The sequence below is a fragment of the Chlamydotis macqueenii genome, chromosome 5 (genome assembly GCF_036417535.1).
Source record: "Chlamydotis macqueenii isolate bChlMac1 chromosome 5, bChlMac1.mat, whole genome shotgun sequence".
Classification (NCBI taxonomy): Eukaryota; Metazoa; Chordata; class Aves; order Otidiformes; family Otididae; genus Chlamydotis; species Chlamydotis macqueenii.
Genome location: NC_141560.1, coordinates 60482487 through 60552067, shown reverse-complemented (window position 1 = coordinate 60552067; position 69581 = coordinate 60482487). Strand labels below are relative to the sequence as shown.

General features: G+C 39.5%; 2 protein-coding genes across 11 annotated transcripts in view; one reads left to right on the top strand and one right to left on the bottom strand.

The window, feature by feature from the left end:
- Window positions 1-1404, top strand: part of RNF141 (ring finger protein 141) — a 13122-nt gene extending 11718 nt beyond the window's left edge. For all 5 annotated transcript variants that reach the window (XM_086749520.1, XM_086749521.1, XM_086749522.1 and 2 more), the window contains exon 6: window positions 1-1404. This exon is cut by the window's left edge and continues 1365 nt beyond it. The gene's annotated coding sequence lies outside the window, so the exon portion shown is untranslated.
- A 7669-nt stretch (window positions 1405-9073) lies between these two features.
- AMPD3 (adenosine monophosphate deaminase 3) lies at window positions 9074-47116 on the bottom strand. Of its 6 annotated transcripts, XR_015258620.1 has the most exons (16): window positions 46436-46543; window positions 42964-43189; window positions 40292-40487; window positions 39697-39862; window positions 35992-36211; window positions 33482-33611; window positions 23899-24093; window positions 23522-23653; window positions 22528-22691; window positions 21231-21357; window positions 17403-17566; window positions 14066-14186; window positions 12434-12607; window positions 11691-11851; window positions 11201-11311; window positions 10129-10263 (listed from the first exon to the last, which is right to left on the bottom strand). XR_015258620.1 is itself a non-coding variant. In XM_086748183.1 (15 exons), the coding sequence occupies exons 2-15, from the start codon at window positions 43182-43184 to the stop codon at window positions 10087-10089; spliced, it is 2298 nt and encodes a 765-aa protein (XP_086604309.1). In that variant the 5' UTR covers window positions 43185-43189; window positions 46979-47116; the 3' UTR covers window positions 9074-10086. The 6 variants fall into 6 exon arrangements, 4 of the variants coding, with proteins under 4 accessions (XP_086604309.1, XP_086604308.1, XP_086604310.1 ...); XM_086748183.1 differs by lacking the exons at window positions 11691-11851; window positions 46436-46543 and adding an exon at window positions 46979-47116 and having other exon boundaries at window positions 9074-10263; XM_086748182.1 differs by lacking the exon at window positions 11691-11851 and having other exon boundaries at window positions 9074-10263.
- Window positions 47117-69581: the final 22465 nt, after the last annotated feature.

The following is a 69581-nucleotide window of genomic DNA, read 5'->3' as shown; positions in this document are numbered from 1 at the left end:
TAGTTATTTAATATATATTAAGAAATACTACTCTTATAACTTGAGGCTATTGAGTGAGAAATACTCAAGTGTGGCATTTGAGGGAATATCAACAGAAATCTTGCTTTCTGTAAGACTGCCTTTTTAATTGCCATACTTGTTAAAATTTGATGATGCCATAAGGTTAAGGCCTTTTATCACAGACGGGTTCTGAACTAAAAGACGTGTGCACATGTACATATGCACATTTAGATTATTTTTCTTAATTGACTACAAAATAATTTAATTGCATTGGGGACCAAATCTTGGGAATTTCTCTATTATACTTCTCTGTGTTAAGGCATGTGCATAGCATATAGCACCCATTTGAGCTTGGCTTATGTCAAATGTATCAGACACTAAGACAGATAAGCAACGTACTCTTCTTGTGAGTGTCATCTAAAAGCCACTATGACTTAGTATATAATTCTGTATTTAACTATTTAAAAATCCATTTATGAATGTTTATAGCTTAGGACTAATATTTTCCCTGTGTTAATCCTTTGATATCAATGAGATATTATTCAGAAAATTTATGGACTGTTTGGTTGCAGAAAGGCAGTTATTTGGGATGAAAATTGTTAATTGTCAGGGATTTTTCCACTAAAATACTTGTGAATATTCCTAATCACACACCAGTTTGCTTTCTTTTTGCTTTTTGAGCTTGCATTAGTCCATGTTCAGAACTTTAAAATAACCTTTGAATTTTTTAAACTTTTTATATCACTGGAACAGAAAGAGCATCTAAAAGCTTCAAGCTAACTTTATTTTTCAAGTATTTCAAGAATTCTGAACAGAGATTTTATAAGTTGACTTTCTGCTGAGAACTTAAATGAACTTCTTAAAATGTAATTTTGTAATGATGCAAACAGGTTGTTAATTGCGGCGTAATAACACTTGCAATTACAGAATAAACTAATGCAAAAATTATTTAAGTAGTAAAAACGTAAACTCTGCGTTCTGTACAGCTTTTTAAAATTAAGTTGCTGTAATTCACACTGCTGTAATGTAGGTACTGTAATGTGTGCCTTGTAAAATATATGTACTGTATGTTACATGAAATAACACTGAAAAACTAGTAATTTGGTTCTGGTTGGTATTACCTAGTCTGAAATGCTACATTTAGGAAACAATTCATGTGAGCAGGGATGTGGCAATGGGTTCTAGAAGCTAGACCTTGAAAATGTGAATTACTATGAATAGCTGTTGGTGGGGGGCATTAGAAGAAACTAAATTTTCTTGTGTTATGTGAAGATTTCTTACAGGTTTAACATTAAATTGTAATTTAAACATTATAGATGATTGTATTAACAGATGGGGACATTCCAGTATATTAAAATTTGTGTATGAATTGTGCAATAAAGTTATTTTGGAAGAAATGTCAAAGTTCTTTTAAGCTTAAGGAATCTCTTGGCTTTAATACCACAAGAATCTGAAGACTGAATTTTAATCTAAATACAATTCCATTGTACAGTTAGTGTGCTTAAAATTATGCCATTATGAGTCAGATGTCTCTTAAACTTTGAAGTGGGATATTAACAAGGTAGCTCAAACGCAGCTCTGAAAAAGACACTGATTCTTCTAGTTTTGTCAAAACAAATAAATTGAAACATTCTGCAGAGATGGAAAAAAGTTAAACAACTCTACTTATTAAAAGGATAGTGTTGAGGAGCAGGTTTCTTTGGGGAAAGGACTATTATTCTTATTATTTCCTTCCAGAGAAGTGTGATTTTCTTTTTCCCCCAAGTTATTCCATCATGTTTCTGATAGTATTTTAAAGCTTAAGAATGCTAAGGTTTGGAGTATTCTTTCTTGTCCAATTTTTTTTCATGGTTTTTATTAAGAATTGAAATATATAATTAATGTAGCTATTTCGTCTGTCTAGTTCCTTGGTTTATCTGTTTGGGTCTTTTGAAACCATGTGAGAAATGGGAGAGGGATTCATTAGTGACCAGGAAGTTAAAATTTGAAAACTTGCCAGCTGACAGACACACCAGGAGGTAGGTGTACTTGAGGAATTAACAAATGTTTATGTTTACACACCATATTAATGTAATGTGCATATTTATTTTTTTTTAGTGGGAAATGGCATATTTAACTCGTATCTTTCCTTTAAAGAGAATTCTGTATATAATTACTAAGGTTTTCTAACCCATACTCATTCCAATTCTGGAAACGCAAGGCAACCAGTGAAATCTCTGTGCTATAGGTTTGCAACTGAACTGTTACTTTCCACCCCTGCGTAGCTGTATGCGCCAAATGCATTATTTTTAGAAGGAACATCTTGGCTATGGTTCTTTGTAATTTATGTCTCACTGAATCCTGGAACAGTAGCCTCCTCAGGAGCCTTACAGATGCTTGCTATAACTGGGAGCTGTATGTTAACCTATCTGGCCTTGATTCTTGACACCTCACATCATAGATATTCTTTAATTTTTTATCTACTAAGTGCACATACTCTGTGATGGGAGTAATTATCTTGTGACTAATATTGTAACAATTAATTTGTTTCTTTGTGTTTTTCTCTGTTGTTAAACCACTTTTGAAGATAACTTTCCATAAGGTTTTATTCTCACCTATTTTAAGCGTGTGAACGGAATTCTGCTTCCTTCTAAGGGTGTCTTAAAAATTAGTAATTGAAAAACTGATTTATTTTTAATTTTCATTTCTTTAGCTGTTTGGTTCGAAGGCCTAGAATTTATCATACAGCAACATACTCTTAAGACTGAATATTCTTTTCCTGTTGCTGTGTGTAGCTGAAATTAACCTGAATGGGACAGTGTTATTTTCCAGTAACCAGTGTTTACGATCACCAGATAACTCATTTTGCTGTGAACTGTTCTAGCCATGTTCTAGACAATACTTTTGTATCTGAGCTGTCAAGATGCTAATTAGCAGTCGATTGCTTTCCTATCACTTACCTCACTATCCTAACTATTGGGGATAAAAATATTAAACACTGAGCGTGGGTTTTGTAGGCCTGAAATTAAATAAAACAAAACCACCAAAAAAACCACACCAATACAGTTTTGTGAACTTGGATGGAACTTTGCCCAGTGTAAGTCTGGTGGAATTGAGAATACTATCCAACAGGTAATTAAATGAGCGCTTTTCTTTGGTTCAAAGTACTTTTTAAAAATAGAAGATGTTTTTATGAATAAAGCTCAAATTAGTCAGAAAGCTGCTCTTCTGGAAGTTGATTGTATGTGGAACAAGGTAGGGTTTTGATACAAGACTATGCTTCCCTGCTAATGTGGTTCCAACCTACTTTAATAGACCTTCCAAAAATAGTTTTTATGTGAGATAGTATCTGTTAGTCGTGGTTAACAATTAATGAATTAGCAGTGTTGGTGTCTTGCTATTATATACACTATTCTCTGTGTTGCTTAACACTAATATTTAGTGCTTTGAGAGGTATGGGGGAGAACTATACATATTTCAGTTACAGTTCAATCTGTACTCTTGTGCTTAATGAGTGCTGCTTGTGTATAGAAAGATACACATTTTAATCTTAATCTAAAAGTCTTTATTACATTTCCTACTGGAGAAAGTAATTTGCCTTAAACTTTTTGCCCTCAAAAGTCATCTCAACTGTAGCAGAATGTCTATGTTGATATTAACCATTTATTTATTTCAATGTCACTTGTGTTCTTTTGTCAGATAAAGCTGGTCTGTGTACTGCTTGAATTGTTTCAGCTTGCCTGTTCTCTCCACTGTTTTTTCAGTTTCCATGCTGTGATAATCCTCAATTTTGGTTTAGTCTTCTGTACTGGTACCAGTTTAATAGCGTAGGGGTTTAGTTCTACTTAAATGTGGATATTTTGAGAAGCTATAATTTTATTGAGAGGTGCACACACACAAAAGCCCTAACCATATTCTTTTATAATTTATTTATTAGTGTAATGTTTAATGCTTCCACAATGTTTAATGCTTCATTTAACCCAGGCACAGAAAGAAAAAGCCGTTTTTACAGACATCCCTTCCCCCACCCACCTTTTTCAGACTGACATTTTTAGCTAGGCAACTAGAACAGAAAGGTTTAGCTACAAGTAAAGAACAATGATATGAGAAGATAAGGTAGCTCTGGGTGAGAAAAAAAATGTATTATACAGTAGCAGCGCATATGCTCTAAGTTTGCCAAAGTAAAATAACAGAATGGAAGAGTATCACTAGAAGTTGTTCAGGTAGATATGTTGTAAACATCAAATAAGCATAATGAACCATTTTAGGTGAAAGTACAAAATGTTCCAAGCTAACACATTTAAGGAATTCTTGAATAACATTTGAATCTTAACACCAAAAAAATTATGAGAAAATAGGATATTCTCCCATTCTGAAGAAACGCCTACGCCAATCACCACCTACAATGATGTTCTTCTAGCTCCCTTCTGTTTCCTGTTTCAGTAAAACGTAAGTGTGGTGTAACCAGGTTTGATCTCAACACTGTTGCGGCAGACAGGACGGAATCAGCAATTGCCCTGTCTTTATTTGAGTAAATGTGCACAACAGTAATTCACATGTCAGTAACAATTCAGCACTGAATCTGCCCTTCATTACCTACATATCCTAAGACTGCAAGGTCATTTTTAACAGCCATATATGTTAGAACAAAAGTGCAACCTTAAAAAAGAAAAGGAAGCTGAAGTTTTAAGACCTGAACTTGAGAATGAATAACTTTTAATTAGGCAAAATATGACCAAAAGAGATGTAGTAGTGGAAGCTTGAAAGGATGTTGGTTTGTTTCCCTAAACATAACACTATTAGCTCAATTTATCCTTAAGAGCAGCACGCAAGGAAGCACAGAAAGCAGAACTTGTGCATTACTGTCAAATTCCCAATTACTGTCCATTAACTGACTTCATATCCAGTTTTGTTTTTTTCTTTAATAAGAGCTATAGACATATTAGAACCTGATGTGTTTGAGGTAAGGAAAGCTGACAAGGTATTAAACATACACAAATTTCATATATTACAAAAACTAAATAAAAAAAAAAATCTAAGTGACAACAGCAGCATCACTAATAGCAATCTTCAGGTGAAAAAACCCAAATACAGCAATGTTTATCAGATGAAAATACTTACAATTTAAATTCTTCAAACTAAGCATGTTTATTTAGCCTGGACAGAGTTGTTTTTCCCAGGTAAATAATGTTATGTTGATAACAATTTATTAGTAAGTTGTACTAACGAAAACAAGACGCCTGCATTTTATGCAGCTAAAATGCTTGACCCACTGTTTTCAGACTTCACCCTAAGAAAATTACACTCACCAGTCCTGATAACAATTATATGAGCTGCTGAACTTTCTAACAATGAGGCCAACAGGCCTTGTTGACTAAGAACTTTGGACAATTCTATTATTACACAATTGAGCAGCACATCATGGTTTCACATGATTTTTAGCTGCACAAGGAATACAAAATCTGTCACTAGGTGAACACTGCAGACGTTAGGCTAGGTCACTGAAGAGCTAAAGTCAAGTCTCACACCACCTGTCTTCACCCGTATTTTGGATGAAGAATGTCTGCAATCACTGCAGCTCCCTATGCGTGATGCTGGCTAACTGTAATGGTGACCGGATAGCCAGAACTCTGTTCCTCTGCCTCAGTCTCCCTCGGAGCAGCCTTACTTCCAGGCTGCTTCCTAAAGGTCTTTAGGTTTAATCTCTCTTATAGGGGCTCTTATAGGTCTGCATAGCTATAGCAGGTGATGGAATTCTTCCTTCCCTTACTTTGGAGCCATTTCCCTGCAATTGCCATTCAGAAGAGCAGGTACATTTAAAAAATGCCTAAGTATTGCTTTGAACTGCCGCAACCTGAGGAGAGAGGGTATGTCTTCAATATATATATACACATTTATGCCATTAATGAGTTGCTTGGTACTGGTGATGTCACCGCTGCTACTTCTGGCTCCATTTACGATGGAAAGTGAGACCTGATCAGCTCTTGGAAAGAAAGATGTAGGTGTCCAAGCCTCAAGAAAAGGGTCTGGCCTGAGAATTACGAGTGGCATGAGACATCTGATGTAGTAAAACATGCAGGGTTCTAGGTCTGGTGAGGCTTAACTGGATACTATTCATTATTGGCTTTTTATGCATTCATTCTGAATTACTGTTCTAAGATGCCTAACCTCATTATGTAGGCTCAAGATCCTAGCTTAGGGACTACAGGCCTTCAAATTTAACATTGGACTTACAGGCATCAACATCCTCTGCTGCCCCTAGCTCAAGTCTTTTTTTGGTGTGAAACTGTATGCAGTTTCTTCAATACATAGATGCTATTATGTTATTACCTTTAATTCTTTCTGAATGAGTAGTACTGTGTCTTAAGAAGAATGATCAAGTAGAAACAAAAAGACTGAAAGTGATAAATATTCCAGTATCTGTATTTTAGTAGCCACTCCATCATAAATAAAAAGTTTAACATAATATGTTGGCATCACGGAGACGTGGTGGGATGACATATATGACTGGAGCGTCAACATGGAAGGGTATAGGCTTTTTAGAAAGGACAGGAAGGGGAGACAAGGAGGGGGTGTTGCTCTCTACGTCAGCAACCGGCTGGAGTGTGAGGAGCTCCGCCTGGGGATGGAGGAGGAGCTGACAGAGAACTTATGGGTCAAGATTAGAGGATGGGGATGGACAGGGGACGTTACGGTGGGGGTCTGTTACAGGCTGCCTGGCCAGGAGGACAGAGCAGATGAAGCGCTCTATAGGCAGATAGGAGCAGCCTCACGGTCACAGGCCCTGGTTCTCATGGGGGACTTCAACCACCCTGACATCTGTTGGAGAGACCACACGGCAGGGCACAGGCAGTCCAGGAGGTTCCTGGAATGCGTGGACGACAACTTCCCCCTGCAGGCGATAGAGGAGCCGACAAGGAGGGGTGCCATGCTCGACCTTGTGCTCACCAACAGGGAGGGGCTGGTGGGGGATGTGAAACTAAAGGACAGCCTTGGCTGCAGCGACCATGACATGGTGGAATTCAAGATCCACGGGGCAGCAAGGAAACTACATGGCAAGCTCTCTGCCCTAGACTTCAAGAGGGCAGACTTCGGCCTCTTCAGGGACCTGATGGGCCAAGTGCCATGGGAGGCGGCCCTGGAGGGAAGAGGGGCCCAGGAAAGTTGGTCCATATTCAAGGAGCACCTCCTCCAAGCTCAGCAGAGGTGCATCCTGATGAAAAATAAGTCGGGCAAAAAGGCCAGGAGGCCCATGTGGATGAGCAAGGAGCTCCTGGACCAACTGAAAGTAAAGAAGGAAGCCTATAGAGGGTGGAAGCGGAGACAGGTAGCCTGGGAGGACTACAAAGAGGCTGTGCGAGTGGCCAGGGATAAGGTAAGGAAGGCCAAAGCCCTGGCAGAACTGAATCTGGCCAGGGATATAAAATGCAACAAGAAGAGCTTTTATAGGTACGTAGGGGACATAAGAAAGTCCAGGGAAAATGTAGGCCCCCTCCAGAAGGGAACTGGTGTCCTGGTTACCCAGGACATGGAGAAGGCTGAGGTTCTCAATGACTTTTTTGCCTCAGTCTTCACCGACAAGAGTTCCTGTCCCACCACCCAAGCTGTAGAAGATGCAAGCAGGGACTGCAAGAATGAAGAACTGCCCATTGTACTTGAAGAGCAGGTTTGGGATCATCTGAGGAACCTAAAGGTGCACAAGTCCACGGGACCTGATGAGATCCATCCACGGGTCCTGAGGGAACTGGCAGATGAAGTTGCCAAGCCACTGCCTATCGTATTTGAGAAGTCATGGCGGTCTGGTGAGGTCCCCGATGACTGGAAGAGAGGGAACATAACGCCAATTTTTAAAAAGGGGAATAAGGAAGACCCGAGTAACTACAGGCCGGTCAGCCTCACCTCTGTGCCTGGCAAGGTCATGGAGCAGATTCTCCAGGAAACCATGCTAAGGCACATGGAGAGCAAGGAGGTGGTTGGTGACAGCCAACATGGCTTCACCAAGGGCAGATCGTGCTTGACCAATTTGGTGGCCTTCTATGACAGGGTGACGGCATCGGTGGACAAGGGACGAGCAACAGACATCATGTCCATGTGGAGACCGGTCACGAGTGAGATCCCTCAGGGGTCCGTGCTGGGCCCGGCCCTGTTCAACATCTTTGTCAGTGACATGGACAGTGGGATAGAGTGCACCCTCAGCAAGTTCGCCGACGACACCAAGTTGTGTGGTGCTGTCGACACACTGGAAGGGAGGGATGCCATCCAGAGGGAACTTGACAGGCTGGAGAGGTGGGCCCGTGCCAACCTCATGAAGTTCAACCAGGCCAAGTGCAAGGTCCTGCACCTGGGTCATGGCAATCCCAGGCACAAATACAGGCTGGGCAGGGAATGGATTGAGAGCAGCCCTGAGGAGAAGGACTTGGGAGCGATGGTGGATGAGAAGCTCAACATGAGCCGGCAATGCACCCTTGCGGCCCAGAAGGCCAACCGCATCCTGGGCTGCATCAAGAGGAGTGTGGCCAGCAGGTCGAGGGAGGTGATTCTCCCCCTCTACTCTGCCCTGGTGAGACCCCACCTGGAGTACTGTGTCCAGTTCTGGAGCCCCCAACACAAGAAGGACGTGGACCAGTTGGAGAAGGTCCAGAGGAGGGCCACAAAGATGATAAAAGGGCTGGAGCACCTCTCCTATGAGGACAGGCTGAGAGAGTTGGGGCTGTTCAGCCTGGAGAAGAGGAGGCTCCAGGGAGACCTGATAGCGATCTTTCAGTACCTCAAGGGGGCCTATCAGAAAGATGGGGAAAGGCTGTTCAGTAGGGCCTGTTGCAATAGGACGAGGGGTAATGGTTTTAAAATAGAGGGAGGTAGATTTAGATTAGAAATTAGGAAAAAAATTTTTATGATGCGAGTTATAGAACACTGGAACAGGTTGCCCAGAAAGGTGGTGGAGGCCCCATCCCTGGAAACGTTCAAGGCCAGGCTGGATGAGGCTCTGAGCAACCTGATCTAGTCAGGGATGTCCCTGCTCCTTGCAGGGGGGTTGGACTAGCTGCCCTTTGAAGGTCCCTTCCAACCCTAATGATTCTATGATTCCATGATTCGAAATTACATATTTCAAGTGGGCTAGCTTCTGTATAAATAGACACTTCGACTTCTCATTCAACTCTAATTGAGTAAGTACAAATGAACACAAATGCGTAAAAATATGTCAGAAGTAGGACCAAAACCCAAGTCTAAAGTTTCTACAGCTGATTCATAAGAACATTTCCTTTGTTCAAGTAAAAAATTTCTCTTTACATGCAACCAAAATTATCTGCAAAAATTTCAAAGTAATTTGAACTGCCATATCCATATATTCCCATTACAAAGCAGTAAAAAAGTGTTCTCAACTTTGAAGGCAAAGTTTTCATGATGTAATTAGACTTATTATTACAATGTACAATAGTGATTATTTTGACACCATGTTTTCTATTTACTAGATTTAAAAGCATTAATCTGCTGTTCTTCACAGACATCCTACATGACAACAGGAAGTAATTAATTAGTCATTAAACAAGATTTCCAGATTTTGATTTTTCTTGGTTTCCAGTATAACTGCTGAAACATTAAGATAAAAACTGTGTCAGAAGACTTTCCAGAATGAAAGAGTAGCCTCAAAATTATTCACCCCATACAACCTGCTGATGAATAAAGGGTTAAACTTACAAGTGCTAAATGCCATGATAGCTACTGAGACTAGCAGGACAAAAACAGGTGCATGATTACTTTCAGCATCTGCCATATCCTAAGGTGCATATCACAGATCTGCTATGAATATTCTCTGTTGTTTTCCAAGCTACAATATAGTGCACAGTTAAGACAGTGTGAAAGAAATATTACATGATCCTGAGTTTGCATTTAATATTTACAGCAATCTTACAAAGCCTAATGTTTGTAGAAACTGAAAATGTTTGCAATGAGAATAATGCAATAAAAGATAACAGTATATTCTCCATAGATATATTTTTCTCTGGTTCAGTTATGTCTTGGTAGCATCAACGACAGATGATTCAACATTAATTAGCATTTTATCCTGCTGAGAAGTGAAATGTTCTGGTTTCTTTGAGTTTGCTGCTACTTTGACAGAGTAGAAATCTCTTCAGTTCTCATAACATCAGACAGGAAACTAAGTTCATTGCACAGTGTCTCGTACCTGAAGGCCATCCGGATCTGTGCAACATTTGTCTTTCGAATGTCGTTTCCCTCAGGCCCTTCTTTGCAGTAATTCACCCCTAAGAATTTCTGCTTTTCCTGTGAATGGGATTAAACATAAAAAGGAAGAAGTCATTTCAACTGCTTTGACTTATTGTATAACAGAGTATTTGTTAGCTGAATGACTCCAGTGCAAGGGAAAAGAGCAGCTTCAACCAGCTGGCCATTGAACTTTACCTCAGAGTCTTAACCAGCTTTAGAGATTTTAAGGCCAAAGTTTCTAGATATAATTACTCAGCAGCACACTCAGTCTGGCTTGCTAAACCCTTTGCACTAGTGTTCAATCTTCACTACTATGTTTTTCGTGTGAGAAGTCAAAAAGATGTTTAGGGTTTTTTTTTGTAGTTAAAACAAATGTTACACAAGAGGAAAATTAGTAGTTGTCACTAGAGAATATTGGAAGAAAAAACAGAATATATTTGTAAAGCCACTTCACATACCAGCTCCTTCAGAGAAATGTTGGAAAGTGACATAGAGGATGCTCTAAAATAAGTCCTAGAGAAAGCCATGGTTTTATAGCATTTTAAAATAAAAGGAGACTTAATCTAATCTGACAGCCTATCCAAACCAGAGTATTTTCTTTAGTACTCCCTTCTAAACAAAAACATGTCTTGCTTATGACAAGCAGTTTGTTTTTACTCAATGCAAGATATGATTTATAAAATTACTAGCAAAGGGATGTCACTCAAATAAAGGTTTGGGAGTGGAGGCAGAATTGAGTATAAACAGGTACCTGGTCCCTCTGCATGTTTTGGGAATTCCAAAACAAAGCTAATGAGGAAAAAATATAACATTAAAACTTTTTTTTAAATGTAAGGCTGCATAGCAGATAGTTTGTGAATATTTCTGGAAAAAAGGATAGGGATGTGCACAAATGTATCACATAAGCACCTACTGTTCAATTTTCAGACTACTGACTTCTCAGTTCCTACTTGCCCTAATATTCACAAAAGATATTTTTTTCAGCCATAATTACCTTATCTGACAATCCACTCTGTAGTACGCTGTTTCTTGCTATTTCACATAAGTCACAGGTACTTAGTTTCCACACCTGGGCTGCAATAGCATATTCTTCCATGAGAGCTTCCTGTATCACCAAAATACATTTAATATTAAATTACATGTAAGAAAGATGTAAATAGGGATATGTACTCATTACTAATTAAGGAAATGAAACATGCTCTTTAGATAGCTGTGAAAAATTAGAGACTTTAACATCACAATTACTAATGAGCAGAATTGTTTATTTCAAATTTCCCAAGGGTGACTGTTAAATAATTAATAGGCACTGAGTATCCAGTTATCTTAGCCTAAGAAATTGCAACCTGCAGTCCAGATCCTTAGAGGCATTTATTAGGCAATTTTCAATGAGATTCCAGGGTATATGAACAGTTTGGATAATCTAGTCTTAAATCTTTAATGAACATGTACACAGACAGATTGCAGGGTAATTTCTCACTTCTGACCTTCCACATGAGGAGGATGGATCTGACTCTAGTGGGCTGTCACAGCAGAGGATCTTCCACACTGTGTAACTCGGCTGGTGCTGCATTACATCCACGCAGAAAGCCCCCACAGAAGCTCTCTGTCTTTTGTAGCAAAGACATGTCATGAGCCAGAAGCAAGCCTGGGTGAAGCACACCAGAGCTCAGCTTGTCCTCAGAACACAGACAATTGAGCAATGTACAGACCGCTCTAAGGCACAGCATGACTCAAGTCAGTGCAAACCACAAACTGGGGCATCAAAACCAGTGACCAGGCATTTCTATCCTGCCAGGCCACCCAAGGGCAAGAATCAGTTTCAGTTCACTGAGCAAACAGCTTATACATCATCTTCAGAGATTCCACATGGTGGTTTTGTAATGTACTTCCCCAGATTTATTAGTAAGGAAACTGGACTTTCCTGGCACTCTAGAGGATTGTTTATGAAGGCTCAAACCTCCCTTCAGCCTCATCCTTCATTTTATACTTCAACAGCCAACACTGGAGAGGCAAGAGTACAAAAGAAACATAATTAGGAAATTGGACATTTCCCTCTCAAACCTAACAGTGAGTAGTAGACTGAGAATGAGGAAGAATAATTAATGAAGTGACTCAAAGACATGGAACTTTATATCCTAAGCAATGATATAAAATAGCTTTCAGGGCATTCTGGGCCTATGTGGTGCTGTTGCCAAATTCAAAGATAAGTGCTTTCTGCAATTCTTACCTTCGTATAATGAAACTGCATAGGATCATCTGTGGAAAGAGAGACATGAAGTCCCTTATGTAGAAATTCCCGTAGTGGATTTTTTGAGTACTCCAGGAACAGGCTATTGTTACTAAGCGGAGACATAGCAATAGGTATTTGTGCAAGATAATAAAGATACTGGAGGACAGGACTCTGCAAAGCAAAACACAATCAGCTTTTAATGGTACTATGGGATAATGAAAAAAAAGAAGGATTTCCCTTGTATAATATGGAAACAGCATTACAGAAGAAGGACTAAGATAAAAAAAATTTAGGTTGACACTAAACTCTGACTTATTTAAAAAATATTTTGAAGTCTGAATTTTAAATGCTACTTATCTTCATGAGAATAATTTACATTCTCCCTCATATATGTCATCTTTTCTTTAAAAATATGGTGACTAGCATTACTGTAGATTAGCAAGTGTATTTAAGTAAGGGCTCTGCAATTGATACTAACTGCATACCTTTCCCCAAAACCTGAAAGTCACAGATAACAGATGTGTAAGAACTTCTAAGCAATTTTTTATTGTCACAACTGTAGTCCAATAGGCAAATTTTAGGAGCAGAAGTTTTAATTTATTAGAAGTCATGTGTTGCTGTTGCACATAATAGAAATAATCTGTGGTCACCTCATCTTTATTACTATTTTTGGCTTACTAAAGCTGTGAACCTAGCAAGTATTATTATTATCTGTCTGCTATGCCAGGTTATCCCACCAGGCTAAGCAGAAGCAAGTGAAGAGGAGAATGCTTTGGTCACATACAGCCTTAGTATTACTCTGGGTCTAATTCACTCACTGGTTCTGAGCATACCATCAGACATTACTTTAGGCAAAATTTTTCTTTTTTTCTTGGATATGTTGAAAAATACAGAAATAATTTTCCAGCATTAACCAGAAAATACAACTTGGAAGAGAACTCTTTCCCAAAAATTAAAATAAAATCGGTGCAAGTCTGCCACCCATTGACCAATTGTTTTAATTACAAAACGGTGGCCTGGGATTGAGTTGTGCTTATATGCCAGGAACGATAATGCTTGTCCTGTCATAATAATCAAGTGGTATATAAAATATTGCTGTGTTATACAGCTATGTTAAATTTCTTGATCAAGTGATCTCAGTTACTCTAGATATAAATAATCAAAATCTTAATTAACTTTTCAGTGAGCCTTGAAGTACAGGGATGCTAGTCAGGGAAAATGTCCTTTGTTCTTGTACAGCAGAAACTAGAGCTTTCCTTAAATTCTTCTGGGATCTAAAACAAAGGAGTAGTAACAAGTCTAAGCATTTTTTTCCATTTAATTTTAGTTTTGCTTAGAGTAACTAAAAGCAGGTCTGCCAAGTCCTCGATATATCTGAAGAGCTGGTATTCCCTATAAGGCACAGCTTTAAAATACTAACTTAGGAAAAGCTATATTTTTGTAACTTAAATAAGAAATAGGAACTTCAGCTGAGCTATTTATTTCTGATGAAAGTGAAGAATTACTTGTACCTTGCTAAGAAAATTAATTTCGGGCTGTCCAGATGCAGCCCATTTGGTGACTGCTCTTTGAACCAGTGACTGATGTCTAAGCAATAGTGATTAGTTTTGGTGAGCAACCAAGGAATACCTTCTTCAAGAGCAATCCATGAGAAATGTTGTCTGCTGTCAGAAAGGCTGATACAAGGTGTGTGATAGACCCAGCTTCTCCACAGTGAGGTCGAAACAGAAAAGTACACATGCCTCTTTCCCTAAGGAGATTAAAAGCAAGTTCCACTAGCAAAAAAAAAATGCACTGTTCTTGATCTATTTTGCATATAATTATAATTAATATGGGAATCTTAAAAAAAAGTTACACATTCTCATACAGTTTGATGTGACATCTAATCAGGCCTACCTGTGGGCTGCTGTCAAAAGGTGCAGGTCCCTCTACCCAAGCTCCTTCCACCACCTGACATATTTGTGTCTTCCTTCTTCTTTCCTTCCCCAGTTACACCCCATTTAGCAATTGCTTAGCTACTGGGAACAGTTACTGAACTGATTTCAGCTGAGGGAGTTGGCAGATGGAAAGCTAAGTGAACTAATGCAACCTGTGGCTGCATAATACCTAGATTCAAAATGAGGGAAGAAGTGCAAGCAAATTGCCAAGAGTCAGCTGACACCACCTAGTGTGATAACAACTTGCCACATCACCAGGTTAAGCGTAGCATAAAACTACACCCTCAGTAGCACAGAGATGATCTAGGAGTGTTAGTTATTACACTAGATTTCACAATGTAATTTCTAGAACTATTTTATTTTTAGCAGCTATATTAAAAATGGTGGTGGTTTTTAAGTTATAATGGAACTTGTCTATACAGTGCAGACAAATGTCCCTGAAATATTTGTAGATGTTCAAAACAAACAATTTCAAAAAGGACTGCTAGAGTATAAAGCAGCTCTAGGATGGATGTTTAGTAATGCTTCTACTGAAAATGGATATGAGGATGTAATGCATCCTTGCTGACTTCGCTAATACTACTAAAAATATAAAACAGTCTTGTAACGGACTGGCTGTTGTACCACAAATACTCAGTATATTTCACATACTGTTCACAGGGTGAAGAGTTTTACTGACTCATTGATGAATTGTGTCTTTATCTCACCTAACTGTAAAGAATATTTCATTATTATCTAGGGAGATTTTCAAACAGTAGTTGAAATTATCTTGAGGTAAAGAAGAAACGCATAAGTTCTGACAGAATCTCTGTCTTTGGAAAAGAAAAATACATGGACTATAGAGAATGTAAAGGGAATCAGGAGAAATGGATGACTCAGCTGTCTGCTGTACTGTTGTGTCCTTTCCGTTTTAGAACTAAAACTAACAACTAGGCCTATTTGTTGCAGGTACAAGATGATTTAAGGTGGATGTTTTTATTACTAGTTTTGATTCTGTAAGGTGGTGTTCTGGTTTTATTTAGTGAGGCGGGGGGGGGCCTAAGGTGGTAGCTTCTGTAAGAAGCTTCTGGAAGTAGTTTCCCCTTTGTTCAGTGGACTTGGCCAGGCCTAGGGTGGACCTGCTGCTGGCCAGGGCTCAGCCAATTGGTGGCAGAATGTTCCGTTATAATGCCTCTGCAATACCATATTTAAGAAGGCGAAAAACAGAAAAAAAAAAAAGGAAAAAGATGTGAAGACACTGAGCAGGGGCAGAGAGGGGAGGCACAAGCCTTGTGGGCCTCACCCTCTGGCCTCCCACCAAGCGGCCAACTGGGCCTGACTTGGCCCAGCCTGGCTGCAGAGAGTGGAGAGGAGATGAGATGTGAAGAGAACCTGAGAGGTGTCTGCCTGCCTGTTGTGAAGAATTTCTTGTGAGAGGAATGGCTGCAGATGCCAAGGTCAGTGAAGAAGGAGGGGGAGGAGTAATGCTGCTCCTGGCCAAGATTCCCCTGCAGCCCATGGTGAAGCAGGCTGTCCCCCTGCAGCCCATGGAGGCCCACGGAGGAGCAGAGATCCACCTGCAGCCCATGGAGGATCCCATGCTGGAGCAGGCAGGTGCCTGAAGGAGGCTGTGGCCCATGGAGGGCGTGCTGGGGCAGCCATTCTGGAGATACTGCACCCCGTGGAAGAAATGACCCATGCCGCAGCAGTTTCACGAAGGACTGTGGCCCATGGGAGGGACCCCATGCTGGAGCAGGGGAGTGATGTGAGGAGTTCTTCCCCCGACAATGAAGCAGTGGTGTAAAGCGACGTGTAATGAACTGGCCATAACCCCTATTCCCCTCCGTGCCACTCAGGGGAGGAAGGTGGTAGAGATAATGTTAAGCCCAGGAAGAGGGAGGGGTGGATGGAGGTTATCTTGTTCTCTGTCTCATTATCCTGCTTTGGTTTTAATAATAAATGAATAGTTTTCCCCAAGTCAAGTCTGTTTTGCCCGTAACGGTAACTTTAAGGATTTTTGTCCCCATCCTTCTCTCAAACTTCGAGCCTTTTTCCTTATATTATCTCTCCCTGTTCTCTCAGAGGGTGGAGGGAGTGAGAGAGATTGTGTAGTCTGGTCCTGATCAGGGCTAAACTACGACAGGTGGTAGAGAGAAAAAAAAAAAAAAGTGCTTGAGGTAGTGAGAGAGAAGAACTAACATTTTGGATGTAACTTGAATAAGAACTGTTAAAATGACAAATCTATGCATATTCTATGAAAAAAAATCCAAAAATGTTTTATAAATAATAATGAACCAAATCCTTGCAAAGTAAGAGATGACACTGCATTATCAATTGATAACCACACTGTGTCTCCATTTGGATCAGTTGTGCAGATCACTCAGTGAGTCAGCCACAAAGCCAGGAACTTAAATTCAAGTTGAATTTCAGGCTTTACTAAACCTGATGCCAAAATGACTTTTACAGTCATGATGTCACATTCAGTATCATAATTCCTTGCATTACTTGCCTAGACGTCATTCTCAAAAATGGTAAAATTGAATGAGTCAACAAGCATGTTAAAGTAAGTTAGCCAGATGTTCAACTTGTAATTATGTCCTCCTTTGTCTGTCTTTGATAGCAGCAGCCCTTAAACCAATATTTCACAACATAAATTTGTATCTCTTAAATTACCAGGAGATAGCAAGCTACCAAGAGGTACATTATATCTGGAAATCCACTGTGAATCCATGCAAAGGTCAACTAGGCAATTTTGTGGGGTTTCTTATTTTGTTTTGTTTGATATATTCAGGTTTGAGGATTTCACAAAACAAAAATACATACAAATATCAAACCAATATATTAATCTGATGCTTTTACAATTTCTGAATATTTTAATTCATTTTGCAGTTAACGTTTTCAAAATAACTCATGTACTCCTCTTGGACTCTTTAAAATATTTCAAGATAACCTTTGCTTCCAAAGATATATGATCTAGACAGAGACTTAGATTGAGACCAAGATTATTGATTTTTTTCTTTCCAGAAGCTTGTAAAAGAGAAAAAAATTACCTCCTAAGGTTGTTTAGCAACATGATGTTCACATACATATAATACAAATAATAGCTATAAGGGGGATTCTTCTCACTGGTCCAGAGGTCAGGGTTAAGGCTCTTGTCAGAGAACATATGGCCGCTATGTTTGGATTCATCATCAACACTGTCAAAGCCAGTCACCTGGTGGGAGAAGAGATTCACAGAAATCAGTGTTTTCAAGAAGCAAACTTCAGTGTTACTTACTCTTGCTTCAGGACTTGCTTGTACAAAGCATCTAGTCCTCTTTCTTCATTTCTCTCTTTATGCTTGTAGCTCTGTTGCTCTGCTCACGTACCATACCATGCAGACAGCAGGAATAATGTGTTTCTTCTGAGACAAATAGGAGGCCCAAGTGCACAAAAGCCTTCAGACTCCTCCGGGGCCCCAGGCCTGTAAGACTCCCTCAGATCCAAATTATAATCCTTTAAACTCATCTGTTTTGTTATTTGAAAAGTAGTTGAAGTCCAGAGGCTCCCAGGAAACCTCAAAGTTCTGATTGGAGCACACTCAGAAATGTCTCTTTTAAACACATCCCAGCAGCTACATCCCCACCTCTCTCCTGAGCTCCATCACAATCTACACAATGCTTCCTTTCAGTTGCCTCCTTTTAGGAGGCCAGTCTTCCAGTTTTAGTGTCTGGAAACAGCTGTCATAGAATCACAGAATGGTTTGGGTTGGAAGGCATCTTTAAAGGTCATCTAGTCCAACTCCCCTGAAAGAAGCAGGGACATCTCCAACCAGATCACATTGCTCAGAGCCTCATTCAACCTGGCCTTGAATGTTTCCAGGGATGGGGCTTCTACTACCTCTCTGGGCAACCTGTTCCAGTGTTCCACCACCCTCATTGTAAAAATTTTTTCCTTATGTCCAGTCTGGATCTACCTTTGAAAAACCATTACTCCTCATCCTATCACAACAGATCCTGCTAAAAAGTTTGTCCCCATCTTTCTTATAAGTCTCCTTTAAGTACTGAAAGGCTGCTATAAGGTCTCCCTGGAGCCTTCTCTTCTCCAGGCTGAACAGCCCCAACTCTCTTAGCCTGTCCTCATAGGAAAGGTGCTCCGCCCCTCTGATCATCTTCCTGGCCCTCCTCTGGACCTTCTCCAACAGGTCCATGACCTTCTTATGTTGAGGGCTCCAGAGCTGGATGCAGTACAGCTCCGACGAGAGCTCTGACAAGAGCAGAGTAGAAGAGGAGAATCATCTTCCTCAACCTGTTGGCCACACTTCATTTGATGCAGCCCAAGATGCAGTTGGCTTTCTGGACTGCAAGCACACATTGCCAGCTTTTCATCTGCCAGTACCCCCAAGTCCTTCTCAGCAGAGCTGCACTCAATCCCTTCATCCCCTAGCCTGTCTTGATACTGGGGGTTGCCCTGACCTAGATGCAGGACCTTGCACTTGGCCTTGTTGCACCTCCTGAGGTTCATATGGGACCACTTCTCAAGCTTGTCCGAGTCTCTCTGGATGGCATTGCGTCCCTCAGGTGTGTGGACTGCACCACTCAGGTTGGTGGTGTTTGCAAACTTGCTGAGGGTGCACTCAATCCCACTGTCTATGCCACTGATGAAGATATTAAACACTACTGATCCCAATATGGACCCCTGAGGGACACCACTTGTCACTGATCTCCATCTGGACATTAGCCCATCCACTATATGGATGCGGCCATCCAACCAATTCCTCATCCACCGAACAGGCCACCCATCAAATCCATATCTCTCCAGTTTAGAGAGAAGGATGTTGTGGGGGACCACATCTAAGGCCTTACAGAAGTCCAGACAGACGACATCCATAGCTCTTCCCTTGTTCACTGACATAGTCACTCCATCATAGAAGGCCACTAGGTTGGTCAGGCAGGACTTGCCCCTGGTGAAGCCACGCTGGCTGTCTAGAATCACCTCCCTGTCCTCCATGTGCCTCAGCATAGCTTCTAGGAGGATCTGTTCCGTGATCTTCTCACGCATAGAGGTGAGGCTGACAGGTGGGCAGTTCCCAGGATCCTTCTTTTTACCCTTTTTAAAAATGGGTGCAATGTTTCCCTTTTTCCAGTCAGCAGGGGCTTCATCTGACTGCCATGACTTTTCAGTTATCATGGAGAGTGGCCTGGCAACCATATCAGCTAGTTCCCTCAAGACTTTGGGATGCATCTCATCAGGTCCCATACACTTATGTATATTCATGTTCCTCTTCTCTTACAGTGGGAGGAACTTTGCTCCTCTAGTCCCTGTCTTGCAGTCTAACCACTCAAAACGTGTGCGAAGACGTATTGCCAGTGAAGACTGAGGCAAAAAAAAGTTGCTGAGTACCTCAGCCTTCTCCTTATCTGTCGTTACCAGTTCACCAGTCCTGCTCACCAAGGTGGGTACGCTTTCTTTGACCTTCCTTTTCTGGCTGACATAATTATAGAAGCCCTTCTTACTATTCTTTGCATCCCTTGCCAAGTTCAGCTCCAGCTGTGCCTTGGCCTTCCTGACCCCATCCTTACACAACCACGCAGCATCCTTATACTTTTTCCAGGATATCTGTCTCTGCTTCCACTGCCTGCATGTTTACTTCTTGACCTTTAGTTTGACCAGCAGGTCTTGACTCAGCCAGGCTGGTCTCTTGCATTCCCTTCCTGATTTCTTAACCTGGGGATTGAGAGCTGTTGCACTTTATGGAAAACATCCTTAAGGATCTGCCAGCTCTGTTCTCCTCCCTTGTCTCTGAGGACAGTTTCCCAGGGGATCCTATCGACTAACTCCTTGAACAGCTGCAAGTTTGCTTTCCTAAAATTCAGGGTCTTGACTTTACTCTTCACCTGACACATAGCCTTCAGGACTGCAAACTTCACAGTGCATGATCACTGCAGCCCAGGCAGCTTCCAATCTTGATGTCACCAATTGGCTCACTTATGTTGGTGACCATCAGGTCCAGTATCGCATCCCCTCTGGTAGGGCTGTCTATTATCTGGCTTAAAAAGTTATCCTTAATGCAGCTTGGATTGCCTGCAGTTCGACATGCTACTTTTCAAGCAGATGCTGGGGTGGTTGAAGTGCCCCAGCAGGACAAGAGCCTGCAAGCATGCCGCCTCCTGTATCTGGAGTAAAAAGGCTTCATCAATAGGCTCCCCTTAATCAGGTGGCCTGTAGTAGACACCAACCGCAAGGTTTCCTGTGTTGCCTCAGTCTCCAATTCTTACCTATTAGCTTTCAACCTGCTCGTGACTATTCTTCAGAGACAGCTCTTCAGGCTCTATCCATTTCTTGATGTAGAGGGCAACATCTCCACCCCTCCTTCCTTGCCTGTCCCTTCTGAATAGCCTGTAGCCATCAATAGCTGCACTCCAGTCATGGGATTCACCCCACCAAGTTTCAGTGATGGCAATTAGGTCATAGCTTTCTCGCAGCACAGGGGCTTCCAACTCCTGTTTGTTGCTCATGCTGTGTTCATTGGTGTAGAGGCACTTCAGCTGGGCTGTTGGCCATGTCACCTTCTTAGAGGAACACCTCTTAATTCTTTTGAGGTACCTCACTGGTGGTTCCCCGTTGGGTCCTGCAAGTGCACTGCAGTGTAACCAGCACATCTCGGAGCAATAGGCTGAAGGCCTTCACTAGCACCCTGTCCCTCTGACCTTGGCATGTCCTCCCACAGCTTGTCATGGGCAAGTCTGATATTATCCCCATCCCCCATTAAGTTTAGCTTAAAGTTCTGTCAATGAGCTGCACTAGCTCATGCTACTCTCTTCCTCCTGTGGAGAAACAAAATGTATGAGTAGGAGAGGATCCATTTCATATGAGACAGAAAATCCAAACATACTTACATATTTGAGGAAAAGGTGCAATTCTTTGTGGTCTTTGGGATTGATTGTTGCTTCAAACAAAGGTACAAAGATGTTCTCCAACATCTTCCCAAAACTAGGCAGAATATTTTTTGCCCTAAATATGTCACTAAAGGGAAAAGATATACACACTTGTGACCATTGTGGCCATTCTTTAATCAGATTATATTTTTCCTCCACTTTCATATTTTCTGTTGTGTGTATTCTACAGCTTCAGTTCTACCAGGATTCACACATTCAAAGTTTATGTCAGGGCAGGGATTGTCTCTGTGTTCTGTTTCCTGCACTGCCTGGCACTCTGCTTTGCCCAGGCTCTGCTCAAGCTCCCAAGTGCTCCAAAAATAGAGACAGGATGCAAGGGCAGATGCTGTCTCCAGAACAGTGACACTTTCCCTTACAGCAATCCAAGTACTAATAGGGGAGATAAGGAATTACCTCTCGTGAAAGATTCTGTTTTCCAAAGTTGTAACTACTCCAAATGAAAGGAGAATGTTCAGCTTTAGTGAGCCTCTCAGAAAAGAGAGACAGGACTTCAATGTGTCATTAAGTGCATGACTTAATGAAAGTGTTGACTCTGCTATTTACGTAAGAAATTGCTATGTAAGAAATTAAAGGAGAGAAACTTTCTCCCTAATGAGAAGCACACTCTGGGGGGATATATGCGACCATGACAGCTCTTTCTCTACTCATATTCCAACTATGCAACTTCAAAACACAATGCTCAGCTAGTATGGCTGACAAAATTATCATGGGAGACTGTATTACAACATACAGTATTAGAAAAAAGAACCATTTAATTAAGTTCCCAAGGATGCTTAAAAACTTAGAAAAACTGATATTGATTTAAGCTTGCAGATCACCAATCTGGGTTGCATTTCCAAGTCCACTATTCACTGATCTTCAGGAAGTTTGATGGTAACAGTTTTATAGAACATTTTCTATTCCCTTATGGAATTTCAGAGTTGATGTATTAAAATACTAAATTGTATTTTAACTTGCCTTTGCATGCAGCTTAATTTCACACAGTTGTAATTTTTTATTTTAGTATCTTCAGACTTACAAATAATTCACAGTAGTTTTGAATAGTTTCAAACCCCATCTCCTGTCTTCCACCCTCAGACCATCAGGAAAACTGCAGCCAACAATAAATTGCCCAGGCTCTTGCTTATAAATAGAACTACAAGACAGGTCACAAACTATCTAAAAATATCAGAAATTAAAACAAATCATTGGTATGATTTCAAACTATTAAAATTACCAAGAGCTCCTGATTACTTACTAGATTCTGGGAACCTGAATTATCCAGCGCATATTAGGGGAATAAACTTTATGCTTAATGAACCATTTTGCCAAGTTCAGCCATTCATCTGGAGACCGTCCATAAATGGATAAGCGGGGTTCTGTATACTGGTACTTACTTTCTTCTAGTTCACGGGCTACTTCCTATTAAGTAATAAATATATTTGCTTTAATATGGACACTGAAGATCATTTACAGCTAGTAGTATATTTATCATTGTATTTTCCTCAAACCATATGTAACTGTACTGTCACCCTTTAAAGATAAAGGGAATCTCTTTATTCATCCATTATTTTATTTTAGACATCTAAATATTCTACTAGCAAGGTATCTCGTATATAATTTGAGTATAACTAACTGTAACACCTAGATTTACAGGACAATATTCTTGTGCAGTTATTACTAGCACCTTTGTAAGACATGTTTAAAATTGGTAGATCTATTTAAACTGTAGTATATGACTACATAAAATATGCAGACCAGTGGAGAATCTGACCCAGAATCCGTGGTAGTAACCAAGGCTATTAAACAAGCACTTCTATACATCTAAGAAGATCTGACATCCAGTTCATGAAAACTACTAATTCTTCTGTTGTAAGAAATTAATTTGAAGCCTGTGCATACATGTGCAAATATACATTTATGCAGAGGCACTTCCCTAGAAGCTACCACTAGCCAACTACATCCTAACAAAGTATTAAGCCAGTGTATTGACACTTGACCGCTCTCCATTAAACTGCACACAACTCTGCTTTGAACTCATACACAGGTTATGTGTGTGAGTTTCTAACTCAAAATTATTTAGAAAGCAGCAGTGGCTGACTGAGAAGAGGTCTTTTTCTGATGAACTGCTAAAGCAAGCCAAATACTTGGAATCACTTAACTATAGTGTTAGCTCTAGATACAATTATGACATCACAAATCTTTTACAACCTTCATTTCTCTACAGCTGGAAAATCTTGAAACTTATTTACCTTGACCATACGAGCAAAATATTCACCCCCAATGTAGTTCTCAGTTTTCAAATATAAGTCCCTCAGCTCACTGGCACCAACTGGATTGTACTTGGAATTGAATTTGTCAAATCGATGAAATGTCTGACGACCCTGGAGGAGGAAAAAACACAAATAGCCATGGCTTTAAGTACACACAAGAGTTTATAAATTAAACTGCCTAGGAATATAAGGCACAAAAAAGAAAAAGCCTATGCTAACTTACTTCAAACATGCAAAGTAATGCATGAGTTCAAATTCTGATTTTATAAGTTATCATGCAAATCTGTAGAAACCAGAATTTCACACTTAGAAAACTTAGCTTTTTCTCATTTATTTTGTCATTTTAACAGACTTACTGCATGGACATCTAAAGAGTCTACAGTGAGGTCATAAGGGTCCATGTGAAGGCTTTCAAAGACTTGCTTTAAAGTAATCTTCTTGCCTTTTTTCTCTGCAACAATCCTGTCAGGCTCCATTTGATACGTGTGCTTAATAAACTTCAATAAGTGTTTCTGGTTCATGCAAGCAGCAGCATGGATATGAGTGTCAACCTGAAATCAGAAGGTTATTTATGCTCATCATCCATATACATAAACTTAAATTAGCAAAGTATCTATGTCAGTGACAATGACTAAAGCCTAAAATATTCCTTAAGTGACAAATAGATTAGTGTCTAAGCCATTCAAAGTGTTTCAGAACCCTGAGATTTTGGTGTTAGAGGAATTGTTCAATAAGCAGAACTAAAAATAGAATAGCCCTGAATTAATAGTTTTCTATTTAAATATGAAAATTTTCAACAAGTAGAGATACATTGTAAGTGCCAGTCACAGAACCTGGATTCAGATTAAATTTGATACTTCCTTAAAGGACATTCTGATCCTTTAGTATCCTTTTATTTCATCCATGAATCGATGATGTCTTTCTAGTTATAGATGGTAGTTATAACCATCTTCTCTGACTGAAAAGATCTAAAATTCTCAGCCATTTACAAAATCATAATTCATTTTTTTTATTTCAACCACATGAAACATCTTAAGTCACTTAAGTCACTAGAACAGCAAATTGTACATGTGAGAGATTTTGTCAACTATTTTTTTTTATAATACAGCATCTCATAATGCCTACAGATTTTTCTGTTTCTTCAGATCTCTTCACACACTGAGAAGTGAAAGCTTCACAGAAAGGCTGAGAGTACTCCTTCAGTTTTGAAGGTTTTTTTTTCATTTGCTTTGAATTTACTTGAGAAATTCTGATTGAACAAAACAGCCTAATGCATGTCCTAGCAAAATGATTTAATCACTCTACCAACAAATTCCTATAAATTTAAAACCAGACCACTGTTCTGATTAGATTTCACAGTTGACACATAATGAGAGCAATGAGGCCCTGAGAACAGCTTGACAGACTCTGAAATTGCCTTGAAGTCCAGACTGCAAAATCCTAGCAGAAGCAGTTTCAGCTCACCCAGAACCCACAGTGCTGCAGCCTGTCTGCTGAGCTTGCCATTTTCCTCCAGCCCAAGCCCTGTCTGGACACAGATGGCTGTGAGCGCAAGGACATGGTCAGAAGCAATCGCCAACTTTCACTAGTTCTAACATTTGCCTTGTGCACCGACTGCCTGGTACGGGACACGAGTCTTAGAACACCAACTGGCAGAATGGTTCTGCAGAAGGACTAGGAAGAAAGATAATCAGTTTGTAATACAAGTTTCAAGATTATATATAACAGGAACAGGATGGTTCAGATAATAAGTCTAAAAAGCACAACACAGTACTGTCCTAAATATTGGTAGGGGGTGGTTTGGAATCATTATAAGTAACACTTTACTATGAAGTCTTATGTGAAACTGTAGTGGAAAGGGCTGCTCTAATTCCTCATATAGAGTAAGAAAGGAGCTTCAAAGCAGAAATAAAAAATAATCTTGCTTCTGCACAACAGCTGTCAGAATGCACCCAGTTTTGCTGTCTACATTTAAAGGTTTTAAAAAAAACAAAATACTGACAAGTATTCCCAAGAAATGTCACAAAAGCAAATCTGCCATGTGGTTGTCAAAATGAAACTTATTTGGATTTCAAAGTGCAATTTGAGAGTTAATTTGATCAACTGTATACATGTATTTGTACAACCAAAAGAGACCATAAGGCAGAGAAGGGGCTTTTCAATCTCACAAGCAATGATATAACACGGATCTGAAGGCTGGATGCTGATACAAGTTCCTTAAGATACTTACTACATTGGAACAGTTTGAACCCACTGCACTGTGCTTTTTAAAATGCAAGTAACTAGCATTCCCAGGGACACATTGCCAACAACAGCCATGTAGCCTGTATACAGGAAGTCACACTAGAAGGAATTATCAGGTAAGCCAGCTATAAGGAGTCACTGAACCTACATCTCTGCAAGGAGATTCATCCAGGACTCTTCTGTCCAGGAAACTGCACACATGGACATGTACAGCCTGAGACCAGTGTGTTCCACTTTGCATAGTGACTATGTCTGCAGCTTTCAGATTCCATTAACAGAAGCAGTTGACATCCTGATCTGCTTTTAAGGATAAGTAGGAAACAGATCACAGAGCACCTGAAAAAAAGTGACAGCCATACTCCTGCAACGTAAATCTCAGCTTATGCTATGACATACAGTCCCCAGAAATGACACTGTTTAACTTACCACATGTAGTCATTTAATTTGCAGTTTATATACAGAAGTTACTGCAGCTTTTAAGATTAAATCTATCTCCATGTGAATGTTAACAGCATAACTAAAGACCAGGATATAAACTGAATCCTAAACATTAACATTCAATGGTTAATTACTGCCTAGTTCAAATATGCTAGAGACTTGAAAGCTAAATGAAAAAGCAAGAAACATATTACTGTCTTGAAGTACACAACATGAAGTATATTACTAATGCACAGTAAACAATGCTGTGTCTAAAATAGTAAAAATAGGTCTGCTTAACGTATTATTACACTCCTCAGAGTACTTGTATAGATGTTTGAGCCCAAGTGAATTATATATATGCTTACTTAGGTTAATATATGCTTCTGTTTTAGAAACAAATATTGTTTACTATAAACTTCCTGGGCCAGTGAAATACTACAAACTACTAGGCTTGCTCAACTTACACAGGAGACTGAAATAACAATTAATAGATGTCCTATGAGCTTTAAACATTCAGGAAAAGCAAGTCATAAGTATAGAATACCAGGCATAAGGAACCTGAATAAGTGTAGTTTATTGAATTTCAGAATACACTAGTTCCAGTGGTGGCTCAGCTACCAGAATTAATGAGTCTCAAAAAAAAACAAACCAAACCAAACCACTTCTTTATTTAATCAACATGAATTCACTACTGTTAGGAGGGCAAGCACAGAACTCAAGGAGACATTTTGTTTCTTTTGTTTGCTTGTAGGCAAGGGTCACATGACACAGCAGTAACTTAATTTCTTTTAGAAATCCTGCTTCCCTTTAAAAAAAAAATTCTCTCAAGTTTTGCCTCTGCAATTCAGTATACTTCTGTGAAATCTTCTCTAGTCCCCACTAGCATATCACACACAGATCTATAGCTGAGCTAACCATGTCAGGTTTGTTCCCTGAGAATCAAGATTTTCTTTTTTTTTTTCCCCTTCCCCCTCTCCCTAAATATATTTATTTCCCAAGAGTAAAAAGATTTTCCTGGAGTCTCTTTCACGCTTTTTCCAGAGAATATGCAGTACTTTGACTACCTTTTTTAACTACCTGGTATATTTTGACCTTTAGGTAAGCAGAAACTTTAGTAACAACAAAAGTCCTACAGAATATCACATAGCTTTTTTCTTTATTGGTTTTTAGAAGCAATGCAACTTTTTGGAAGGTTTTAATGACTTGAGCTTTGACCTACCCTAGCACATAATTAGTGTGCATGCTTTTGTGCATTTTCACAATTCAAGGTGAAATCCTATATAAATAAAGCATCTAAACAAAGAATCTTTAGACATAGCTTATATGATCTGATTTGGTTAGGGATTTTTTAATTATTATTTTTATTTGAAATATTATCATGGTAATAAATTGTTACTATTTTCATTGTTATTTATTATGAAAGGCATCTACTAAAATAATTTGAACAGATTCAGTTCATATAAGGGTGATTAATGCCCCCTTTGCCTCCTCCCTCCTCCCAAAAAAAAAGAAAAAAATAGTCCCATTTTAAGCTGTTATTATTCTGTTCTTCATACAATAAATGAAGTAAACTGAGGCTTTTCGGGGCCATGAGTAACAAGCCCCTACCACAAGATCTATTTATCTATTTGCTTCTATTTGCAAAAATTGTGCTTGCATTTCCAAATTTGTTACAATGCTACTCCAGCCCAATTTCCCCTAAGTGGAAAAAAACCTCTGCTGCATGCCCTTAGCCAAATTTCCTGTTGTAGTTCTTATTCTCCCTTCCCCTCAGGAGAAAACCTTCTACTCAAGTCACATTAATCTTCAATGAAAAGAAGAAACATAATGACAACTGACAGAAGCCTAACTTGGAACACATAATATACCTTCAGTGAACTCACCTTTTTAACAAATGAAAACAATGGTTAACACAAAAATTTCCTTAATTCTTTTAATTCCATGATCTCATTCAAGCAATGGTGGATATAATTTTCTTGCAACTGAAGGATGGTAGAATTCCCTTCACTCAGCAATTCTCCCTGTAACGAAACCAGCTTTGTTTTCCTCTGCACCTTGTCAGTTCAAGCTAGCCCCTTCCTTTCCTTATTGACTTCACAACTAACACCATTATGTCTGCAGGCTTTGTGGATTAAATGCTTGTACTTCTCAGTCAAGATGGTTACGTCTGTGTACAACTTAGAGCTTGAAGGAGTTCCCATTGTCCTCCAAATCACATGTCACCAGCACCAACTTCCCTAAACCACTCTGCCTCCCTGATCTTCCTGCATTGCTTCTCTTTCCTTCCACTGTATCTCAAATCTCCACAAAATATCCATCTTGGATCTATTTTATGGATGCTTATCTGTGCATATCAGAAATAGAGTGATGCACTGAATTAGGCATATGCTCTAGATTCACAGTGATAACTGATAAAGACGGCAACAACAAATGCCAAGCACAGCCCTTTGATTAGTAGTATCCACAGCTTGCAAACTACCTGATTTTCTAAACACATGCACTCGTAAATACTTCTACCCCAACAGCTATGGGCTTCATGAACTTGACACTGAATCCTCTGCAGCCTTTACTTCAATGCTGGATTGAAGGGAAGTCATTCCACACCCCACTGCTAGATTCCCTGCTCATCAATATATTCATACTGCATTTGCTCTTCAGATAGGATGCAATAGCTTTATACAATAACTTTGATTCTTTCCTTGCAGCTCTGTAACAGGCAGTAGAGGCAAAAGAGACAAAATATTCTGCCCTAGGGTAGCAGAGTAATGCTTCTGGCAGCCAAAATAGTCCCTAGAGCTGGGCAGAGCCCCTCAGGAGCTTGTCTAACTCATACTTATGCCATCCAGAGCAAGCTAGAAACCACAAGAGACAGGAGATGCAAATCTCTATGTCTCCAGCTTCTTTTTTGGCTGTACTCATTGCAAAATGCACAGAATCAAGCCTTATTATGTTTGTATTCATGAATACAAAAATACACTGTTGTGAAGAGAAATAAATTTATTTAATAAATTTATTTATATGTTCTTTTAATTACTAAAAGAAAGTATAGAGGAAAAGCTTTCTTAATGGTCTCTACAGAATTTTTGCATTATAATGACTGATGGCTTTTCGTGTCATCATTTTGTGCTCACCTGCAAGTCTAAGGGTAGACACAAGAAATTACCTCACCATCTCTGCAATATAGGAGGGGAGAAGTAGTATGCACAGTGCTTTGAAAGCACAAAATACAGCTTTACTGCCAATTAACAGTGGTAAAGCACCATTACATGTAATGCTAACAGAGGTGCACAGAAGCATTCCTGTCCTTTGAATCTGATGCTAAGCTGTAAGTCTTCCCATTCACTATCACTTTTGGTTTATATGATGAAACTGAATTTCATCAAGGTCAGTAAATAGCTAATGGTGGAGGGGAAAAAAAAAGAAGCAACCTCAGAATGAATCAAAGTTCAGGGAAGTTAAGGTATAGATCCAGTGTTCACTCACAAGGCTTTTAATCATACCTTTAAAAAGCAGGTATCTGTTAATTTCATTCTGTATTTTGTGAGATCTATAGAATTTAGAAGTACATAAACCCACTATCACTTCCTTTCTTAGAAGTAAGAAGTAGTATTTCAACCCTATGGTCACAAACAAAAGCTAAAACTTACTTCCTTTTTGTCTAACCAATATTTAAAAAAACTTAAAACATGAGTTGCAACAATCTAGACCAAATGGTATGTCATGATAGCAACCAGCTATTGCATCACAGAATTCAGCAGGGCTGTGTAAGCCACACTACAAACTGCATTCTTCCATGCAGTTGCCCTGGCCTGAGCCAAAGCTCTGATGCCACATGAGACTTGGCATCTGAGCTAGTGAGTCTGTAGGCAGAAGAATACGATGTGTTAAAGTCACTGCTATGACATATCCTTAGGCTTCGTTTGCTAAGACACTGAAATAATGGCTAAAGAGAGAAAGAATATGGAAGGAGCTTTAGGCTGTCATTTTTTCATCTTCAGAAAACTATATCAAAGCTATTTGCAGTGAAGGACACCTGCCAATAGAGTACATAGGTACACTTCATAAAGGTAGCAAATATATAGAATCAGAATAATTTATGTTCATAAAGACCACTAAGATCATAAAGTCCAGCCATAAACTCAACACTGTCAAGTCCACCACTAAACCATGTCCTTAAGTGCCACACCTACATTTAAACACATTAGGTAAAAAATATTTCTGCTTAATCTTTTTTTTTTTTAAAAAAAAAAGGGCAACAACCTGTCCCCTAGAAAGAACCATAGAGACAAACCAAACTTCCTAATAACAAGAACCGCTCAAGAAAGCACAGTAAATGCCTCCTGCAATTAGCAACATTTTAATAAAAGTAAAATAATATTCAGGTGTAGGTCCTTTACTTTGAAGGTGTATTTCAGCTAAAAACATGAACTATCGGCCCTGAATTATCTGAGGCTGTTGGGCACACTGGTCTATTGGAAGCCCCGCTCAAAAAATCTCACGGACGTGCTTTGGAAGGCAAGACACCCTAGTATACAAAGGCTAAAATGAAGTTCTGAGCTTGTGTGCTGTAGAGCTAAACTCTTAGTACTTAATTTCATCCTTAACGCAAGCACCCAGGAGTTATGTGGAGAATCTGTGTTGATAGCACTTTGCTGTGCATGAGCTGCAGAACGCGGGAGAGCCCTGCTGATGGCAGACTCAAGAGTCTTTTCTAAAGTTAGTGCTCGCCTACACAGATTGTTGTCCATCTCCTATGTGGAACCAAGTAGAACCAGCCACACTGTCTTACCACCTGTAGATTCTTGTCTGTCTAGAGAAACATTTGTCTGGTTATTAAAGGACAATTTTCCAGTTCCAGGTTGATCAGTGCAAAACATATCTTTGGTTACATTATGGTAAAGTCCAATACGCAAGATATATATATACAATTCCCTTATTTAATACAAGACTTATCTTGGGGTTTATTAAATAGATAAGCTCACAGGAGGAGAACTCCTATTAAATCAGTGGAAAAAAAAGGGGGGCAAGAGGGCAGGGAGAAAGGAAAAAACCCAGTAACCTTTAATTGTCATGCCAGCAAATAATGCTGGCCAGCTTTCTACTGTACCTTTCTAAATGCAATAATACATGTTCACTGATTGATCTTGCTACTAACTGTTTTAATTTTGGCATTTCCATCACTTACTTTGGCTATTTTATAAAAGCAAAAGAGATTGTACCAGGATATCCACACTAGTATCTGAGGGATGCAACAGAGGACTTCACTAACAGCTTTTTTCAGAGGTGAATCTTAGTTTTTTATCTCCTTATGAGCAGTACACACTATTTAGGATTGACTAACAGAGAGATATGCTGAAAATATGGTCCTAGAAGTGTCTATTTCATACTATAAGTTTCACTGCGGATACTGTTATTAGGGAGAAAGTACTTCGGGGAAGTTACAGACCCGAATATTACTTCAGTTAGCAAGACACAGGGAAAACAAGATTATTTTGGAGCTTACAGGAAGTCTATCTACAATGCAGTTTACTTTCCATAAAAATACTACTTGTAAGCTTGCTTCATAAAAAAAAAAAAAAAACCTACTTTAAGCAAGATTAAGTCCATGCAGCAAGAATGTTTAAAGCAACAGCTAGCAGTAGGTATAGTCTCTGACAGACGAGCAGATGTGTTCCTGCTCTCTTGAATGTGGATATTGCCAAAGGGGAAGTGATGCACACTTTGTGTTTTTGAACAACATGAATCCCTTTGTAGGTTGGCTTATTTAATAGTAGACAATTAGAAAATACTTAAGATATGCCCAGAGACATTGAACATTTGCTCTTAAATCAAAAGCTGAACTTAGCAAGTCCAATTCTGTTAAATATAGCTTCTCAGTAATCAAATTGATTGTCTAGGCAATTACCTGATCCACATCTTTCCTTCACACCTCTCAGTCACCATATGTTTTATTATTAACATCTCTGTCAGCTAGAGAAGTGTTTTATCTGCATGTAGCATGGAGTAAATATCTTGTCCAGGGTTATGCAAGAAAACTGTCAAGTTAGGAGTTGAGTCTCTACCACTTGAGTCCTGCTTGAGTGAATTAGCTAACCGATCCTCCCATCCATACGCTTATCAGATAAAAGTGTGAAATTTCTTTGAATTTACCTAACAACCCATCTGCTTCTAGCTTTGTGATAGACAAGGGTACATTCATCAAACACTTCTGTTTAGCAGATTTTGTATTTGACAGTTTATTACCACAACAGTAGTAGTCAGTAGCCAGCACACTGGACACTACAGGGAAAAGCCAAAAGGACTTTTTGATGTACTAGCAAACAAAAACATAACAAGAAGGATTCAAGTATTAATCTAAATCCTCAAGTTACAAAATAAGCACTACCTCTTCCACCTGCCTATAAAAACAGTGCAAAACGGACCCTAAGTGATTTAAAACACCGGCAACTATTTGTGAAGAAATCTCACCTATCAAACTGAAGCATTATCTCTCCAGTAACTTCCTCTTAACATTAGGAACAGGAAGCAAACAAAGCAGTGTAACACTATTGCTTCCATGCTTTGAAGAGATCAGCTCCCTTGGGTGTCAGTATGTCAGGAAATGAAATCAACTCCTTGATTCTCCTACCTGTTTCCTAATTATGTCTCAGAGGCAGCGAAGAATATAATTCAAATAACAATCTTTCTACATAATACTCCACAGACATTTTTTACCAGATACTGATGGCAGCTTAAAACCTTAGTTAAGTTTCTGTGGGCAGTTTTTCTTCTTCGACATGTATTTAAGCACATATTTTCAATATGAAATTAAATCCAAAATCTATACAGCTCTTCCTACTACAGTCTAGTACGACTTACCTACATGAAAGCATAAAAATGCAGACTATGTTTAAGTGAATTAATTTCACTAAATTAAACCTCCATGTGGATTTTTTATTCATAATCCAAGTAAGCTTCATTTAATTAACTCTGTTTCATTCCATGTGATTACCTCTGTTTCATTCCTTTGAAGCAATCTACATACAATTAAGCCCCTTTTTTAACATAATCTATTTAACCCACTTACATTCAAGTAAATATATCAATTCAATTACATTAATTTTCCTGGAGTGTTTCCATGTAGGAAAAAAAAAAAATTTCTTGAAATAATGTAATTCAATTGAGCGGCATGCACACACACTTTGTGGATATCATCTACACCTCACACAAGAAAAGCAAAATTGCTGGAACTTCTACTAAAACCAATGTCATGCCTTTAATCCTTTTCACACTTACCTTTCTCACATTATAAAAGTCTCGATGGGGATTACTCTTCAGTTCTTTAAATTCTGACATTTCGTTTAACATCTCATGTAAACTAAATTTAGATTCTAAAAAGTTAAGCCTCCGATGACAATATGTTTTTCTGTAAAAGAAAACACAAAATTTAACTGTATCCTAAAATGATATGTATTTCAAGTTCAGAAAGAACTTGGAAGTTTTCACAGTTTTTTTTTTTAATGAGGGCCAAGACAAATCCATTCTTCTTACCTAATGGTTACCAAATAAATGTCAATATCCATATGATTTCAGACCAAAGTTATTAGTGAAATCTCAAACAGAACTCTGCATAACCATGTTATGTCCTTTAAGTTGTCCAAGTATTGTTATCACTGTATCTGTGCAGAAACTGCAGTTCTTTTCATAATGATGACTAGAGAAAGCATAAAACCTATAATAACCTGTAATCCAGACTTACTCACTATGGAAATAATAAAAAAAAAATCTTCCAAGTTTATTTGCTTTTTCAATGAGAATATAAGAAGCCAAGAAAATATCCAATATACTTTCTTTTTTGATGCCTTAAAAACACATATATTGTGTAGAAATATTTTTACAAAATAATTTCTTGTGCTCTTCTTAGAAAAATGTTTTTTTTTTCCCTGCTTGCCTACTCCTCTGTCTTCACTTTCATCTTCTGTTACGTTTCTCATTCTATTTTTAACCAATGACACGGTTTTTCTCTTCACCATCTGACACTTCTTATTGAATCTACAATATTTTTGCACTATTAATATAATAGTCAGTCCTCTTTTTTTCTGTTTTATTGTTAACAGTCTCTCCTCACTGGAACACAAATCCCATAACCGATTTGAAAGTCCAGTTCAAACACAGTGTCACTCTATCTGATACTGATCAAGACTCATTTGCCTGCTGCAGGAAGTCTTGGGTTATACTATTATCCAAGAGACCAGAAGACTGAGGAGTAGGGGTGAGATTTCACAGTTTAAGAACAGCAAAGATGAAAGAACAATGGGTTCTTGATCTCCAAGCAGCTCCATGTGTGATAGACATAAATTACAGGAAAGCACTTACTGCAAACAACGAAACAATACCCTATGAAGAGCTTATGCAACAGGATTACTGAAAAGACTTTTTCCTTTTGGTTTGTGTGTATTTATCAGGGAGTATAAATCAGTCCGCAAAAGCTTAGTCTGAAGAAGTGGAAGAAGCAGATGACTGCTCCCACATTCACAAAGGTGCTGAGTGTTCTAACATGGCCTACCAAGGCCATGCTTACTTACGGTTTTCTGAGAAAGACTATTAACAAAAGTTGCAAAAAGAAGGGTCTTCAGTATGATTTTTGTTTTGAGTTTTTACTCCTTACCCTTTAATCTTCTCAGTATCTGTCTCTTGGAATGTAATGCACTGAAAATGGAAATGCATTGCATACTGTAACTCAAGCTAGCTTTGATTTGGAGCTGGAGTGCTGTAATGCTGGTGGAAGCATAGGATTTTGCTCTTGAAAAAGTGCTTGGAGAATGGGATAGTTCTGTTCAGCACACCTGCTTTGCCACTGTCAATGCGTGAGGCAGACAAATTATGCTGCAGGTGTCAGACACAGACTCAAAGGGGAAAGTGCATCAGGTGTGACTAACTTGTCACATTTTAAGTGATGTGGTACTCAAAGGCAGAAGAACTAGGAATGTAGTGCTGGCAGGCAGGGCAAGTTGTTCTGAAGAACAGTCCAGGCTCCTGCTTTGTTCCATCCAAGGGTGGATTCTTTTCCTTTACTAGTCTTGAGGCCATGAGAAACCTTGATGCTTCCAGTCCTCAGCTGGAAAGCAAACTTAAACACTGGATGCACACATAACTTCTTGCTTTGTCCTGAGTGTGTCAGTGACTGTACTAGAGTTGTTCTATTTCTGGTTTTTTTTAGAGATTTCCCAAGAGTTTGATGGTTCTGGAAAATCTCAGACCTATTTTTTTTTTTGTGTGCATGCATGGATCAGTTTCGCAGCACAGAAGCAGTTAATTCACATCTGGAACAAATCAGACCGAGTATTTACGTTGCTGAGCTGTTCTGTACGCTCCACATATGCAGGGTTTCTCTTCATGCAGTGAGAGCAGAACAGACATGAAGGAACCTCAAATTCAGCCTAAGTCAAAACAAAATAAAAAAGGTGAGGTTCAAGTTTCAGTTCCCATACCTCAAGAACCTTAGGTCAGACTTGACTTGATTGGGAACATTTGGCCAATTTCTTGCTTTTCTGTTAACGGCTTCTCATTTTGCCATGGTTGATGCAAAGAAACTAAAGAAATTAAATATAGCCATATGTGGAGTGGGGTTTTTTTTACTTTTGAGTTTTTCTGTGATGCATTAATGCTTGAGAAGGGCAAAACCAAAACATTATTGTAGAATGAGTACACTGAAGAATTAAATATCACAAAAGTGAGAAGTATTAAACTAAAGGTAACCAGCAGCCTGAACGGACAAAAAAAGGAAAGAAAAAAGAGAAACATACGTTGGACCATCTGCAATTAGAGCAAGAACATGGCTCAGGTCAAGGGTATAGGTCTCCAGGTCAGGATATGGCAGACTCCGAGGCTCATTTTGTTCCATCATTTCTTTGTTATCATAAACAAAGGGAATGCCACCTTTTATCTTGATAACATAATCCAAGTTGTCCGGAGCATCATCAAGATTGTAGGGATCTTCATTTTCTTCTGGGGGTGAATGGAAATCTGAAAATAAATTTACTTTACATTTAGAAGAAATAACTTACACGAAAGGCAAAATAATTACAGAAAGGACTTTCTGCTTCTATAATGTTTAACTTCTAACAGATCTTAATACTTTCATTAAAATAACATTTTCAGTTACTATAAAAGATTTGTAGTAACAACACAGCTTTATTCTGACAGGCTTTAATTGCAGTCCCTCTCTAAGATAAGTGCCTACCTTAACTCAAGTATTATACATTGTTAGAACCAATGTATAAATAGATTTAATACTATTCTTTATTGATGTATGGTAGCACAAGTTTCAAAGTAAGTTTCCAGAAGTATTTTAATTAGGATGGTTGAAAGTACAGTTGAGATTTTTGAACAACAAAACAGTTGTTGACTTCACACCCATCTTCATTATTTTTTCACCTTCTGACTCAATGTAGTAATTTTGGAAATTTGTATTTAAGCACACAGTAATGCATCTGTTCTCATACTGAAACATCAGTCAGAAAAGAACAGGCTGTGCGCCTTACTTCTTCACCTCTGCCCTTCTCATAATCCAATGAGCTAAACAAGTGCATATATACACCAGGACTCTCCTCTTTCTCTTAACCATTAATGAGTATACTTCACTCATATTTAAAACTCAGTGCTTCTCACTTTGACAAGCAGTGGTCGGTTTGCAGGTTTTTCGGGAGTTTGGTTGGTTTTGTTGTGTTTCGATTGGAGGGGGGTTTTTTCTGTTTTGTTGGGTTTTTTGTTTGTGTTTTGGTTTTGTGCGTTGGTTGGTTAGTTGGTTTTTTTGGTGGTTTGTTGTTTTGTTTTGGTTTTTTTTTAATAAAATTCCTTATTTTTATGTTTACTTGCTCTTGAATAGAACAAAGAAGTGCAGAAGCCAGAGACAGTGCAACACAACTCTAGTTTTCCCATTGGCCTTCTGATCATGATCAAAATCAGGAAGTACCAGAAGCACAGTTGGGATTTGTTCAATAGTTTTGTAATTCCTTTAAAAAAAAAAAAAAATCACTTTTTTTTTTTTTTCTCCCAAGAATCAGGTAAACACAGCTACTTCTGGGAGATTCAGCTTATGCGAACACTCAAACATTATCACTCATGCCAGTGAATGTTCATCACTTCTTTTACGGTAACTTATTTTATGCTAGTAGCATTAGTAAGAATCTCGACTACATTTATGTCAACTGAACTACATTCTTGGACTCAGTCTTATCACTAAGATTTCTTCTTTTACCTCTTTAGTTAAGCCATGACAGAAAAGTAATTATCCAGTCCTTGTATTCACCTATAGCATATGAATGTATGTTATAAACTGATACCATTCTGTTCTTGTTTTGGGGGGGGGGGGGGGGGGGGGGAGGGGCCGGGACGGGGGGCTAAGGTGGTAGCTTCTGTAGGAAACTGCTAGAAGTTGCTCCTCTTTTGTTCAGTGGACTTGGCCGGGCCTAGGGCGGACCTGCTGCTGGCCAAGGCAGAGCCACTTGGTAGCAGAATGTCCCATGATAATGCCTCTGCGATAACATATTTAAGAAGGGAAAAACAGGAAAAAAAAGAGAAGGAGAAGAAGATGTGAAGCAGCTGAGCAGGGGCAGAGAGGGGGAGGTGCAAGCCTCTTGGGCCTTGCAGGCCTCACCCTCTGGCCTCCTGCCGGGCAGCCACCTGGGCCCAACTCAGCCCAGCCCAGCTGCAAGAAGTGGAGAGGAGATGAGAAGTGAATAAGATGTAAAAAGGATCCTGAGAGGCATCTGCTTGCCTTTTGTGAGGAATAGCTGCAGATGCCAAGGTCAGTTCAGAAGGAGGGGGAGGAGTAATGTGGATCCTGGCCAAGATTCCCCTGCAGCCTGTGGTGATGACCATGGTGAAGCAGGTTGTCCCCCTGCAGCCCATGGAGGGGCAGAGATCCACCTGCAGTCCGTGGAGGACCCCACACTGGGGCAGGTGGAGGCCTGAAGGAGGCTGTGGCCTGTGGAGGGCCTGCTGGGGCAGATGTTCTGGAGGGACTGCACCCCATGGAAGAGATGACCCATGCCAGAGCAGTTTCACAAAGGACTGTGGCCCGTGGGAGGGACCCCACGATGGAGCAGGGGAGGAATGTGAGGAGTTCTTCCCCTGACGACAAAGTAGCAGTATGAAACAACGCGTGATGAACTGACTGTGACCCCCGTTCCCTCTTCCTCCCTGTGCCACTCGTGGCGGGGAAGGTGGTAGAGATAATGTTAAGCCCAGGAAGAGGGAGGGGTGGGGGAGGTTATCTTGTTCTCTGTCTCATTCTCCTGCTAGTTTTAGAAATAAATGAGTATTTTTCCCTAAGTCAAGTCTGTTTTGCCTGTGACGGTAACTTTAAGAATTTCTCCCCGTCCTGATTTCAAACCTTGAGCCGTTTTTCTTATATCATTTCCCCCTATTCTCTCGGAGGGTGGGGGGAGTGAGAGAGAGACTGCATAGTCTGGTCCCAATTGGGGCTGAACTATGACAGTTATTTTGGCACCCAACGTGGGGCATGAGGAATTTGAGATAAGGATTGAGTTTAATTGGGAGCGGTAATGGGCAAAACAGGGATTGAACTCGATAAAAGAGCTCCTGTAAAAAAGTTATTAACCTAATAATAGCTTGAAAATATCTCCCTGGCAGTTGTTCCAAAATATCTTTCCTGTCTTGAATATTAGTCTGCTGTCCTCTTTACACTCTTTCCATATAACAAATGCTTGAAAATGTTAATTCACCCTCTTTTAACCACTAAGCTAGAGGGTAATTCATTTAAAATGTCATTTTATGGGTGAGAATATAGTGCCAACAATATGGACACATCTATAGTGGCACATCTGTACAGACTAAAGATTGCTCCTCACAGGGTAATCCAAAAACTGCTTATGCATTAAACTGTTTACAAAGTTTTCAAGACACAGCCCACTTAAGTAACTAATATCACTTGTGACATATATAGCGAAGAATATGTTCAACCTAATAAGCCTTGTTGAAAGATCAGAGTTTATTAACTCAGGCAGAATGTCGAACAAATATGACTATACAGATATCAGTCGTGATCTGGTAAGTGTACCATGCCTGTGAAGTTACTGACTCAGGGCTTCCTAACTGGCATGCCTGTATCATGCTTCAATTTACAGTGTAGATGAGCTCATAATCTCTTTTATTTCAGCATGCCAAGGTCAGGAGGAATGACTTTTCACTTTAAACTATACCAATATATCTTTTTCCTGGAGGAACACAAGTGTACTACTTACCATCTGACTTGACAAAAAAATTAAGAACCTAGTATGGGTTTTTTTAGCTTTTGACAGCTTCAAAGTTTCAGATTAGATACAGGACTTATAACAGGTCTATCAGTGATTCTCCACCACTTACTAACAGAATAAGTTACAGAGGCAAAGACACTCAGAAGACATCATCACAAAAATCCAACTTACCTGCTGTAATAGTAGTGCATGGGTTTAATTCTATATTTTAAAAAGAACAAGGATATTCACCTGGATACACCTCATCTTCAATCTTCCATTTTTCATCTTGCATGCTACACAAGTACTGAGATGTTGTTCTGGGGAAGCGATGGTAGGCAAGACGTGAATACTTTTCTCGAATGAGAAGAGCTTTCACCAGGCTCTTGGCAGCTTGTTCATAATCATCAACTGTAACCTGAAAGGAAAGCCTGGATAAATACTGACAAAAGTAAACCAGCAGTTTTAGCAACAAACTGCATCCACATCAGCAACAAGGACACTGAATTTCTAGAAATCTAAGTGTATGTGGCATCTTACCCAGTGTCTCAGGAAACCATTAACAGAAGTGAGAGTCCAAATATAACGCACAAAACAAACACACAATATTTTCTCCTACCACATATTACCCATGTATTTAATATCTGATTATGTTTTTATCTATTCAATTTATTTTTTATGATAAAAAGTATAGAACGACCTGACCTTGACTTTAACTGTTTTACAAATCAATGTGTTCACAAACCAATTTACAGTTTCTTGCAGAGAGCCATAATATACTGGCACTTCACACTTTATATACATTAGCTGCTTGTGATTTGGGGGAAAAAAAACCATGGTTTCTTACCCCTGCACAGTAGTCCCCACTAATTGAAACTCTCTGAAATTCTGGTACATCATATGGCACTTGGACTGGCAGAAAAGCACTTGGAAGAACTGGCGTTGCAGGAGACAGAACAGGGTTGGACGATGGTGCTTTCCATTCCTGAGATGGAATTTGTAATGACAAAGACTGGGATCGAATCATCTTGAAACTTTTCTTCCTAGGAATCCATGGTATAAAGCATAAAATAAGCCATGGTATAAAATATTAAATACACTGGAAAACTGGTAACAGCAAAGAAATCATGCCTAAGAAATTTTACAAATGAAATCTCTCATACCACAGGAAAAATACTGGTCATGAAATATTTGTGCTTTTAGTTTTTCTATTGACGTTTCACACAATACATGCTACACACAATTGCACTTACCTTCCACACGAATACAATATGCCATAATTTATTTACAATCACTGTAAGATGCCCTAAGGTTTTTCTTGTTTCACTTCTTAGAGATTCAGTTTCAGCAAGTTGCTGCACAGAAGAAAGATGTGATCACTGCGCTTACTTTGGTAGGACTAGATTCTTAGATATCGGTAGCATCAGAATTTACAAAGTATCAGACAGAAACAAGTGCATGTTACATACGGTAAGTTGTTACAAGTTATCATGCCATTACATACTTTTCATTCTTCCCAAAACATGCAGGATTTAAAAACTCATCTAGTTGTCAGACAAGACTATGCATCAAAATTTCATATACAGTCATTCAGTTAAACTTGTAAGAAAAAGGATGACCACATAGTTATTCCTTAGACAGTGTTTGATGAGACTTGAGAAAAAGGCTAATGTTCCTTATCAGAGTAATAATATAGCATGGTTTTGATACACAAGTCCATTCCTCCCCTCAGGGCACTAAATGGCTAACCCCCATAGATTTAAAAAAAAACTTTCGCCCTTTCTCACCAAAATGGTGATATATGTATACTTTAGTCTGTATTTTTCAGTGAAGTAACTGTAATACCTCAAATGAAATTTTGGAATATCTCTATAAGATTAATTAATTTTCCTTACTCCTTTTAAATGTTTTTAAATATATTTTAAATATTCATATAATACATAAATACAATGTTGTACACTACCTGTGATCACTTTCTTTTGCACTGTGGAAACACTCCCTCATTTTATAAACTAGATGCCAAAATCTAAAGTGTTAGTAAGAACAACCAAGAAATAAAAAGGAATACTGGAATACTCTCTGGAAGTTGCATATTACTTCTGTGACATTCTGAGGAATCAGAGCATGCAGTGCTGGTACAATTAATACCCTATGACCACATTCCATCCTCTCTTAAGTACTTGTAGCCACCTTTGAAATCAGTATGAAATTCCTGAAAGGCAGTGCTGGATCAACTGCAACTGAAAACAACAGGAAGTTTTACTCAAGTTAACTATCCATGAAGTACACTTCAGTCCTGTAGAATAGGGATGAATACTTGTTCTGTTCCCACATGTAAACAACATACATATCCCACTTCCCACAGCTAAACTTGTGCAAAACTTGAGGTACAGCTGGACAGAACATATTTCTATAAGACAATTTCCCAAATAAAAGTGAAACTTATTGAAATAAAGAGAGAGAGAAAAGATATACCAAATAGTTGTTCGAACAAAAACATCTAGTTTTCCTTTCTGTGCTTGTTTATATCTATGACATATGGCAACTGAGAAACCCACTTGCACAATTCAAAACCAAGTCTCAGCCTGTATCATCAGCATGTCATACCTTACTTTAACTAAATTAACTCTTCTCCCTTCTGTTCCACAAACATGATGCCAAGCATTGCCCAACTGATTGTCTGCAGCTAACCAGGTACATGTGTTTAGCTATCACTTTCAAAGGCTTCCTTGTTTGCCTGCTTTTTGATGAGTCTGTACACATCCAAGCCATGTGGTGAGCTCACAGGACTCTAGGAAATAGTCTAGCCGGTCCACTGAAGTTAAGATACTGGAAGAGCCTGTTATCAGGGTAAGGCTACCTCTCTCACAGGAGAGGGAAAATCATAAACAAAATCAAGTTTGGCTTTATTAGATTCATAGGCAAACCAAAGGTATTATATATATTTTTTAACAAAACTCAAAATGTGCACTTTTAAGGCTGATAGTGGTTAGATTTTATCTCTGAGTTAAAGAAACCTATGAATAATCTCATTATGCTAATACCACTTTTCACCTTCTCCCTCGATGTTAAATATCAAATCTTTGCTTTCTTCTATTTTTACAGAGACTAAAAGAAGTATCACACCACTGTAATTTTCTCTGTGTTAAAATTTGCCATTTCTCGGAATTAAACTTTCCACCCTGCTTTATTCTAGTGTTTCTTTTTCTGACTCTTTTTACATTAAAAAGTCTTAGAGTTGTGTTCACTTTTACCCAGCTATGCTGTTTGTTAAACTTGCATAAGCAATACTTAAGCTATTGCTGGAAATGCAGCTGAGACCACCTCACCAATCCAAGCTCCCTAGGGCCCAACCTTCTGCATAGCACAGAAAGACATCACGTAGGTGCCCTTGGTACCTGCTGTTAACCTTTCTCCTGAAGTAATAAAAGGCAGAATGTTATTTGCCAGATATTTCAATACTTACTCAAACTAATTTAAAAAACTATTTTTCACTAAGAAAGCAACTACTGAACAAACCTTTTAGCTGTTTCCACAGACTGTTGTTCTGCGAGTTCCTTCTGCAGTTCCCTTTCCTTGGCCTCTTTCTGCCCAATAGGGCAGTCTTCAGGCACAGTGAACAACGACAAGGCATCTTTGCTGTCTTCTTCTTGGAGGACTTTAGCAAATACCTTCTCTGCTAGAAGTCGCACATGCTCATCAACCTCAGAGATGTTCAGCTTTGGAAACTGTCTGGGCATCTCAGCTAATAAAGAAGACAGTTGACAAAGTTATAGCTCCAAGTAGAATAAAGATAGATGAGAGACTGGGTTTTTTTTCCTGTGGTACATCTGTCAAAATTAAGACCTTAGAGCAAAAGCAGAATAAAGTACACAGAACTTAAACTGGTATACAGCACACAAGAACCACAGGTATCCATTAAGCATCTTTACTTGTGAAGCCATGCCAATTTGTGAATTAGGAACTTCTTGGTATACTCATGAAAATTCCTAAGATATGTATGTACAGATTTGCCAGTAGATTCCACTTTCTTGCATAATCAGATAGACTATTATTTGCAACACAATTTATATTTAGCTGTATGTACTTGCATTGAACTTGGAAATCACCTTCACTCAGTTGCCTGCCTTCTTCCCTGCTCAGTGACTTCAAATCAATTTTAGAGCCATAACCAAGTTAGAAAAGAAGGTTACACTGTTCTACCTCACCTCATCCTTTCCACAAATAAAATGGTTGCAAAATAGGAGCAAATATGGTGTAGTTAACACGGTGACTTTTTTTTTTTCCATTTGTTTCCAGTAGTTCATATCCTGCTTTTGAATTGTATGTGGTAAGCAGATAGGATATGGACTTCAGCTTCTACTTGGCATTTAAATATTATTTTTCTAAAAAAATCTGGTTTATATTTTGAATGTCTATTTAAGTAACCTTTCATCACAAAATATATCCATTTTGTTACAGCAGCACTACTGAAAATATCTTTAGTGTTTCTTCTGTCATTTCAAGGCTTTTTTAATATTTCGTTCTCATACAATCCAAAACATGCATTTTAACCTATCTGGTAGCATTCTGGAGAGGAAAAAAAAAAAAAGTTACAGTGCTTGTAAGCTACTGACCAGTGTTATTTATTATGTACTATACAGCTTTCTAAATGCCTTCAGTATGATTCAGTATGATGAAATTGTAACAAATAAGATTAAATTCTTATTACGTAAGTTAAAAATAGCAATGAACGTGTCACAACAAATCATAGAACCATAGAATGGTTAGGGTTGGAAGGGACCTTCAAAGGTCATCTAGCCCAACCCGCCTGCAAGGAGCAGGGACATCCCCAACGAGATCAGGTTGCTCAGAGCCTCATCCAGCCTGGCCTTGAACGTTTCCAGGGATGGGGCTTCCACCACCTCTCTGGGCAACCTGTTCCAGTGTTCTATAACGCACATTGTAAAAAATGTTTTCCTAATATCTAATCTAAATCTATCCCCCTCTATTTTAAAACCATTACTTCTTGTCCTATCGCAACAGGCCCTACTGAACAGCCTTTCCCCATCTTTCTTGTAGGCCCCCTTGAGGTACTGGAAGACTGCTATAAAGTCTCCCCGGAGCCTTCTCTTCTCCAGGCTGAAATGGATCGAAGTACTGCCAGAATGTGAAGTCTGAGTCCAAAACTGGCATTTCAGAATCCTTTTTGGTTACAAAGATGCAAACATATTTTGTAAGGTGGTGTTCATTTAAATAATTATATATGCTGAAAGTCAGCATGAAGCATGGCAGTTTTTAACCATCCAGGCACAACTTATCAGGGCTCCCATTACAGTATTTCTGTAGGCATGCTGCAAGTTTCACATGTTGATATGTGATACTTTTGATACGTGATCCTGTTGTTTTTGGCCTAAAAGAGTCTAATTAATATCCACCTGTTTTCACAGTTGCTTTGAGAACTTTCACTTTTATTCTAAAAGCAGATATAGTATGAAAAGGTGACAAGAGAAATAATTGGACCATAACATGTCAATTTAGTGATCATCTGTAGATGATAATGGTATTATTTTGCACTCTTATTTTGTAAGAACCAATTCGCAGCTCAGCAGAAAAACATCACGGGTTTTAAAGAACTGTGGATCTGATGCTATGCAGTTTTTCTGCCTGGAGAGTATTTGTTTTGCAATTAGTATTAAGTCTTCACAAAATCAAGTATAACTACAAAACAAACATAAAAATACATACACATTTAGCTGAATGATTCAGTGACAATGCACTACGATGTCATCCAAACTTAGATTTGGTTCTCAATTTCAAACCTCAGTGAAGTCATGGGAGTTTTTCCACTGACCTCAATGAACACAGCTGTCCACAACAGTAACTGCCACACATACAGTTGCCAGAAACAAGGGCCTTTTGGGCCACTTCGGACAGGCAAGAACAGTCTTTATAGTTACCAGACTGGCACTAAGAGTGCCAGCAATACTAGTAAAATGTGGAATGAAAATGTTTCTTCTGCTGCTAAATCAGCAATTAAAAATATTTTCAGTACTAGCTGATTAGGACAGGAAAACAGTTCTATGTTTATCGTTGTGGCTAAGCATTCTCCTAATATAAATGAACTTTTTCTTAGAGAACTGCAATCAGAAACAGAAATGCAGTACGAAATACATTGCATGAGAAATACAGTATTTTAAATCATAATAATAAAATAGTGAAGGGTCAGAATGTGTGGATACAAATATGATCCTTTACTGAGACCAAAGGGGTTTTTTTTTTCCTTTCTTACACAACCTGATCTACAGCACAAAACATTCTGAAAGGTATGTTCATCCACATTACTGCTAGCTTATGTCACTGAAATTAGCTTAATAAACCTAAAATAGTCATGAGGCACCTCATGGAACACTCATGCAAGCTGTGCCATTCCGAACTGAAAGAGGGATGAGGATCTTGTATCCAGTATCCTTCTATAGAAGTGCTGTCCTTTACTCAAGGTGAGCTACTGGGAGAGCGACAACCAGAAACCCTCATGGGATGGAGAGGGGGTATGAATGCCATCCAGCAACAAGCAAATGCTCCTTTCCCAAATATCTCTCACAGAAAGGCTGCTTTGGGTATTATTTGGTTCTTCACCTTTGGGGGGGGGGGGGGGGAGAATTGTATTTCTCCTGAAACCTGCTCCATAAAAAAAAAAAAAAGATGGAATGATTATTTAAAAAGCAACTATTGATCAGGAATTTAATATACGTAACGAGTACACGCCATTAAAACATAAATAACCGCCGCCTCCGAACCCCCACGGACGGGCAGCCGGAGCGCAGGGAGCCGCATCTTGCCGCCGCGAGCAGGTGGAGCCGGGCCGGGCGCGGGGCCCAGCCCGCCGGCGCTCCCCCCACAGGAGCCCTGGACACGGCCGTCCACGACTCGTCCCCGCCGAGGTAGCGGACAAGGTCACCATCGCCCCGGGCCAGCGTGGCACAGCGCTGCCTCCTGCCTCGGGACTTACCTAGCGCCCCGGGGAAAGCCATGCTGGGGCAGGGCCGGGGCAGGCCCCGGCACTGGCGCTCCCGCCAGCTGGAAAGACTCTGTCAGAAGCTGCCAGCGGAGAAAGGAGCTGCTCCCGCCACCTGTCCCCTCTGCCGCATTCACCCTCCGGACGGCCGGCCGACCGACCAACCGGCCGGCCGCCCACCCGCCCCGGTACCGCAGTGCTGCACCGCCCCTTCCCCGGCCCTTTATGGCCGCCGCAGCCCCCGGGCGGAGGAGCCCGCTTGCCGCGCCCCTGGCCTCACAGGGGCGGCCAACTGCCTCCTGGGCGGCGGCCGGAGAGGCGGCCTGGTGGGGGTCCGGAGCAGGTGGTGGGGCGGGGGGCAGGCGGAAGGCGGGCGCGGGGCCGGGCTAAAAGCCAGCTCCAGGGGTGACCGCCGATTCCCTGTCCCGCGAGTCCGGCGGGTAGAGAGAAGGCTGCCCTGCCCAACCTCGGCGCAGGGGACCGTTAACGGTCGCCCTGACGGGGCGGGGCGAGGAGGAACGCGCGCCCTGTCCGTACCTCTCTGAGGAGACTTCTGTCTTCAACCCTCCTGGCGGAGGTTGTGTCTGTCGGGAGGAGGCAGCGGCTCCGGGCACTGTCCGGTGCCGCTCGTCCCGCGGCTGTACCTGTGGCGACGGGAGTGACGGAGCACGAGCGGCACCTCTCCCTCGGGGCTGTGGCCTCAGTGGGAGCCTGGGCATCCAAGGGAAGCCTTCCGCCCCCGCGCCGCAACGGCCCCTTCCCCTTCGGAGGCTCCGAGACAGAAGTCGCGCTGTCACATGGCGCCTCGCCGGCGGGGAAGAGAGCTACCCGGAGCGCGGAGCGCTGACCCGGCCCGGCCCCGGCCCACCTCAGCCCGCCTGATCTCGCCTTAGCGGACGGGTGGCCAGCGCGGAGCGCCTTGTGAGTGCCGCCTTGCAAGTGTTTCTTTCAAAACTTCTCCTCCAAAAGCGCTTTAATGTAGAAAACTTTAGTTCGAGACCAGAACGTCGTGAGGCTGGTGCAAAGTAACCGATAAGTAAGTTTGCTGACGATATACGCCTATCAGAAGTGTTTTCAACAGGGCCCGTCCTTCAGTGTTCAGGTGCTCTCCTATATTAAAAAATAAAATTAAAAAAAAATTACCGGGTAAAGAGCCCAAGAAGGTCAAAACAAGCATGCCTCAGCAGGAATGAGGATCTTGATATGTAAATATGTAAAATAATTTGACCTTATTTTGAGAGGTTCTAGGCCCTAAAGCTGAAAGGTTTCAGGACGCTTGCGGTACGTTTGGGTTACAATACCTGTAGTCTAATCTGAAGACGTTTAAATATAGAAGTATTTTTACAGTGCAGGGAAGCACTGAGAATATAGTGACTGAAAACAAGGTCCTTTGTGTAAAAAGACAAGCACAGTAAAGGTAGATTTCCCGAAATGTATGAAGGATCAAGTAGTTCTGTAGCAAGTGTGCTGTCCCCCTTTTGTCCTCCCAACTTGATAAAGAAATGATCCATTTATAAACCCCAGGACTTTTTGGATTCAGAAATTCCTTTACTTCACACAACTGGTGAAGAAATGGAATTGAAAAGAAAGCAGGTCACCATACAAACTTTGAGTAACAAAGAAGTTTGCAAAGTCTGAGTTGTAAACAAAACCAGATATTTTAACTCTTATACTAGTATCAACACTATCACCTTCATGTACTTGTAAAAAAGCAAAGAGTTATGGCCACAGCTGTTACATGATATGCGTACTGATCCAAAGCATTTGAAAATGACTCAGCCATCCAAAAGAATTTAAAATAGTTGATTTTTTATTTTTTTTTTAAATAATAAAACTCTTTTAAAAATAGACATTGTTTCTTAGCTTGGAAAAAAGGCTTATGCTGCATGTGCGTGTTTCTCCCACAGTAACTGACTGTCTTCATCAGCTGCTGCAAGGCTACACCCAGACAAGCTATCTGCCACACAGGAAACTACATAAGTCTGACTCACGGTTGCCCTGCCCACATGATGTATGAGTAAAAGACACCTGTTGCTGCTTGCCATTCAGTACACCCGTTGATTACAGATCTGTTAGTCCTGCTTCCTTTCTCGTGTTGCCCATGTTCTTCTCTTAGCCACTTCCCTGAACTTGCCCAGACTTGCTTGCTTCCAATAATGGAGTTTGCCTGGTAGTTTGGGCATCTTAGTGGCTTAATTGTGGCTTAACTGTCATAATTGTGCCCTGCCTGCTGGACGCAGGTATCCTATGGCTTCTTGGGTTCCTCTTCTCAGCTTGGCAAATGGGTCTTGCGACCACATTTGATTTAATCTCTCTTCTAACTATGGGATGCAAGACCCTGGAAGAGTTCCCTCTTGTGCTATTGCTGGCTTTCAGCCACAGTGAAAGAACATTGGTCTCGAAGATAACTGAGTTTCTACAGTTTTCTTTCATGGAAACAGGTAGGTCTGTATGCCCCAAGTGAAGAAAACTTTGCAGTGTGAGTTCTTATTTCATGAAGGCCAGAGAATTCACACAAAAAGGAGACCTTAAAAATGCCTTAACAAAGAAAAAGCTTCTATGAGCACTGAAGTACAAATCCATAAGGACCTAGGACACTTTTTCTAGGTGACCATGACTATTTAAATGAGCTTTCCTTTTGTAACAAGTTGGAAACCTTTAAAGGCAAACTGAGATCATAAGTTAGTAAATGCATCTATAGTAATTGAAGCATTAAGAAAATACTATCACAAGATCTGTAATAACATCACAAGAAAATACTTCAAGTCCTCTCACATTTTGCAGAGGCAATTACTATGATCAGTTATTTTACAAACAGTTTTGACTAGTGGGTCTGGTTTCATGTCCCATCTCTGCTCTCATAGTGAACAGATCACATGTATCTTTGAGAAACAGAAGTAACACTAAGCTGACAACAATGAAATAGCAGATTTTCCACAGCAGATGTTGTTGTACATTTCCATTAGCACATGCAAAACTTAAAGCATTAAACTTTGCATCCGGATTTAGAGCACCCCAGTGATGTCAGTCAACACCTTGTTAAACACTTGCCATCTGGCCCATGAAGGAGTCTTTCTGCTAGTCCAGTTTGTGGGTGGATTATACTTTTATACCCTGTATTGAAAGTAGCGCAAGTATCTCCAGAGTGATTTTAGATGTTCTGATGCCTATTGTAAAATGTCAATACTTTCTGAAGCCATCTATGTTTTGGTTTACTTCTTTTGTGTAGCAAGCAGCAGTTCCCTCAGGTAGATTTTGCACTGTGTAAAAATATATTTCTTTTTATCTTTTTAATCTTATTATACAATACAAAGTTATCCCTTTCCTTTCACTCCAAAGTTACAACTAATTACATTTCTTTCTATTCTTTTTTCAATTCTATGTTTCTGTTATGCCTTCAACTTGCTTTAAGCCCTACTTTAGAGATTATTCTTTTGGTGACAGTAATAAACTCATTATTATTCCAGTGTATATGGTATTCAGACTGTTCTTTCTCAGTCAGTCTACTTTAACAAAATGAAATGCAATGAAAGTTTTAAAGATTTGCTTGCGTATTAACATCTACTGAGAAATGGAATAAAAGAAAACTCTAAATATACATCTGTATTATTAATACTTATTTTTAATAACAGACAAATCTTCTCTGGGAGATGATGAAAACTGGAATGTATATTCATGAAAATTAGGAAATGGTCTCTCATTCTTACTTGAAATTTTTTCAGTTGCTGTAATGTACCGCTTTCATTTGAACAGTGCCTTAAAAGCTAATGGATTTTGAATTCATTTTTTAAAATAGATTCATATTACTGACTATGATATTGACAACAACTGTCCTGGTTTCAGCAGGGATGGAGTTAATTTTCTTCTCAGTAGCCGGTGTGTTTTGGATTTTGTGTGTGAAGAATGTTGATAAAAACATTCTGATGATACGAGTTGTTGTTAATGAGACCAAGGACACTGTCTGGCTTTCCAAGTCTTGTTAAGGTCTCGTTAACGTGCAGATGCGGGAAGCTGGGTGAAAGACAGACAGAATAATTGATCCAAACTGGCCAAAGAGAGTATTCCATGCCATGAATGTCATGCTCAGTATATAAGTGGGGGTTGCCCATGGGAGGGGGTATTCCTTTCCTTTTCTTTTTGGACATTCTTGTCGGGTATCCGTTTGGGCACCCTTGGCATTCTTTTCTTCTTTCTTGCTTGCTGGCATCATTCCCTCTACCTTGCTAGCTTGCTCTCCCCCTTTGCTTGCTGCTCGGTGTTGTTCCTGTGATCGCTGCTCAGGACAGGCTGCGTCGGTCATTCGGACATTGGGTGGTGAGAAATTGTACATTGTTCATTTTTTATATTTTGTATATATTAATATCCTTATATCCTGTTAGCTTTGTAGTTTTTAGTATTTTTAGTAAACTGTTTTTATCTCAACCCACGAGTTTTCCTTTCTTCCCAATTTCTCTCCCCTGTCCCCCTGGGGAGGGGGAGGGTGAATAAGAAACTGTGTGGTGATCCGGGCTAAACCACCACAACAACAAAACAACTAATGTACCAAATTAAATATTTCAATTTATAATGTACCCATTAGTGGCATCCAAGCAATATTAGACCTAGTTCTTGCTCACTTTCCTGATCTTTAATTAGTTCAGTTAATTATATGCTTGGCACATATGCATTTACTTACCGAAAAGTAACTGATATTCCAACAGCAAAAAAAACACGGTTAAATAAAGTAATCTCCGAAAGCTGGAGGGGAGGTTTGTGCCAAATGTGAAAGAAACATGATTGAATCATGTTATCAGATACTCTCTACTAGAAAGGAAGAATGATTCAAATTTTAAACAAAACAGTAGATCAAAATTGTGATCATGCAAAAAGGGCAAAAATTATTCCACTGAGCGATTGAAATGATACAAACAAAATAGTATTTGTCTGTTTTATAACGTCAGCTGATCAAAAAGCATCATCTTTCTTATCCACCACTTTTCAAAAAGCATGTAGAAATTAGTCATGCATGTGAGTATTCAGTCCTGTATTTGAATTAAACCAAGTTAAGAGCTCTTGATACAGATGATTTGGTCTTTCTCAGTACTGAGTTAAACCAGAATTTGTAAATCTAGAAGTTTGTTTCCTACTCTAAATATAAGCAGCAAATTTTCGATGTTTTGGGGACTGCTCAAGGCCATTCCAGAAAGTATAAGAGAAGGAGAACAAGGAGGAGAAACTTTGTTTAGGCCTGTTTTTTATAAACTCCATCTTGGATAGTTGTGGTGTTTGGAATATGTACATACAAGATGCAACTATGCATATATAAAAGGCAAAATGTTTTGAAAATTACTTGCACTGACATTAGAACTGGTTTTAGGTTGGGAATCATCCTTGTTTTTTTCAGTCAAATTACATTCTCCTTTCTGAAAGGATACCTGGGAGCATAATTGACCTGTAGTGTATTATTATAAAATAAAATACATATAGTATGCAAATATAAATCTGATTGTTGAAATACTGAAGTGGAAGTGGGAACTATAGAAATTACAAAAGAATGTGACTGCTCAGTCACTGCTTTAAAAATAACCTTGGAAAGTATCTGCACAGTCCTAATAATCTGAGTCTGAAATAACATAACAAGTTTTCCATGAGTTTATAATAAATGGAATATACTGTAATACTTCGTTATACAAGAAAGGTTTACAAGCAAGATGAGACACTTTGGTGTGTTTGGAATTGTAAGCTGTCATTTAGATATCTGGAAAGCTTTCTGTCCAGCCAGTTCTTTGCTGGCGTCTACTAACTGCCTTGTTTTTTCACAACAGTCATGTAAAAGTCCTACTTTCAAACCAGTTTATCGCTTTAGCTTGGACTTTGCAAGTATTTACCCTTGATGGAAGACTGCCTTGCTTTGACATTATACAGAATTTATCTGAAATTCTGGGCCTATTCTAAAAAGGAGAGATCTGACTGTATGAGACAAACCTGTATGTGAAGCTGGAAGACCTTTAATCTGTTTTGTAAAAAGGAGAATTTTCTGAAAGTTACATTTCACATCTGTTATATAATATACAGATGAAATTTTTTTAACCACCACTCTGATATACAGTGCCTTTTTACTCTGCTTTGTTTTAAGAGGAATTTTATTCACTCAGAATGCACATAAAATAAAATATTCAGCAAGCAACGGTCTAATAAATCAGACACTGCTGGTGCATTATAAATAATTAAATAGTGTAATTACAACTCACAAAGGAGAACTCTGTGGCCTATTTTGGAAACCTCTGAAATAAAGAATATTCTGAATTATTTGATTTCTGCAAAAATCGGTACTGGAATATAAACTGTATGTTTAAAATTGTTTACATATTATATTTGCAGTGGAAATGCAAATAGTTCCATTAAGTGATATTCAGTTCTGTTTTCCTATTACTTTTAGATGACCATTAAGGTTTTCATGATGATCTGTTACAAGAATTTGCATCTGGATTATTTGGCCCTCAAGTCAGAAGTTTCATTCCCAAATAACAGATATGTGTGTGATGCAGGTGGAGCACGTAACTGTGCCCAGAAACTAGGAAATGAAAGATATGGTTTAGACATAACCTTGCACAAATGTTATATAGCCTTAAATAAACTCAGGGCCAGGTGTTGCTGCACTGCAGTCTTCCCTGTCCCCACAGTATCACTGTTTTCTCTTTGTTTTACAGGTGTATTTTCCAAGTCTTCTCTTTTACAAGTGTGAGTGAAACTCTGCAACCTCTAAAGCAATGTACATGGGGATTCCTTGTGGCCATTTACAGCCCAGATAAACCTTCTCTGTATTGCCTGTGTAGTGCTAAGCAGGCATAGTTGGCAAGAACTCCAACCTCAAATGTTCTTCTTTTAATGTACAAACTTAAACTTTCATCTGGGGGGGAATTGGTTTATTATTTTTATCCAACCTGCCTGAGTAAAAAATGCTGTAGCTAGGCCTATGCTTATATGCAAAATGACTTAGAAAGCCCCTGTCTTCCACAGAGCTCATCTAAAATATTAGGTATGCGAATCTACAACTTGTGAAATTTTCCATAATTTTTTCTACCCTATAGTCAGTGGGAAAATAACTTTTTTTTTTTTTTTTGTAACCATGATTTGCGAAGAGGGCAACGTCAGCCAGCTACTATCAAATACCAGGATGCACCCAGCCATCTGCTCCTCTCCTGCCTGGGCAGGGCCGAGGGCGAGCGAGGTGGCACACACTGACCAGCTTGCCACACTCCCTACGGCCTGTGGCCAGGCCAGTGTTACGTAAACAGCAGTTATGCAAGGAATGCAGATTTCACCTTACATACCTGTTCCTTCCTATCAGAGACTTCTTTATTTGTGCCATTAGTGCTTATCAATTAAATGGAGAGAAAAGCAGTGTTTGCATTATTAGAGATATATCTCTCTCTGGTTCCAAAGTGGCTTGATGACCTGTTTGCTGCTGTGGTACTTTTCACTCAGGCAGTTTGTGTAACTTGCATCTCTTCTTTAACCTACAGGAAATTCTCTTCTATTCAAAAAACCAGCACACATACCTAAGTCATATTTGTGCCCTTTTTGGGGGGTATAAGAAAGACATTAGTGATTCATAGTTATTGCACAGAGTGAACTTAATCCAATATGGACTCAATTCCCTCTATACTATTTTTCGATCCTGCAACTTTTACATCTTTGCTTTTTGATTTAGTGCCCCTGATTGAAGTTGAGAGGGAGACTGTGTGGTTTGGTTTGGGTTTTTTTGGTTGGTTGTTTGGTTTTGTGTTGGGTTTTTTTCCACTCTTTCCTTTAACCTTTTTTTCTCTCTGGAAAGGCCTTGAATTCCATGGGTACCCTGAAGTATTGGTGTACGGGGGTGCTGTGCTTAGGGTTTTTCTCTGGTTCTCTACTTACACATTTTTGACCATACACCTTCATAGGCCTTTCCTTTTTAATTTGTTGCTAATGCCCAGCTAGTCCTATAAGGAAAATCCAGTCTGAACAGAAATGTTAGTAGCTAGATGGTATCAAAGACAGAGCAATCCTTTTCCTGCTGTGCGTCACCCATTTTGCTTTATAATCTTTATGAACTGGAGGTGGAATCTGGACTATCCTAACTGATTATCATCAGTCAGTGAATGTCTTTCAAGAATGAGTCCAGTTCCATTTTTAACCGTGCCTGTTTTGGTGTCTACAACATCCTATGGTAGTGAGCTTGTTCCACATTGTGCACTGTGAGCCAGCTTTGATCCAAAAATTGTATGACCAGATATAGCACAGCTTTTTGAGCTCTTAGCTTTTGCTGGTTAAGACCACAGTCAGTGCAAGTTCATGTCTGTCCCCAGTATACTGCAAAGACATCCTCTAACTGATGCTTAGACATATCACAGCAATGAACTATTGAGCCAAAGGAATTGACCATAGATTACCACATTCAGGCATATGGTGCTGCCATGGAAAGACAAGGGATCTAAAGGGAAGGTCTCTTTATGTAATAAACTCTTGCTAGATCATGCAGCTGAAAAGAAGTGATTTCCACAGGGAGTAGCTCAGATGCAGACAAATCTCTTTGAGACTCAGGCAGCCAATAGAGACTGGAGCAGATGAAAGAAAGTATGAAACGAAAGGTGACCTGCTACATTAGTCAGTTGTTTCTTCACCAGAAAGGTAGTCAAGCATTGGAACAGGCTGCCCAGAGAGGTGGTGGAGTCACTGTCGCTGGAGATATTTAAAAGACCTGTAGATGTGGAGCTTAGGGACATGGTTTAGTGATGGACTTGGCAGTGCTAGGTTAACGGTTGGACTTGATGATCTTAAAGGTCGTTCCCAACCTATTCTATGATTCTATGATCTCCTGTAGGATCCAGTGGGCATAAGCAGAGAGTAGGGCAACAGCCAGTCTTTTCAGATCTAGACAAAACTGGGAGGAAAAAAAAGAGCTCTTAAATGCATTGCCTGGCTTCCCTAATAATTAGTTTCTGAATTTTTACAACCTTTTGTTTACAAAACAGAAATATCAGATGAATTTAGAACTTAAATTTGTAGATAATTATAAAAGAGACCATCATTGGTATTTCTTCATTTTTCTTTATTTTTTCTTTATATTTCTTTCTTTTTCTTTTCAACTCAGTCTTTCTTCAAAACTCAGATTGTATTGTTTTTTCATATAGATTAAATACAAATTTTAAGCTGTTATATATATGCTACTCCAAAACAGTGGGGAAAGGTAAATTTGCAAACATTCATTTAGTGATCTGGTACTGAAACTGGATGCTTAGTAAAAGAGTAAGAGTAAACTTCACATACCTTCTATCTCTTTGCTTTTCCAGATACAGTTTAACAGTTCATAATGTACTGAGTCTGTTCATACAAAATATAGCTGTTGCTGACTGCCAAAATACTCTGCAAGGACTACTCCACTGATGAATTCTGCAGATGAAAATCATGCATCAGGGAAGAACAAAAAAAAATTTTAAAGGTGTAACTATTATGGCCATGTCCAAGGTGATAGTTGCAAGGTTGCTAAGAAAAAAAATGCATCCATTTCTTTTCTGGCATGAGGAAGTATGCTAATTGAGGTTGAAGACTAGTGAATAAAGGATTGTGGATCTGCAACACCTCTGAAAGACATATAAAATATTTTCACAGTCCCAAATGAAGTTAATCATTAATTTTGCTGACTGATGATGTGGAACTGGTTTTCCCCCATGTTAAGGCTGGTTTGGGTGCCTTCTTCTGAAAAGAAGGTATCTAAGTGCCAGTGAATCCAGCCAGCTCTGGGATAACCACTTTGAAAGAATGGAACCCAAGGATAATCCCCCAGGACATGTTTTTTTTTTAGCATTTTGCAGTATTATGGGAAGGAGGGAGTGCTTACATCACTTAAGGACCCATAGCTGCCTTAGTGGTGCCTTGACTTAATTGTAACCAGCTCAAGACAGAAAGGATAGACTTTTTCTTGTGTCAGTAGGACACAGATCAGTGCAAAGTGATTCAAGAACTGGAAGAATGTATCAACAGCTTAAAGCCACTTTCAACAACTTTCTCCATGCATGGGGCCAGAATCCATAGCCTTAATTTTCCCATCCTTAGTCATCACACGAGTATATCATGGGCATAATTAACTGTGAAAATTCAGTAAAACACAGGGGAGAAACTGAAAGCCAATGCCTTTTTGCACCTTGCGCTGGCTGTCAGTTCCAAATTGGTCAAAGGCTGAAGCTAATTCTTTTTTCTTTTTTTTTTTTAATAGTATCCGTGTTTCCTTGTGATCATCCACAATAGACTCTTCTAGAAAAAGTTACATAGTCCATAGTGACTGTCAATGGAGCACATCTGTTCTGAAGCGTATCTCCTTTTCAAAACTCGTGCAGGCTTGGGAAATGCTGTACTTTAAAAAGCCAACAGAGCCACCTAGTGTTTACATTGAAAAGGTACAGTTTTGCGTGTCTTGGACTTCTATATGCAAAAGGAAGATCTAGGTCCAATCTAAATGGTCAGAGAGGGAAAACAGCTCATAGTCTTTCATATCAAACCCTGACAGTTCTTGTTTCTTACAAACTGTACGGTTATTGGTGCTAGAATTAACAGTGTTAAAATTGTACATGGAGATTTTTATTACTTCACTAGAGACACTCAAGACTAGTGTAAAAGTTTTCTCTGATACTTAGGCTCAGGCACTTTCATATTATCATTTTCAGTTATATATTTTAATTTCTTCTTGGCATTTAAACCCTTCAGATACCTGTTCTGCTTCATTGCCTGCTGCTTCAGGGTGTCTACTCACTCGGTTATTTTCTGTAGTGCGATCTTCCTTCTGTGAACTGTCTTTCTGACAGTCTGGCATATCAAACTCGATGCAGTGCTCTGTACTTGATCAGCAAGCTGGGAAGAAGCCACCTTGCAGGTTTCTTACTTTTTTCCTCAAAATGCTGCAACAAGCTTCAATGGCTGTTATTTCCTTTTCCAGTAATCAGTATGCATATTTTTTTTCCCCCGTCCAAGTCAGGTCTAATAGTATGGTTTTCTTAGGCAGCATGCAGTGGTTCATTTACATCCTAATGTCCATTTAGGAATCTAGCATATGTGTAATTCAAAGGTAGGAGAGGATTTGGACATAGGAACTTATCTGACCTAACTCTAGATGTTTGAAAGGTAATTGTCTAAATCTAAGCTGATGTTCTAAGCTTCTTTATAGTCCATGAGAAGAAGCACATGCTGTCAAAAAAAATTGTTTCTTTTGAGCTCCCTATAGATGCCTGAGAATGCTGGAGTCAGTCATTCTCAAGAGTTGAATCCCATGGGGCCAACAGTAACTACTAAAAATCAGTTGCTTACCAGGAATCTCAGAGTGAGGCAGAATTATATTAGTTATTTTGGAAGCTATTTCTGGATGGCCACCTTAGACAGGAGGGACTATATAATAAGAATGCTGTCCTTTAAAGGAATCAATTAACAGGTGTGCTCCTTTTAGTAACTGCCTGATGTGCTCAAGAAAGGAAACTGAGTCTTGTGCATTATAAACCTATTTTGCTTATTGTTGTTGATTCTTCTACCCACTAGATATTTAAAGCTTTTAAAACCAGGCAGTTTCTTCAGTGATAATATTGCCAAAAGTCAAAATAAAAGTTCTGATAATATCACAATGCATTACTGCTTTATTCTGTTTACTAAATTATCATGTTATCACTATGACCTCAAAAAAAAAAAAAGTTAGTCTTGTTTAATCATTAGAACAAAGAACTGGAGGCCAGAAAGATCATAACACAACAGTTAGGTCCAGAGAAGAGCCAACAATGGGGTTCATGGAAAACAGAGACAAGAAAAGACCTATGTGGGTCTGTGGAGTGTTTCCATTTTCCCCAGCTGATGTACTGCACAAACCCATGATATATCCAGTTTGTCCAGAATTTAAGTTTACATTAAAGCAGATCATGTGCCAAGATGTCTTCTTTACAAAAGCTTTTGTCTGCACAAGGAAAATGATTGATACAGCTCTCATGGCATAAGCTGTTTCTGAGCTGTTCTAAAAGCTGCAACTAGTTATTTAAGAGCTGTTATTGTGGAATAGCTTATGCTACAGTGGTTACACCCATCATTTTCTCTGGAGAGAAAAAAAAAATCCATTACAATATTCTAAACATGAACTCATTGTAAACTTTTGCAGCATTTTCTTCGGAACTGTAGAAATAGGCAACTTGAAATAATATTCTGAATGGTGTTAGTTGTCTTTTAATAATTAACTCTATTTTAATAGTTAACTCTATTCCCGCACAATATCCTTCTTCCCACACGACATCCTTCTCTCTAAACTAGAGAGACATGGGTTTGATGGATGGACCACTCGGTGGATAAGGAGTTGGCTGGATGGCCACACTCAGAGAGTGGTGGTTAACAGCTAAATGTCCATATGGAGACCGGTCATGAGTGGTGTCCCTCAGGTGTCCGTGTTGGGCCCAGCCCTGTTCAACATCTTTGTTCGCGACATGGACAGAGGGATAGAGTGCACTCTCAGCAAGTTCGCTGATGACACCAAGTTATGTGGTGCCATCAACACGCTGGAGGGGAGGGATGCCATCCAGAGGGACCTGGACAGGCTGGAGAGGTGGGCCCATGCCAACCTCATGAAGTTCAACCAGGCCAAGTGCAAGGTCCTGCACCTGGGTCTGGGCAATCCCAGGCACAAATACAGGCTGGGCGGGGAATGGATTGAGAGCAGCCCTGAGGAGAAGGACTTGGGAGTGCTGGTGGACGAGAAGCTTAACAAGAGCCGGCAATGCGCCCTTGCGGCCCAGAAGGCCAACCGCATCCTGGGTTGCATCAAGAGAAGCGTGGCCAGCAGGTCGAGGGAGGTGATTCTCCCCCTCTACTCTGCCCTGGTCAGACCCCACCTGGAGTACTGTGTCCAGTTCTGGAGCCCCCAACACAAGAAGGACATGGACCAGTTGGAGAAGGTCCAGAGGAGGGCCACAAAGATGATGAAAGGGCTGGAACACCTTTCCTATGAGGACAGGTTGAGAGAGCTGGAGCTGTTCAGCCTGGAGAAGAGGAGGCTCCAGGGAGACCTGATAGCGGTCTTCCAGTACCTCAAGGGGGCCTACAAGAAAGATGGGGAGAGGCTGTTCAGTAGGGCCTGTTGTGATAGGATGAGGGGTAATGGTTTTAAAATAGAGAGAGGTAGATTTAGATTGGAAATTAGGAAAAAATTTTTTACAGTGAGGGTGGTGGGACACTGGAACAGGTTGCCCAGAAAGGTGGTGGAAGCCCCGTCTCTGAAACGTTCAAGGCCAGGCTGGATGAGGCTCTGAGCAACCTGATCTAGTTGGGGATGTCCCTGCTCCTTGCAGGGGGGTTGGACTAGATGACCTTTGAAGGTCTCTTCCAACTCTAACCATTCTATGATTCTATGATTCTGTGATTCTAACTCTAAAAGCTAATGACATGACTCGGAATGCTTAGCAAAACTTTTTGATTGGAGGCAATTAGAATTAAGCATGAGAAGAAAGAGGAATTATTACAGGGAGGAAAACTCTAAGGGAAAGGAAGAAAAAGACCAAAAAGGGGACTGAAAGGGAATGAATAGCAGCAAAAGGAAAACTACAAAGGAAATCAAAGTGCAGAAATAACAGTGAAAGGCAAGATGGGAATGTTTCCTCAACTGCGAAACAATCATGGTAGTAAGCCTGAGTTAGCTACCACAGTACAAAAGGATAGTTTATCCTCTTGATCTTAATGCCAGTACCAATGTGCATCTTGCTGTAGATTAAGTGTATCATATAGTCCTAAGTTTAGACAAGCATTCCATTAAACATGGAATTTTACCTTCTCTGCAGAATGACTTTGTACATCCTTTTTGTAGGTTCCAGTGCCAAGATGTTTTCTTTGTTGCATGCCCATATTTTTTCTGCCAGCATTTTCATTACTTGCTTTATTTACTCATGGTATGTCAAAGCCTGACTTTGTGACATTTCAGTCTGAGCATCTTTTAAAATAACTGTTTCTTCTATCGATTTGAATAGTACGAAGCAACTTGCTCTTTGTTTCCCTCCTCGTGGCAGACACTTCTGTCTTTCTAGCAGACTTAAATACTGTGATAGGCTGAAGGAAAAGTATGTTGTTTCCCCACAAATGGTACGAGTTGTCGAGCAGGTGAAATGACAAGGACCCCTGCTGTGCAACAAGAGCCAGTAAGGACAGAACAGGGAAGCAGAGCCACCTGTATCAGACCTGCCCTGAGGTACTGTCTGAGATGGTGTGCCCCTAGTCTGTAAACTTCCCACACAGTTGATGGACGGATTTCGCACTTCCTTGCAGGATCAGGAGCTAAGGTGATTTTACAGAAGTGTTGCTTCTTTTATTTTCATAATTCAGTAGCTGACAAAATATCACCTTGATCAAAAAATGTAATTAATCATAGCTGTGATAATTGAAGGAATTATATCTGTATAATGGAAACTTTTGTTTGTTTTTTAATATTTAGGTGTGTATCCACGTTTACTAAGAAAGCCTTTCTATCTGAGATTAGGAATAAAAAGGAGTCCTTTGTTTTAAATGTGATAGTTTGACCAAACTATTTGTCAAGGAGGTAGATGAAACTTTTACTATAAATGTTTCTGCAGGGGAATGAAACTTCAACAAAAGAAACAAAGAAACCAGGTGCTATAAATGGATAAATAAAGTGGAAAAGGCTCAAGCACATAAAAGTACTATGGAAAGTAAAAAAAAAAAAAAAAAAAAGACATTTGAAATATTTTATATAGGATGGAACTGAAAATATGGGACAGGAGGGCTGAGTTAGCTGTAGGAGGTGAGATCTGAGGAAGTGAACTGGACAGGAGAGACTCTAGCTGGAGCTTTCAGAAAAGGGTTCTAGACAAATCTGGATGATATGGTATCTGCTGGTATCAAGTGACTTAGAATGTGTAAAGCAAATACACATTGTGTTTCTTGGGTTATCTAAATGAAGAGCAGTAGTGTTTTAAAAATACATACAATGTTTGTTATAGCATGTATACCTTCCACTTTAGGTACTTCCTAAGGTGTAAAATGTAATTCCAGCTATAGTTTTGCAGAGAGTGCCTTGGAGCTCCCTTGGGACTCTGAAAACTGGAGACAGATCAGTTGTTGGGTCTATTTCTGTGAAGGGGCAACAGAGAACCTGTGCCCAGGAAATGTATGTGCTGTGGAGGCTGATGGAAGAGGTAATTCTGTAGCCTACTAAGAAAAGCTTAGTGCTACAAGTGGAGTGAAATCTAGCACAGCAGTTTGGGGAACATTTATTGCTGCAGTTTGAACAGATCTATAGACCAAATGTGAGTAGATGAGTTCACAAATAATTTATCTTTGTGAAGTGATCAGGGACATAAGGTCTCTTTAATATTGTAGAAAGAGGGGGAAATGGGAACCAAGAACAGTAAGGTGAAGCCAGAAAATTCAAATTATAAGTTAGGCATGCCTTTTACCAGTGTGTATGATAAATCTGTGTCAGGCAAGTTGTTGATTTTCTATCCCTTGATGTTCTTACTTCAAAGCAGTGTACTTTTCTGGAAGCAATACTTCAGTTGAACAGAGTTGCGGGTCTCAATATAGTAATAAATGGGTAAAATGTAATGGTCTTGACAAACAGACATTGAACTAAGAGATCTATTGATTGATCCTGGTCTTAAATTCTCTGAATCTGTGGAATTTCTTAGACAGCTTTGACTTCCTCATCCTAGATTTCATGTTGCTTCTTTCTGCATTCAGTGTAATGTTTTAAATTTATACCTGAAGGCCAGAAGTGCTTTTTTTTGTTGTTATTTAAACACTAACTGGAGGCTGAAAACATTTTTTTTTGGCCAAATCTGGAAAAATGCAGAATGATTATATTACCAAAGGGAGACAGAAAAAAAAAAAAAAGAAGGAATACAGTGTACCCAACAAAACAGAGGCAAGAATGCAAGAATGTAAATGTGTTACGGGCTGTTATTAGGATTTTGGATGCAAAAATACAACTTAGAAAAGACTGAAATGTTGAAAAGGCATAATATGATCCAATTTATTTAGACGAGAAATTACCTTCTCTAGATTGCTAAGGTGACAGGAAAAAAATGTGAAAAGAAGGTTATCATATTTGTTTTAAGTCTGCCTGTTACCACTGAAATGCCTGTCTCTTTAGAATAGTTTTTTTTTTTTTAAGAAAGTGCCTCAGGGAATTACTAGAAAAATGAGCTTTATTCAGTGTTCATGGCCATCTGAATTACTCACCCATCCAGTATAAATGTGTTCTGGCAAAACAAGTGTTTGTGTTGCCATGGCCTTTCCCATTATGTTATTTTCTTAAGCAAAAACATTTTTCTAGCTGAGATCTTAACAAGGACACAGGCAGGGTGCCATGATTCAGTCTTTGAAGAGAGAAGTAATAATTTGGAGGGAATGATGAAGGAAAGAGGTGGTCTCAGAGAGGCTAGAACAGAGAACTTAGGTATCTGGTGACTCTTTTGCCCAACAGAAGCAGTGATCCCTGCTACTAATCACCCAAGTTCTGTGGGAGAGTAGTGCAGCCTCCATCAGCCCTCCAGAAAAACTGATAGGCCCAGTGCTAAGATTCTCCTGTAGCATCCTTAGGATAGGGAAAATCTCTCTTTAAAATAGCAGCTCAATTGTTATTTGCTAAGCAAATCACACACGTCAGATACAGGCTTCCTCAAATCGGGTCATAGCTCCCTGTGCTGTGCACAGCTACAGGGACTCTACACAAAAATATGTCCCCAAGGTCTGTGTGGATCCATGTGATATATTTGCAATAATTTGACTGTTCTATGTACTGCTCTTTTTTTTGTCTTCCTTTGCCCTACAAAATGACTTAGGGAAGGTCCTGCCTAAGGGTTTCACATTGGTTTCTATCCTGGTCCAGTGAATACTTCTGCAAGTGAAAATGATTGTGAATTTTACATTTTTTACTAATTTATATTCTGATTTTAGATTAAAATAAAATGTTTTATCATAAAAACTAGTGAGCTGGTCACATAAGCATTGGACAACATTATTATATAGTTAGTATACATCACAGCAACTGAAACAAAACTAACTGGTGCTTACATAAGGGGCCTAAGAACACGGCAGGTATTTAGTCACCCTTTTTCTGTGTATCTTCCCAAATTCCAGTAATCAGTTTGTGAGGTAGAGGTCCTATCTGAATCCTTCTGGTTCCAGTCCACCGGCCACAAATTCCTTTCTGAAGGAATAAAAGACAAAAAAAAAGAACAGCAGGACCAAAGTCTGCGGCTTAGCTCTCATAGGGTTTTGATGAGATTTGGGCATTTTCCTTCTTTCAGCTCCTGTGAGAAAACTCTTCTCTCTCAAACTGCTTTCATACTCACATAGCTCCATGAATCACAGCAGAACATTGATCTCACTGGAGAAAGTGAAGGGAATAATGTCCACAAATGCTAAATGTATGTCCAAGTCCAGTTAAGTATCTATTTGTAGGCGAGAATGCATTACCAAAAAAAAAAAAGAAGTAATGAAAAATAAAAATAGAATAGGCCTCTTGGGTCATCTTATCCCCCCAAAATTAATTTTGTTCATGACGTGAACCACATCATAAGATGGTGAGCAGTAACCCTTCTGTTTGGAGCAATGCAGCCCACATCCCACTGATACACAACACCATTTTAGCAAACAGATCAATTACAGAACTATGGCAAAACAACAAAGCAACATGGAACATTTTATTTTCCTTTAAATAAAATTAATTATCTGGAACCTAAGAGAGCAAATAGCATTTGATAGAAATAACAGAATATGCCAGGACTTTACTCAAAAAAAATGTGTAATATGTTCCCCTAACTGCTGAGACCCATTCACTCACATGCTCCTGCACTGAAATTACTTCTAGAAATCCCAGAAACGGAGCTCTACTCAGTCCTCTGGAAAACAATTCCTCAGCCTACCACCTCACGGTAAGTTTTTCCCGTTCAACTCAACATTTATCTATCATCTCATTGATTTTGTTGAAGTATTAGCTCTCAATAGCTCTTGCTTCTCATCTTTCATATTCATACCCACTGGAAAAAATCCCAAGATACCTAATTTAAAGCTAAAAATCCACAGAAAGGAGAACTTGAGCTAACTCCAGCTTGCTTTATGCAACTAATTCCAATGAAATTGGGGAGGGAAGCAAACTTACACCATTATGTAAGCCTAGTCGTATCTTCTAATTTTTTTTAATATGACCTTTTGAAAATTAGATTAGAAAGAGAATTCCAAATTAAAATTGAATCAATTAAGTCTCTTGCTCTTGCAATTCAGGAGAGACATGTCTGATGCATGAGGCAATACTGGAACTGCATATTGTGGGATGTATCTGACTCATGGTTCTAAGTGGATTTAGTTGTTACAGTGTAATGTAGGGAGTTTGCAAGCGCCATTCAGCAAGAAAAGAATTGACCTGGATAATGATTCTGGAGCAGAGGGAAAGGCAACCAGCTCCAGAGAATGACAAAGCTGCCAAGAAAGCAGCAAGAATCACTCCGAATGTAACCTCACTTAGAGGGAGACATTTCGAAGTTGATGCTGACAGGAATTCAGAGATGTGAGGGAACCACGAGAGATCCAGAGGCTGGAGACAGGACTATAAATTGAGTTACTGGTGCTTATCTACTGTCACAAACAGTGATAGTAATTTATAGGTGTACCTCAGTTGTCAGAATTCCCCCAGGTTGCTTGTAAAAACTCTTGAGAGATGGCCTATTTACATGCCTTTCCTCTCTTGGAGTTTACAGTCCCTAGAGCAAGAAGTGATGGGAGGTAGTGTTCTCTACCTCAGCTACAGGTGGATGTATTAGTGAGAGCTGCTTCTGTTTTTATCTTTGAAAGGATCAGTATTCAATTTGAGACTGCTGAAGGAGTGGATATGCATTTAATTCAACTATTCCTATTATTGAAGTCCTAAGACCCATGGTTGTGTTGGGCCAGACCATGTGGAATGACACTGGGAATGGCTACAGTCACTTTTATTGTCTCTGTCTGCAAATGTGAGTAAGCCTCCTTTGAACGTGATTGGGGAAGATAGTTCCCATGACTTCAACATCTGAATAGAAAAAAATTAAGATACGTGATGGGAAAAGATATGTGATGGGAAAAGATATCTGATGGGAAAATTAAGCTAAATTAACTTAATGAACAATGATAGCTTATAAAATAGTTGACATCCAACAAAATGCTAAAGAATACAATGTAATTACAGTTTAGTTCCAAGTATCTACTTTTTTATTATGAGAATTAATAGTACCTTTAATTAATATGGAGTTATTAGGAATGGCATGCTTTACTGAAGAAATAATGATGAATTCCTGAACACTAGAGATAAGTTTTGTGGTTCCTATGATAAAATATTTTTAGCTGGCTAACATACGAAGGCATTTAGAATTGTCCCAGTTTCTTTAATGGAAAATAATTTATTTCATGAAATATGTTAAAATTATTCTTACATAATTTGCGAGGAACTTACTGGGCTTTTATTAAGTTGGAATGTTAATCTATCACACATATTGCCTAATCTTAAAACAAATAAAATCAGCAGGTATTTTATAACTTTGTATGTTATGTACTTCCCAATTTGCATGTGGGATCAATCAGACTGCCAGTTTTCTTCATATTTCCAAATAAGCTATGTAATGTGATTCTAAGTTTTGGTTAAAGAGAGATCCAGAACCTCATTTATTAGTAAATGAACAGTAAGATAACTCTTCTGTTTAGAACTTGAGGATGGGCAGTGGGAGATGTGGGTTCCAAACCTACCTTACTAATCATGCAAAACCTGTTAAGAACCAACCATTTCTTTGATGTCTTGATAGTTTGTCTGTCAATTAATTAACTGTCGTTTAAGGTCTCTATTCTGGCCCTACAGGGAGACATAAGTGAGCATAAGGAGTCCCCTTTATTTCTCTGTTGAGCTTATTCCTACAGGTAAGTGAGGTAATGCAGGCTCTGCAGAACTACAAAGAAAGTTCTTACTCACTTTCCCCAATCATTTGCTATGATCATTGCACTAAAGAGACTTCAGTTTCATCTGATGCAAGACTGGAGGAGTTGTCTTAGTTTGGGGACATAGACAACTCCATGCTACTGCTTTGTTCAGGGCAGATTACAAAGTGATGATCCAGTTCTGTTTGTGTGTGTGGGTAGGGTTCCATCATTAAATAAACTAAGGCTTAACAAAATGTAAAAACTATACTTAATCTAATTATAGAACCTTAGTTATAGATGGATACCTTTAGGTTATTGTGGTTAAAATGTTGGAAACCTTCTTCATAAAAAGCTTAAGACAATTTTGACCTAGTTCATGTTTACATTCAGATACCGATGTAAGCTGCATTGCAATACTCCAGTTTTATATCTCTTATGTTTTAGATGAGAATTATCTGATAAGGTATTTCACTTTGAATTAGCAATTGAATAGCATAAGTTCAACATTTGTCCACTGCTTTTTAAATGCCAGTGCCAATGTATGTTGTAAATAGTCTGACTGTCACCATTGGTCTATCACAGAGAGATATTATTCATATCTCAAGTCTTTGAACGAATTAAATCCTCTGTTGAGATTCATAAACAATATGCTGTTAATTTCTTGTACAGAAACAAAGACAGCTGATAACACCCAGCAGTGACACAGTGGGATTCATCTCAGTGGGACTCAGCTTGGAATTGGAGGCCTTCCCAGTGCTTATGCCTCCTTCCAAAGATTGTCACCTCTACTGCAGATACAGTTGAACTGCAGGCAAAAATGCTCCCAAATCACCACATTCTGTAACATAAGCAGAATCAGTCCTGATTTTATAGTGGAACAGTTTAGAAGTGGCTGGATGGATTATTCCATTTCCTTGTTGTGGGAAGCAAAGAGCAATCATAAAGATAGGCAGCTGAAGGTCACCATTGTTACTGAAATCCGGAATTAAACTCCCTAATGACAATGAGAAGTTAAGAAGCGGGCACTTCTTTATTGCAGCGCTGGGCACACGGGGGATCGCTCCACCTAGCATGCGCACCTGTTCGATCAACAGCACAGGTTAAATACACATTTATTATACATATTCAGTAAATTTCTGAGAAATATTATACATAAACATCAACTTTCCGATAAATCATTGTAATATTCCCCTCCCACTTGCGCATGCTCAGTCTTTTGAGTCGAGGGTCTTTTGGTAGTCTTGGTGGTCGTCAGAACACCCCCACCTCGAATTCACTGGTCAAACTCCTCCTTGAAATCTCCATATATGGTCTTGAGCTCAAGGTCGCGCTTTCCTTGAAACTTTCTGGCTCCAAAGTGATGGCTCAGGGCCTATTTTCACAGGTGCTGTTTGGGGTGTTTGGGACCTACCATTGTTCTAATACCTTTCTTAATTACCCCCAGACATGCTAGACTAATTTCTAACAAATGGGATATTATAATACCTCTAAGATTCCCACTCCCTCTAAGGACCAATAGATTTCATATAAAATTGAACATATATGTCTACAGTTCTATAGTTAATAAAAAATTATCTTATTAATTCTACCCATCTCTATTCATTAGAATCCTCAGTGCCCAGATCGAGATGGAAAGGGTAGGGGGTTCTCTGAGGTAGGGGTTTCCTAGCAGCAAACTGGTGTCAATGACTGTTTCCTTAGTTTAAGGTTATAATTTTTGTAACTCCTGTTGATTCTTAACACTCCTGTATTCTACAATTTACTTTCAACCTCTAATTATGCAACACCATCAGTTAAATCTGCCTATGTTTGTGAGTCAACACCTTCACATATTAGAGAAGGCAAGTACCAAACTTTAAAGGAAAATACTAACATTTATCATGGCAACTGACAATTGCTTGGCTGAAGCAAATCAGTATAGGTAAGTGAAAGTTTGGTTGCATATTGAATATTGCCTCTGAAATTTTAAAGGGCCAGAGAACTGGCAAACCTATCTGTGTTGGTTCTGCTGGGATGGGGTTAATTTTTCCCATAGCAGCCCTCATAGTGCTGTAGCTTTTTGTAGCTAGAAGGGTGTTTTGGCTACTGCTGAGCAGTGGTTCCACAGCATCAAGGCTGTTTCTCCAACATACCTCCTCACCCCCAAAGGCCCGTAGGCTGGGGGCGGGCAAGATCTTGGGAGGGGACATAGCCAGGAGAACTGAGCCAAACTGACCAAAGGAATAATCTGTACCATGTGATGTCTGCTCACCAATAGAAGCTAAATGGAAGGATGAGGAGGGACGGTCATTTGTTACTATTATGTTTGTCTTCTGGAGCAACCGCTACGCATACTGAAGCCCTGCTTCCTGGAAAGTGGCTGGACATCACCTGCTGATGGGAAGTAGAGGATAAATCTTTTGGTTTTCCTTTGCTTCTGCACACAGCCTATGCTTTTGCTTTATTAAACTGCCTTTATCTTGACCTGAGAGTTCTTTTCCATCTTATTTTCATCCTTTCTGTCCTGCTGAAAAGGGGAGGGAGAGAGTGGCTTGATGGGCCTGGCCAGACAAGGTCAACCCACCACACTATCGGACAAATGTTCTGGAAATTTTGTTATGAACTTAATGTAAGTTTGATGCATTTTTATCCCTGTAAAGATCATGACATGGCCAAGAAATGGAAGTGTATTCTTGTCCAAATTCTGTGTTTGTCCTCTGTGTCTGAAGGACTGAAGGACGTTTGCCAGACTATGCAGTTGTTGGTCAGAAGTTGGAAGAGGTACCAGAATATGCTTCCCTAATACTTATGAATTGTATGATTTTAAGTATCATGTTGCCAGCTTTTGAAATAGTGTTAAGGTATCTAAATGACTAGTATGATCCAGAAATTAACTACTTTGTGGATCTAATCGGTTACTGTGAAGGAGATCAACTACCTTAGAACACTGTGGTTCCTTATTGATGTTACCCAGAAGATATTTCTGGCAAGTGGTTTCTGATTTCAAACTCTTAGAAAGAATTTGAGAATATGGATCATGGATCTCCAACACAGTGACGGATAGTCATCTGATAATGTGTTTGGGATGGAGTCTTGGTTCTGCTGAGGTCAGTGCAAGTTTGTAATTGCTGCTTAGTAATAAGACCATACAGCTGAATGAGTGGAGTGTCTCTGGGGTTTTTTAGTTAATTTTGACCTAAACCAAATTAGCCACAAAGGTGTTACCAGT

Bases quoted from the DNA above. Each gene is read 5' to 3' on its own strand.
- AMPD3 (XM_086748182.1), bottom strand. From the start codon at position 46,457: ATGGCTTTCCCCGGGGCGCTAG. The intron at 21,358-22,527 runs GTAAGTAATCAG...TTTTCCCTTTAG, and splicing joins ATTCAGGTTCCCAGAATCTA to TGACATATTTAGGGCAAAAA. The intron at 10,264-11,200 runs GTAATTATGGCT...TCCCATTCACAG, and splicing joins AGAGTGGATTGTCAGATAAG to GAAAAGCAGAAATTCTTAGG.